The following is a 59,498-nucleotide window of genomic DNA, read 5'->3' as shown; positions in this document are numbered from 1 at the left end:
GTAAACCGTGAGCACTCACGGCCAACGCGTTTAGAGAAAAGACTTCAGACAACGCGAAGTTTACGATGCGAAACTCGGGAGTCATGTCGTTTGCTAAGGGGCGATTCAGAATTACTTCCAGGGGGAGGGTGGAGGATTTTCTATTTTCTCGGTGATTTTTTTCCATGGCCCCCCCTAGTAAATTATAGAAAAAATCTATGGCCCCCCCTCATCTTTCCTGTTTTTTTTCCATGGCCCCCCCCCCCCCTAATATATACATGCATGCATATACGGTACATTATAGACATATCTAGTCTAACAAGTTGCAGGAACTGTAGGGCCTAGTGGACATTAATCGATGATATAACAAATCATTTCAGGGTTATGTGACTATAAAAAGAATGATTTGCAGGGACTGCAAGTGGCACACATTTGGAAAGGGTAGCAATAAACATATCTGGTTGTAATTTCTGAAGAAAAGTTAATTACTAAATATGAATACTTTTTTCGTTATGTCTCACTGATACATATGATGCACACAAAGACAAGCAAAGATGTCAGTTAGAAATGGTGAACAGAAAATCAGAGGAGCAGATAATTGGCAAAGTGATATATATCTTGAAGTTTAATGGTACATCTCATTTGCAGATATCCAGATATTTCTGGAAATTGAGATGTACATGTACATGCACACGTTCAGCATACATTTTCATTTGATGATGCTGAATATTTGCAGACTCACGGTGAAAGTTTTAAACATTAGGAATTAAAATTGGTGAAAGCCAACTTGTTTTTAATTTTCTCTTTTTTCTAATTTGGTTGTCATAAGACCAAGTAGCTGCCACTGAAAGCAACAATGCTGAGGAATATTTAAAACATTTCTTGAACAAAACACCTTATCCAAAACATGAATTCACATGTTATTCTGCTCATTCCATTCACAATCCAATGTTCATATTGAAATGCAGATAAACCTGTGGAAGTCAAAATTCACATTTTGTCAGCAGTATTTTTCAAAATTGACAGAGCATTCATATTTCAAATTTTTTTAACAAACTTTAATTTTAGAATAGTCATGATGCGCATGTTTTCAGATGACACGAAACAATACATGTTAATTTGTTTTTTTGCCTTTTCTGCCAGCCGCCACTGTGAAATCTTTGATTATACATATCAGAATGAATGGGACACAAAAGTATTAGCATCAATACACATGTGTAAGCCTATCCACATTTCTCCTAGCCTCATACACACTGAGATCACTTCTTGGACTCTCATGTATAAGGCAGTCCCTAGACTCCCATGTATAAGGCGTCCATAGACTCCCATGTATAAGGCAGTCCATAGACTCCCATGTTTAAGGCAGCTCTGCATAGAACCCAATGTATAAGGCCAAGTAAAATAAAAATTTAGTTTCTCATCGTATTCATATAGCAAAAAGGATGCGGTGACACAGTTTTTAGCCCCACGGATGAAGTCCAGGGGGCTTATAGATTGGGTCATGTCCCTCCATTCACGATGATATCTCAGATATTTTGACAAAATGACACGTGACCTCGTGTGACCTTGACCTCAAATATACATATTTGTCCATAACTCAGTAACCAACAAGTGCTACACCCTTCATGTATGGTATGATGGGACACCTTATGACACTACATATTGTACCTCATTAATTATACGCATATCTAATTTTGAGCAAGCCAATAGAGCTAGAGGTCTGATTTTTGGTATATAGGGATAACTTAGCAATACAATTTTTTTGACAAGATGTCACGTGACCTCAATGACCTTTGACGTGAAATAACACATATTAGTCCATAACTCAGTAACCACAAGTGGTACACCCTTCATATTTGGTATGATGGAAGACCTTATGATTCCACATACTGTACCTCATTAATTATGCACATATCTAATTCTGAGCAAGCCAATAGAGCTGGATGTCTGATTTTTCGTATATAGGGATAACTATAAAATAAAAATTTTTTGATCAAATGTCATGTGACCTCTATGACCTTTTACCTAAATTATACGTTTTGTCAATAAATAAGTAACCACAAGTGCTATGTCCTTTATATTTAGTAGGATGGGCGACCTTATGACAACACACACTTTACCTCATTGATTATGCACATATCTAATTCTGGGCAAGCGAATCGAGCTAGATGTCTGATTTTTGGCATATAGGGATTAATTAGCAATATATTTTTTTTTCAAAATGTCACGTGACCTCGATGACTTTTTACCTTGATTATACATATATGCATAACTCAGTAACCACAAGTTCTATACCCTCCAATTTTGATAGGATATTAGACCTTAAGATGTCACATCTTGGACATCATTTATTATCCACATATGTATTTCTTGGCTGGCCAATACAGCTAGAGGTCTGATCTATTTTCCCGATTTAGAACCATAACTTAGACATGCCTCATGTGTTTCAAATTGGGAAAAACAACATAGACCTATGTGCCCATAGATCTTAACATATACACTCCAGTGATACTTCTTAAAGACCACATTTCCCTGCCCCATCAAGACTAATACTCCTATTTCAAGTGGGGACTATGTCATTGTCAATGACTTGTTACTCGTAAACGCCTTGTCACAAATTCCAGAACGAATGACAGCACTGTAGTAAAGTAATCTCCAATAAAAAGTGAACATGTCATATTCTGTAGACATCTGGTATGTTTTTCCCTAATATTCAAATTTGGTAACAAAGCGGAAACCAGCTGCAACACAAAATCCTTGTGGTACAAACATAAACTAATGTGCCCTAGGGCATTTATAGGATGTTCCATTACATTGGAAGGGTATTTCACAAATAAAAGTTTTAATCATATCCTAAACATGTTATAATACATAGACAAAGGGGACGGTTGACGTAAACACATTGAAAACGAAAATATATCAGTTAGGGGCGATAGTTTTTAAGTCGGATAAAACCCTCGTACTCGGGCTCTTTTGGTATATAAAGTCCAACCCTACGATAATGTCTCGGCCTGCGGCCTCGACATTTTATCGTTGGGTTGGGCTTTATATACCAGAAGAGCCCTCGTACTCGGGATTTATCCTAGAGCATAAAACAGTGACAGTGAAAGTGAGACTTTGAAAATTTATTTTATGGATTGAAAAGTTATATCATGTGGTAGGGCTTTTGATGTCTCAATAGAACCCTGTGACTTCTTTCCCCTACAATCTGACACATTGGTCTCCCATGGTTTCTGCTGAACACAATATCAGACACATCCCAGAAATACAACTACAATATACTATGCAAAGTTGTCCCCATGTGTAAGAATAGAAAGTGGTGAGATCCCTTACACAGTACTTCTTCATGAACACAACCTGAAATTGAGCGTTCTGTCACCGTTTTGCTACTCTTTCCTTTTTTACATTTTAAACGTTATCTCATATGCTTGTTAGATTGCATGACTTTGAAATCAATAGTGAGTCCAGTAATGTATTCCTTGCTGGTTTTTCAGTGGTTGCAGTGAAAGTTGACACGTCAGAGGCTGAAGCCATCAACAATCCCATAGAACCATTAGTACAGCATACAACATCTCCACCGATGGCCTGCCTTTTACATCAAGAGTGACACGGAAAAGGGTACAAAGTTTGGAAACACTGTCCATAGTAGGCATGAATATGATACATTAATTGCACCAGTTCATGTCAGGTGAGATTTGTTTTTCAAGGGTTATGGAAATTTTAACATGGGCAGGACAAATCAAACCTGTAGTGTTTAAAGGGAAAGGTGTCAGTCGTATTTTGATTACCATGTGTGCACAAATTGTGTGTATGCATGGTACTAAATATCAGTGGAGATTTTGTTTTGAAATGTTTATCATTCAAGAACTTGTCATGAGTTCTGAATTTCAACAAACCATTTTTGCCAGCTATAATGTTTTTGGAAGTTTGGATCATGATTGTCTCTCTCTGATAAATGTTCTGTTCATAGAAGTGTTTAATTTAATGTAGCGACTCAGGTTCATTGTCTCTTATTTTCAATCCTCATTGCCACAAAAGAAGAAGTGGTCACACACCGACATGTGGTACTTTTTTTATCTGCTCGGTCACCGAAGAGTTCAGAAAATTTGTTAGTTTTTCAAAACAGTGGCCATAGGGTACAGCTGTTTTACTCAAAAACCACGTTTTTTTAGTTTTTTTTACTCAAAAAGTGTAAGTACAAATCTCCAATCGGCCTTGGTGATCTGTTTAAGGCAATCGACGGTGGGTATAGCCCACAGGGACGCGTTATTTTCCCAGCTGTGTCATGCGCACGCTGCAACCTCTTGCGAATTTGGGTACTATGAATAGTTGTACACACACTCTTACTGATAAGAAATCCAAGGGTGGACACCGAACTAGACCGTTTGGGAAAATCTACATTGTAACGGGTTATATGCCAACAAAACCAATAGTTATGGCCATTTCTTACGTCAAATAAATAATTTTTCCGGTAACATTACCAAATAGTGCGTTTGTCATTTGAAACGGAGTGTAATTTCGCTGCTTGAACGAAGGGAAAACTGCTCTGTATGCAAATTACAGGTCGCGATGTCACAATGGATTTCTCGAGTGCTGATTGGCTATGAAGTGCCGGCTTTCCTATGACGTAAGTATGTGCAAATACAAACATTGCAAACGACGTTGCAGTGTTTCAACCCGGAAGTATGGATCTCGCACAGTTTTCGACTGTTTCATGGCATTAAAGTAAGACATATGCGTACAACTAATTAAACCTAGTGCCTGTCTAACAATATGTGAAGTGTGGAATATCTTTTGGGTCATTTTTTCATATTTCAGTGATTTTTACTAAGGTTCGAGCGCGAGTCGTACATGGTAACGTACAGACCGTACGCGTTCCGATGAACCACGCGCCACCTGTCCAATGACAGTTTCCATTTGAAATGATTGACGTACAGAGCAGTTTTCTTTCAGGTGTCCGGTTTGTGTCCACCCTTGGTGTTTTATATAAAGAACAGTGGCAAAGCACTTAATCTTGAAAATACTATTTTTATAATCAGACGGAAATATAAATATTCATTAATAATTGATATGTTATTGTGAACAAACAAACACGGAAAACAAATGTTGTAAAAGATCGAGTCATAATGTTCGAAATGGGTACTCATAGTACCAACAATCGTCATTCGAAGATAACGCGTACTGTGGGGTTTGACTGGCCAAAAAAACCGTTGTCCCGGATTTTTGAAATTCGCTTTTGTTTGGCACAATGCGCCTTCAAAGTATCAACTTGACTTTTTTGCATAAATTATCGGCCTTTGTTCACGTTTGTCAGGATATCTTCACTTCCAGGCCCTTTATCGGAAATCTGAGACACGGTCTTTCAGATATATTCATTCACTGTCCACAGGTGAAAAATCAGGCTAGTCTGTCCAGGCGCCGCCGACTTATACTTATTTGAATAATGTACGCACTGCCAAAAACGGAACTGAGAAAATCGACGATTTGTGTAAACGACCTATGCGTCACACATTGTGACCAAGAAGTCCGACTCGCGCACTATTTTCTGCGAATTTTCTTACACCAGGACTAAGTTGAAATATTTAGAGTCAGTTTTGGGAATTTTGAATATGTTTAGGATTGCAGATCGTGTGAAAATAGAAAGAAATTATACACTGAACTGGCAAATGCTTAGTGCCAGCAGTGGGTGGTATTTACACAACAAACACAGAGGGGTAATTAGCGATTTAATCCATTTTGGAACGTTTAACTAGCATATTAACTGTATACTGTTGTCTCACGGTTACATCTGGTTACCAGAGTTCACAGTAAGACGAAGACGTCGAAACTTGTGTAAAAAAGTCTATCTGATCGAGACCTGTGTGCTGTCGTCGCGCGATCGCGTCGGGCATTCACTTGTTCTTGACTCAAGTTGTCTACTTCCTGTCTCGCGATCGGCAATTTATGCCTGTTTTTGTGAAAAATGATTGTCAAGTTCATGTTAGCGCCGACACTGTGCGAACGGGACGTCACTTGCTAGTTTTCCTACCTCAAGATGAGACGAACACATGTAACTCTTGACAACATAAAATGTCTGTTGTATTTTCTTAGCTTTTGCACCGCACTGCAAACTTGTCGCCCTTTGTTACGACGGGAGAGATTGACTCGTGTTATTTTTTCAAACTTTATTTATATGTGTTCTTGTACCGATTTTATCAAACTAATAATAATCACGCCGTAGCGTAGAACAGTGCAGGCTGTCATCGACAGCGTGTTCCGAGAGACAGAGTATCGACTAGTCTACAGTGGAGTCACTCGACTTGCGCAATACCAGCGCACACATAATTATTTCGGAGATTTTTACTTTTAGTCAAACTTTTGATGACTGACCTCATATAGCAAAAATTGCTAGTTTCAGCACTTCTAGAAGTTGAGCCGGGTTTGTTTTACGTTCAGTGTTGAGGTCCAGCTAGCAGCTGTGGAGTCTGCGGGTAGCCTAATTGATAAGTTTAGAAAACACGCACACAAGAATCTTTGTGAACCCTCCAAATTCACGCGTGAAGTAATTGAACTTTTGGGCATATTTAAAGAAAGGAAAGGCATGAAATAAAAAAAAAATATTTGCATTTCGTTTCGAAAAATTAGCAGATCGGCGAACTTGCTCTTGTGAATCTGCATTATGTGTGTATGAACGCCTGCACTCGCTTGGGAAACTCCTTGATATAAATGTCGCGTGATGTCGGTACGGTGTTGCTCAAGGTTTCTCAGCAGACATGAAAAGGCTGCGCGATAGAAAGATGAAACTCGAGTTTAAAAATATAAAAGAACACGATACTAACACCAAGCATGTACAGCAAGAGTGATAAAATTATCGCAACTAACAGAAGTTTCATCTCGCTCAGGCTAATTTTTGGACTCGGGTATGTAATCAGCATAGCCTAATATGTTCGAAAAGCAGCGTGTCAAATACTTTCATAGTTGTTGAACTGAGCACGTCTCCGTTATCGTCTGCGTCCTCGGCCAAATCTGACTCTTCACTGCATTCTTGATCGTTACTGCAGGGAGTATGAGCCAAAGTCGGACTGTTTTACATTTAAATCGACCTTGCGCACGTTGCCGTCTTTTTCAGGTCCGCTTTTGTGGACCTCGCTTGCTTTTTCGACGGTACGTGCTTGCCCGCTTACCGATACATGCAGTGTTCAAAACGCGAGCATAACGTTGAAGCTAGCGCATGCGCACTATACCGCCAAGCGTATACTAATCTCTGCGTGTTAGATATCTTGGTCGGTAATCCGTGACCGTTAAGACAAAAGGGAAATAATGGCACGCGGTGTAGCTGATAGTTTGCCATTTTAGTAATATTTCAGGAATTTCCCGGTACGATGTGACCCAACACCTTTCCCCAAAAGAAAAGACCACGTGTCAGTGGTTCGAAATTTGAAGTAAAAAAAAAATTGCTAAAATTGACCATTGAACCTGAGTCGCATCGTTAATGATTTGCATATGCAATGTTGAGTTGTAATTATCCAATGTAAACATGGCCATGCTTCATGTGTAATCTACAACAGTTTACACCAGGATAGACTGCAATCCCTTCAAACTAGGAAACCCTCTGTCTAGCTAAATTTAATAAATTTGTGTACCATGTATATTCATGCAAGCACTCGGTCCAGAGCATGTAATTTTCTTTTTAAACCAGGGGGGATGTGCTTATCTGGATCCAACCTCGACTTATTAAAAGATGGACCGTTTCACTGTCATTCTGTCATTGAAAAGAAGGTTGAAAAAGAGTGAAGGATGATACATTGTTCAAAATATGTTAGTTAATTTATTTGATGTCAAATATGTAACAAATGACCTTTTTAGGGACCACCATGAACATTACAGGATAGCTAGCTACCTATGCAACCAAAAATGTGTAATGAATGAGATTTACACAAAATGATGTTGATTATTACCAATGACCCAAACACTTAACAATCACTTAGGGAGCTTGCCCAAACATAAATACTATGAATTGAAACCATCATCAAAAGTTAGAGATGGATGCTCCTGGGTGTAGGCACTTATGCAGATAAATAAGGTAATATAGTTGTCAATAAAAACATTGGACATCTGACACATACATGCTGCACTGTAAAGTGGAATGTTAGGTATTTGGACATGATTTCTGTAGTAAAGCAAGTAAAGAACTGTGTTTGACAAACAGAAAAAAATAACATCATCTTTATCAAAAGCTACAGCAGCAAACATACTCTTGAAGTTATCCCAAGCATTGAATGTAACATTCATCTAAAGATCCACTGATAAACTTAATACAATGATTGTATTGTTTCACAAATCAGAATGAGGCAATGCAAACTTCCAGTCATGATGCTTGTTTGTCTCAATTCATTTCCTGGAGGGTTATCTAACCTGATCTCAGTTGTTTCCTTTACAACATCTTGACTAGCTACCATTAAAACAACATTTAGTAGTAATGGCATGCAAATTATGTGATTGATAAATGTCATCACATGTTATAAATGACGTTTAAGGAATGCAAGGTTTTTACATTATGCAACTCCTCAGTGCTTTGCTGTACATGTCAAACTCATAATTAGGCTCCTTAGCCCTGGCTTGCAATTGAACTTGAAGAATGTATAGCTATCTTTTTTTCCCATAAGAAAGCAGTAAACTTGATTTCACACAGCAGTGGTACTGTTGTGAGAAGCAGAGCTGGAAGTGGCAGGTTTTGTACCGGTATGTCACAAAACCACCAAAACTATGCCAGTTGCATCATCACTTCTGATTGGTCCATGCCAATTTGATGCTGTTGGCAAACTGCCGCATCCAAAAATGAAGGGTGTTTACACACTAGTTGGTTACTGAGAGTACGGTATACCACACCTAACATAACCAAGCCACCCTGTGGACCAGATAATGTCCTTAAAGCTAGATACATGACAGTAATAGAGCAAAATACCGGTATTTCCACTATCATAGCATTTCTGATGATCACAGTGGTGTAATTTGCTTATAATAATTAAATAGTACTTTAACAAAATTGCCTTGGTTTGGATGTATTAACTGTTTTCTCATAAATTCCATTGCAGTTCCATATTATTGTTTGATGAAAGTTATGCTGTAAAAGTCATAGATCATTGTATGCCATCTGAGAAAGTTTTCAGAGTACTCAGTTCACTGAGAATAAGTTTCTTAAAGTTCATCTTGAAAACTGTATCACAGCATAATAAACCCACTGTACATTATCTGCAACTACCAGTGATAGAAGCATGGCTGATGTACCTACAGTTATAACAATTCCTTCAAATTCATTTTTTGTGTCTCTACAGGTCAGAGTTCACATTTGATATCAAAACAGAAGCAACAAAAATGGCGTGATGTTTTACATAGCAGATGAAAGGCAGACAGATTTCATCTCCCAGTATATTCACAATGGTTAATCGTCTATGCATTCAATTGAAGTAGTGGTGCTCTGACACTGGCAGTGAAAACACATACAATATGATGGATACTGGCACTTGGTAAGTACAAGCAAACACATGAAATTTTAACTACCGACTACTTGTCCAAGTACCAGTATAAAAACCCCTGTTATACCTCCCCAAAAGGCTAACCCCATGCTTTCCGCCATGGACACTTAATTTATGCTAATTTATCCATGATTTTTTCAACACCACTTGATATTTCTGCAAAATTGACTTAAAGACCCAAAGAAATTGATTACGTACACAATCTCTGGATAGAGAAGTGACTTTTGGTGAAATTTCAGTGTTGAAAAAACCCCAAACTTGAAACAAAGACGTCATGTACGCTGCTGATCAACAGTCATGTGACGCATGCTTGCCTACACGGAAAGGCAACTCAATATTCCAGTATCAAGCTGGCTACATCTTGTGAAAACAACCACATAGCAGTGAAAATTGTAATAGTCACCAGGCAAAAGCTTCACAAATGAAAGGATAATTGCTTCAAACAAAAGAAACTGCATGTTTAGAGGATGAAAACATCATGGTCGTGAATGAAAATAAAGAATGGGGACATGACTATTCTATTTAGGGGACGGGATGAGCAGGGTTGAAGAATCATGAAAGTACTGGAAAACGTGTAATTTTCCTTACGATGCTGTCAAGGAAACTCCAGTTTCCCATTGTTTTAACATCTTTTAATAGTTTCTTTATTATCTAAAAGTAATTTTACCAAGTTTAATGACCAAATATACTCTCCTAACCTTTCTGTATTTGAGTTACACTCGGGTTTGGGCTTATACACGGATGTAAAGCATTTTCAAAAATCCTCTGAAATCAATGGGGGCCTATACACGAGCAGCGGCTTATACTCAGACAAGTACGGTACCACAGTTAATTTAGAATTAAAATCAAACTTGACCAAATTTTCCTAATAAAGGCAAACAGATTTCATTGAGCACCTCTGATACTTGATATAAAATGGACCCCAAGGATTATGTTGATGTGAAAATTACCTTATGTTGGCTCAGTTGGATGAACAAGTCCAGTGGTAAGAGGAATATCACCAATCTACATTGTATTTTAAGTGAACCAGTAACTTTACTAGTCTCATTTGTGATTGAATAGACTAGTTGGTTCTGGTGGAATTGTATGACACAGGGTACTGCTGTCAGTCCATTTTCACTACATAGATACTGATCTTGGTATACTACCAAATAGAAAATTAATTTACATTTGGTAGTCAATCTGGTTAAATCAACCATAAATTGTGTTGCTTATGCAGTCTGCAGAGTGACATTTGGAAAGCATCTTTCATTCTGTTGACATTGTCTTGTTTTTGTTAAATTAAACAGCTTGTCAGTCGAGCTGACACCAGTACCCCTTACAAATTAGTAATGCTATGCAATTGGGTAAGTGACTGTATTTCTCAGTCAGTAGTCCCTTTGCCAGTATCCTTTGATTCTTGAATCTGACATGATAGTTGTATTTGCATTCTTAAGTGCTTTAGTATTTTCCAGTCTGTGCCACTTTGCATGGCAAAACTTTGCAAGTCCCAAAGGTTATAAAGATCTCTTGATTTTCCCACTTTTGTCAAAGTGACAACTGCTGTTGTAGAATGATTTAAAGGACAAAGACAGCCATTTTTCATGAATTCTGTTTGATGCAAGATACGATACTTATATTGTTTGAAATGTTGAAAGATACTGAATAGATGGGTGACCATACCGGTACATATATTCCACTCTGGTTTTAGACAAAATTAAATGCAACAATCATGAAAATGAATTAATGGTCATAAACCATTGTGAAAATGAATTAATGGTCATGACCATTAATTCATTTTCACAACGGTTTCATGTATCATGTCTAAGAACAGGTTTGAATATATGCATGGTCACCATTCATTGAGTATCTTTCAACATGTCAATTAATATAAGTAGTATCAAACAAAATTCATGAAAAAATGGCCAACTTTGTCTCTTTAAAGCCTGCCCACATTAAATATTCCCCAGGCTTGCTTTCAAGTTCAAAATGATATGATTGTGCTTATGTCATTTAAATGACTGTGTACCCACCAGTGATCTTTCAAATTTCAGTGAAGATAAAAGCACAATCTACAATAAAGCAGCAGTATATAGCTTCCTTCAGACATTTGCTGTCATAATTGTCTTGGGGAAAGGCACAATAGTTTAGCTTGTGATTTTAAGATAGACATAGCATAGGCAAAGACTTCATCAAAGCCTAAATTGTATTGTGTGCAGTGAGAAACAAGTCAAAACTGTGTACTCATAGCAGGTACAATGTTTTTGCAATTCCAGTTTTTTTGTAGTTTTCACATTATGTGGTATTCTGGAACAATTAAGAGCTACCAGATCAGACACAAAAACAACCCAGTATATAACCCTAGTCTTGACTGGTGGGTGGGTGGGAAATGATTGCTATGTAAAATGTACAGGAGTAACCATCTTGATACTTACTGTACATTTCCTATTGATTGTTCAAACCTATTTGTCGATTTTGTAAAAAATCATCATATTACCATGAAAACTATCCAAGACATTGTTTTCTCTGTTTGTGTAAAATTTTGTTGATGAGATTTTTTTCTGAATCAATTCCTTTGATGAACTCTACATCAATGAAGACCTCATCACATCGCGAACTGCCCCATCCCGTTCAATTAATGTTATGCCTCCTACAATATCAGTGGAATTATGAAACCAGAAGATGCTAAATATTTTGCAGTTGGTACATTTTTCTGAGAAGTTTCTGTTGTGCCTTACTCCCTGATTGTCCAATATCTCTGAGCAACACAGCTGTTGTCTTCTGACATCAATTTATATACCAATAAATGTTAAATGGTTTTGGCATTTCAAAAATCAATAATGTCCATATCACTATGCATAAATTAGACTCTGAGATCAGTAAGATATGTTTATTTACAGATCAAGATGTGTAAACTTTGGTATTGATTGATTGTTTCCTCTGTGCATCATCACAATCAGGAAAAAGCACAAAGAAGTTTTGAGGGCTGTACCTGGAATTTCACTGCTGGACGCGTTGATCTTGGTGACCTAGCCATGCAACCATATCCAACAAATAACAGTCCCTCCACAAAAGGGTCGAGCAACGCTATTGTCAAAACATGTGGATCACCTGTACTGTTGCAACAGAGCGTGTTTCTCTGGACGCTGAGACCAGCTGAGATGCTGTGACGTTATACCAGTACACATGTAAGCATCATCTTTCATAAAATCTTTAATACTTGGAAATGTCTCACAAGTTTATCTCATGTCTGTTAACATTTTCAATATAATAAAAAAGCAGTACAAATATACAATATAATTCCACTCTACAGCATTATTCTTTTTTTACAGGTATAAAGTGAAACAGTGGCTAATGCTATCCAGAGATTTGGCCAACCAGAAACCAGTGAGACTGCCAAATTTGTCTGTATCATGGACAAATTTTTTGACTGTTTGAATGTCCGTAACAAAGAAGAACATGTGCGGTAAAGGAAACCAAACCTTACTCCATACACACGCGAGGATGATGAGAGACTTCAGCTGTGTACACAGCAAAAAAAATTTTATTTTTGCCCCTGTGACAGACCCTGCACAGGCCCTGATAGAATCTGTGGCACAGGTCTGTGTCAGCAAAGATGCCACGTCATTGTATCAGGGGCTACAGTACATGTCTGTATGCAGTAATGTGAATTCATGGCTGTATATACATTGCTGTTGGCACTATGCTGTGACAGGGTCTGGCATATCTGCCTGTTACAGCAGCTGTATTACAGAACTGTACACAGTACTGTGAACACAGACCTGTGACATGGTCTGAAATTTTTCAATGTTCACACATTAGTGCTTCTATTAATCTATCATCAAAATTGAAGTGTTTTACAAAAAATCTTGAGAATTATCAGACCATGTATCAGGTCCTGTAAATTCAACGCTGACACACCAATGTATTTACACCGGTGTTTCTGTGCTGTGGTCACAGTTCTGGATACAGTCAGAAAATACACCACAGTGAAAGGCTTGATGCAGGCCTGAGATCTGACCAATTTTACCGGCCCTGTAACAGGGATTGTGTCTCAGGGTCTGTTACAGGTACTGATAAGCCCCTGTTGCAAACATGTACTGTAATCTGCCTGTGGATTTCTAGCTATGTGTAAAACTGTCAATATTCATCTATTTTGCAAGCATGCACACATTGCACATTTCCATCTAAAATATCTACAAGTATTATCACCAGACAGCAAAATACTTGTTTTTTTCATTGCAGTGGTTACAGAATGACGTTTTGGGGTATTTCGATGAGTGAGAAGAAAGGGTGAGGACAAGGCCAGGTGGATTTACCAGAGCATAACAGGCTAAAATGATGCTTAGCTGGCAGACTCTCAAAGGATTGACAGGTATGACATTAATGATTTCACACACTGTCAAATAGGACACCCGAGTCAGGAAAACATTTAACCGTTTCTCAGTGCTTTTTTCTGGTACCAACTGTACTTTTCAAAATCATGAAAGGGAGAGTATTTATAACATGCAGTGTTTTATCTAAAAAGTGCAATGGTGGGATTCACCCTCTCTTGGCATTTTAGCACACTTTAATGATTTGTAAAAGGGTGACCAGCACCTCTGAAAGAATGTCAGTCACTCACTAGAGATTATTGCAGCCCCCTCTTGCCAGCGTAGAATTATCTCTAAATATTCTGGCAAAGGGGGAACTCCCTTTTGATGCCATGTCTGATAAAACACTGGATTTAAAACATGATAAAATGCCCAGTTCATAGCTTTAATAATATAGTACAAAATTAAATTGATGTACAGGGGTGAATTAATTTTTTTGTCCAAAATGACTGATATTGACCGTGTATGGAGTGACCGTGTATAGACTGCTATACAAATGTATCAGTTGTGTATGGGCAAATTTGTATGGGTATTGGTCATGACAACTTGTATTCTGTCATACTACAATGTTTGTTTTTATTCGTGCATTTTTTGGCAGTGAACTTCTTCGAAGTGACGAAATACCTTCTGCAGAATGGAGTGGAATACTTTCTAAGTGAAAAACTGTCTAAGGACCCACTGGAGGCACACTTCAGTCAGCATCGTCACAGGGGAAGTGCCAACAATGATCCTATAGTCCGGGCCTTTGGATACCAAGAAAATGCTATCAGACTCCAGAAGTCCCACCATCTGCATTCAGCAACAGGGAACACAGGGCGATTCAAGAGAACTGTGGAAGAAGTAATCAACAACACACCACTACCAAGGAGGAAAGGAACAACCTATTCATGTTAACATCCAAATCGGACATTGAACTTACTATATAAGGACATGTTTCTGGCAGAAAACTATTTAGTTTTGGAAAGTAAGAGCGACTTGGATTTGTGAAAAGGGGAATCTTGAATGTTGAAATTTCAAAATTAATTGAAACATGCCCAAGCTGACATTACTTTTGAGTCAAAGGATCACTTTTGGGTCAAGGCTAATGAAATGCAATAAAAAACAAACAGAAATACTGGTACTTGTTACATTTACATGTAATTTACTTTCAAATAAAACAATCTTTACAAATATTAAAAACACTATAAATAACATGCTCAGTACTGTCAAATATTTTCAAATAGAAAACCATACAGTAAATATCATAGGCAGTACTAGGTATTCAAAATAAAGAGAAGAAATGAGTTGTTACTTTTAATTACCACTGTAGATAACATTTCTGGCTTTGGTCTGGCAATCAAATCTTACCAGTCTTTGCCAGCTTTTTGCCGTTTGATCAGCTACTTCAAAGATTTCCTCAGACCTTTGGAACCCTTAACATGTACATTTGCTTTTGTTTTCAACAATTCAACAATGCTCCTGCTAAATGGAAAAGATCGTATTTGTACATACAACTTTGCAATCATCGTCATCAGTGAGGATTATACTTTGTCACTTTCGGCATTTCTGGCTACACTATACCACAGAGCATTGATCTTCTTGCTTGCCACAATCTCTTCAATAATTGGCTGATTTATACCTTGGCTGTTTGGCAACTTTGATATGTGGGAAACATTGAGGTGGCGCTTGTATACAGATTCAATCTCCATAAAACATTGAAATGCTATATCTGCTACTCTGAAAATTCCTCCCCTGTCCTGTGCATTTGTAACCATCCTTTGGTTTCTGACATGTCACCACCACTGACTGTATTGCTTTTTCATGTCATTCAAAATTGATATGTACAAACTGCTATCCTTCTTGTTTTGTAACTGTTTCCTAAATTTATATGGAGTGTATCCAGCAAAGTAACGTAATGCCTGCTTTTCTTCACTGGTTATAGGGAGAACTTCTGTTGCTGTTAGAGAGTCTCTTCAACCTTTGCAAAGTGAGCCCTGGCTAAGCATTCTATTTCCAATAAAAATAACCTTGTAAAACGGAACAAGCTCCTCTCTTCACATTTGTAAGAACATGTTGTAAGGGCACTCATAAAACATGTCATCACATTCTGTGTTACACTGTCATCAACCCACATGTTAAAGAATGTGTGCCACACCTCCTCTGACTGACTGGAAAATAAAGTCAAGTGTTCACTGGCAGACAGAGTTTCCCACAAGTTATCACACAACAAATCCATAGCTTGGGTTTCCATTTTCCCTGATTTCAGCTCAACAGCAAGACACTTTCGCAAATCAGAGATGCTGTTTCCAAACACACTGCCATCAAAGGCCAAGTTTTCATCACTGGCAATGGTAACACATGTCTTCAGAATTAAGTCGAGCATCTGTTGTTCAAGATCACTTTTCTTATACCATACTGTGTCCAAGGGAACCTTGACAAAAATTTAAAAATACAATCAGATACAGGTATTTTCCACTTGTTAAATAATACTGTCATGTGACTGACTGGTTATAGGCAGATTTCTACTTGTCTTAAAACTTGACAAGCCACTTCACTTAAGACTTGCAACACAAAATGATCCATGCATGATATTTCTTCAAACAAAACTGAAAATTGCTTTGTTGTGATTGACTTGTGCAGTCAAATTCAGTAATATCACCATGTTGTTATACTTTTTATTGCACTATTTTTTCATGCAATAAATCTGAGGTCAGCAATGCATTGGCTGAAGACAGATGTAATCACAGTACTCTTATGCTAAGGTTCTGCTCAGTTGTCAACATACACACTGAAATAAAAATGTGTAAATAAAATTCATGATGACCCGATTGTCTTTTGTTCTAAAAATTTGTTTCCTGTTCTACCTCGGGTAACTCACCATTGAGAGTTTCTGAAAAAAAAATAATACCATATAGCCAGATTCACAAATAAACAATGAAAAATTAAAATTATATATGATGCTGAGACTAAATTTAAAAAAGGTGTGTGTGTGTCCTGTAACGTGCTTCATAGTAAATGTGTTATGACAAGCACTCTTGCAATGAGATAGGGTCAGTAATCAAATTCGAATTGCATAAAATACTGTAAATTATGCTTCATTTCAAATTTAACTAATCTTACGCATCGTCGTACACCACGCCCTCTTCGGCGAGTCTTATCACCCAACGTATTTTTTTTTGCGAGAGCAGGAAAAAATGCTCTGGCTTGCGAGAATGCAAAAAGGCCCGAGAGCAGGAAAAAATGCTCTGGCTTGCGAGAATGATCTTATGGAATTTTCTTTCACATGACAAAAACGTTTAGGGTCGAGGTTTAAACTTTGGTTACCTAAAAACAATTTTTTTGGCCTTTCTTGCAGTGGAATGTCATGCTACAGTCACTTCAGACTTGTGGGGTGATTGTGGTCAGACCAAAATCTCAAAACCTATTGCTAAGAATGCACTCTGGTGTTGAAACCCCCCAAAAATACAATTCAAATTCTATGATTTTTTCAAGATTATTCCTTTCTTCCAAGATTGGTCACCTCATATTGAGTCTTAGTCATGGCATAAAAAATGTAAATTCAATTTTTTCTCACCTTTTGGAAGTTGCTCAGACTGGTGGCCTTCTACTGTACATTTATGTAGAGACACTGAAAAAGAAAAATGCATGATAACAATTAAGGAATGAAGCCATGTAGAGCAACACATTTTATTGTAGTCATTCAAAATCAGCTGTGAACTACTTCACAAGTTGAAAAACAATGGAAACTAAAAGCATAAGACATAAACAGGAGGAACACACAAGGTGTTTGCATTAGACGCCTAATAAAAAATCAACAGCTTGATAATGGGAACAAGGGCAGGAAGCAGATCAGCTGATCGCCACGTTTCTGCATCAGGGTCTATGGTTTCTGTCTGTAATACTACCACGGTAGTTGTGGAAACGCAGCTATCTGCTGGCGGGGTAGAGTGCGTCTCTATGCGGGTCAACAAAAGATCGGGGTTGACCTTTTGTAGTACAGCTTGTAGTTTGTACAGCCACGGTAACTCCACAAGTGAGCGTGCGGCTGCACAGTAACAGTGTACGGAGACACCGGCCCCTGTCCAACGCCAAACCCCAATGATCCGTATTTACGCAGTAGTCGAGAAGCAAAATGTGACGTAAACAAAGAAATCTGGCTTTCAGTTAAAATCTTTCCATCCAAGTTAATTTGACACAATAATTAGCTATGCTATGCTAACACTAGAGGGCGCAATTCCCTGACCTTCGGATCATAACAACAATCTGCCAGCAGTGTATCGGGTATCAGTTACGCAGTCGTTCTTCAAGAGAAGGCATCGTTCCACTCTACTTTTTGGGACTGTGGAGTTTGGGTTTTAAAATTTCTGAACTGGGCCAATGTATCAGTGAACTGACTAATTTTGGGTAGTTTTTCTTTTTTGAAATCTTTGGATATAGCCAGCTCCTCAAGTGATGGGAGTTCAGAACGGAAAATACCTGATATATGCGTATCATAGACTTTTCCCGCGGACAATGTGTGCTGATTTCGGCCGCCATGGTCATCAGGCCAAAAATAGCAGTTTGCCGAGGTATTTCAACGGACCTCCATGATAGTTAGAACAAAAGAACATCGATTGCACTGGCCTCTAACAATGATTTAATCCATATATGGCGAAAGTCAAGGTTGGAGGTGAAATATTTGCATAAACATTTCATATATTTGCATGTGGAAAAATAATCGCAATCATACCAATCCATAATCCAATGACAGTAGGTCGGAATTCGGAAGACAATAGTTGTAAACATAGACACAAAATAGCACAGAACAGACAGTAAATAGACGGTACACAAACAAAGTCACATTCATGAAAGAAAGATATATGGACCTCTGGCCAGAAGACCAAGAAGTGATGTCAGGTGTTTCGAAAATAGTAGTTAGTTAATAGAAGTTAGCCACAAATAGGCATGGACTGTAGATGGTGAATTCAATGCAATTCCATGACTTTCACACTGGATTTGTTTTTTGTAAACCATAAAACATTTCAGAAGACAACAAGAAGAACATTCAATGGTAGTTCAAAGTGTTTATTTTTTCATTTTTGCCCGGTATGGCTGTGTTGTCACTTTTCAGGTATTTTGGGAAAATGTGAATGTTGCATACCCTCTACAAATGTGACCCATGTACATCCATGACGACACTTGGGAAAGAAGTCTTTATTTCTGTGTTAGTCAGCCTACAAAATGCATATGTACCGGTAATGAGCTCACATGGTCAAAACAGATCTTCATAATAATAGCCTGCCACAGCTACAAAAATATTTAAAGTTACCTTTGATATTGGAAGTCTGGTGGACGCGTTCTTCATATGACCTCTGAAACCGCTCGCACTTTTGCACTGCTCACTGCACTGTGTGGACATCTGAACTGAAGACACAGAGGAAGTCGTGCGCGCCGCTGCTAAATTTCTGTTTGAAGTTACTTTGATACTGGCATCATAACTTCAGGGACATCGTCCTCTTCTTCCAAAACCGACGTCCAATCAACACGCAAGTCGTCAAAATCAACGAAATCGTCCCCAATTGTTGTAACTCGTGTTGCTGAACTAACGATGTAAACACTGCACCGAGCTAATGAACTTTAACCCCTTCGACGCATGCGCAGATAGGGAACGCACAGCATTCTGGGGGAACAACCGGCATTACGCATGTTAATTTTATGCCATGTTGACTCAAATAACTGTTGACACCTCTCTTGCTCAACTTTTATTATAAGCAAGGCAATAGAAACACGGGATATAACAAAAGAACTGGCAGTGTTGCTCGACCGTTTTGTGGAGGGACCGTGAACAAATACAGAAGACTGAATGCCCATTGGTCCCAGTGGAGGATTTCTGGAGAAGGAGTGAACATGTAAGTATCTTCATGATATTCTCATTTTCAGGACACCTTCAGGAATGGGAAATTCGAAAAGGTGCCCTGCCCTTAATATAGAGGTGTCCTTAACCCTTTGAGCGCCAAAGTCAATTTTTCTGGCATTTACAAAATATACCTCATTCATTTTTTAACATTTTGCCAAATGTTTGATAAAAAACGAGCCAATAATAAAATGTGATGTTCATTTGATCCAAATTATAAAAAAAACCCTGACAATTTCATAAAAATTGACAAAATGTTGCACTAAAGTTTTGATGGGAAAAATTGCAGCACTCAAAGGGTTAATAGACGGGTGAAATTCTACTTAAAGTGTAACTTTGTGTTTGATAAATCTGTCCTTAATAAAGATGTGTCCTGATTAGAGAGGTGTCTGTACGGACAGGTTTCACTATAAATCTACTCTCAGTAAATTGTACCTTATGTAATTTTCGACATTATAGTCACAAAACTAGTAAAGATGCACTGTTGTTTTTTTCCGTTAGATGGTCAATTTAAAGAAGCATTAAATGTGGAATTTTCAATTAAGATAAAACCCAGGGTGCTGTTTGAAGTCATTTCATCAGTACAGAATCCTGGAGGGGGATTTCCTGCCACTGGGAATGGTTGATGAAAATTTAAGCATTTTTTCTTGTGACTCTTCTGAGCATGGCTTTCATACCCAGGTACAATTTATAAACTGGTATGTAAAGATCATCATGTTAGGTACTTTGTCTTCATGTAATATGACATGACTGTATTGAAGATCAATAGCATTGTATGTGGATGAAAAGTGTTTTCCAGGTGGCCACATGTACTCTCTGACTCTTTAGGACTACCTAAGTTACTATTAATGAGATATATTGTCTGTAAGACAGCTCATCACTCTTGCCAGAGTCACAGCTGTCAAAATGATAAAAGAAATAATAATTTTGGGAATAATTTTAATGATGTCGTTCTGAAAACGAGGTAAATACAGAAAAAAGTAACAACTAACTGTTAGCACATTATCATATGAATAAAGCAGTGACCTCCCTAGATGTAGAGTCTAGCTGAGCCTTAACAAGATCTTATCTCTTTATTTTTTTCGTTTTACTCGTTTTGCATTTGGAACAGTGTACCCCATATCAGTTGGAAGTTCACACACAAAGTCTTTCTCTGTGCTTTCATGAACATGCCAATGACTTATTCAGTGGCACATGCACATCCAGTTGTTGTTCATCATGTCTTTAAATATATTGTATAAACATATGCAGTTCAGTAAAATGTGTGTTTCAACTTTGTACCGTTACATGCTGTTCATTACTGCAATTGGTACTGCAGCTCCCAGAAGTATTTTATTGCAATTCCATTGTCCTCTACAAAACCTAGGGAACCTGTCATCATTATTCACTTTTGAACTTTATACAGGCATATTCAAGTCAACGCCAGCTAGTTCACTTGGAACATAAAGCCAGCTACGCTTGCAAGAATTCTACTTGACTACAATCCGGCATTACTTGTTACTTGCCCCAGTTTCTATCCGTTGACTATTTCACTATCATTATTGTCATCCTCTACCATATATGGCCTTGCCAAACAATTATGTTGCCAACATGACATAAGCAGTCATGAAAGATTGTATGTGATAGCACCCTCTCTATACAGCCATTTGTGTATTTTCCATGTTCTGATCCCATTTATTTAAATGAACACATAGGCGTTTTCAGGATATGTCACCACTTCTATTCAAAGAGAAAAGGGAAAATTTGCCATTTTGGAACTTTTGGACTTGGAAACTGCATTTTATTCATTTGTACACTTTTATTAGCACATTGACAGTTTTAGATGAATGTAGATGGGGTGCTACATCATAGACAATGACTTGTTTTTACAGTGAAAGACAGCTGAGAATGAACAATGAAATTGATCTAAATGTCAAAACACATGTAATTACTTTGAGAACTTGTTTCTGAATTTGTCACATAGCAGTGACACTGATCAAAGGACTGCATATTGACTATAATGAAACACACTGGGGAGTATGTCTTGTACACTTTAGATACAGGCTATCATAGGGTATAACATTGCTGTAACATTGGTTCATGTTTAATTACGGAGAATCATTCAAAAAAAATAGCACTTTAGGGTTGCTGTTGGATTACTGATTTTGTTTAAAAGTTTACATAACAGATATTACCTGTTGTTTGTTTTAGTTTGTGAGATGAAATACCGCTGATTTACTTTGTGAGATGAAATACTGCTGATTTACTTTGTGAGATGAAATACCGCTGATTTCACATGATTCTGAACAATATTGAACTTATGACATTTGAGAGTGTTTATGAAAGCACCGTTTTGAGGCAACTTTAATCAATATCAATCATTGTTGAGAAACAGCTAACATATTAGAAAATTGTTTATTTTTATCAAAGTGGAAATATTTTAGAGTTATGCAAGCAACTCTAGAATTAGATGTCAACTTTATTTTGTTTGACCCCATGATAGTATGTCAAAGGATGTATCAACTTAAAGCCCACTGATTTTACTTTTTGTAAATTATCAAAATGACACATGAAAATGTTGTTTTTTGTTTGTTACATTCATACTTAATGCATTTATTTCACACTAACACATTTACTTCATCCATGTTTGCAAAAATAAAATGTAGACAAAGGTGAAAGAAAGTGTGATAGACAATGATAAGTGATGAGTCCAAATCTAGAAGTCTGTGGACAAAAGTGTATGAAAGATATACAAGTGCAGATGACCAATAGACTAACTTCTGCCATTCGGATGGTAGTTTGGTAGAGAGAGCTTCCTTGATCTAATGTACCAGTAGATATGTAAGTTCTGTCAGGATGGGACTTCAAAGTTAATACACTTTTAATTATCTTCCAATACATTTTTGCTGATTTTCCAAGGATTTTTTCCATGCTTGAATGAGTAACATTTTTACATATTTTCACTCTGTATACAGTTGACAGTTTGGTGCGGATAATGGAGCTGATGTTTCAATACTCAATGTGACGCTGCAGATGGTAAATATCATTTGTGTGACGGTCAGTGGCATGAAATCGCAGGTATGTGTGTAGCATTGCTACAGAGTCAATTCATGTAACACTTTTATTATACATGCCTCAGGTATCAAACATCATACGCCCCATATGATTCAATGGTAACTTGTTGATGACATAGTGGGCTACATATACAGGGCTCGCGTTCACGTCTATTTCTTGCGTTTTCACGCAAAAATATGCTCTGTGCACGCAAATATTTGGTCACGGTGCGTGACCGGCACGCAAAAATCTGATAACCGGTATACCAACGCATAGCGCTACCAGTGACGTCGACGCCGCGCCTGCCATGCATTGTCACGATAATGTAGGTGCAGTAACCTAGCGACGGAAAATTTCGAGCTGCCTGAGCTAAATAAGCATCCTCCAGGCGCATACGTATGTACCTGATAACCAAAACAATAGACGCCACTCAATGCAACCATCCCCGTTTTCCAGACATTCTCATGCAAATTATCAAAATAAAATGTTTCAATTTAGAAAAATATGGCGACTTTATCGAACACGTTTTGAATCCTAGAGTAAACAACGACTATAAATCATGGCAGGCAGACAGCTATCGCTCTTTGAATTACACGTCGCTAAACGTCAAAAGACGGCAAAAAAGACCACTGAGGATAGTGCTGTGAGTGAGAGCCAGTCTAGTAACATCAAGCACGATGAAGTTACCGAAGGAACCAGTGATGTTCCACACAAGATACGCACGAAACGCTATCAGCGAGATTGGGAACGACAATTTAACTGGCTCACGCTTAGCGATGCATTGTCAGCTACCCCAAAATGCTCTGCAGGATTTGTGTCCGTGGCAAGAAGAAAAATAGATTCACCATAGGTTGCGACAACTATCAGCGATCAGCTCTTATCAACCATAGCGAAAGTAAAGACCATGCTGATGCAGTGAAAGAACTTGCCATGAAACGGAATTTCGTGACCGCGGTAAGCAATGCCAATAAAGCCAGCGAGGAGACTTTGATTGTTCAGTTACGAAGCGCATATTGGCTGATGAAAGAGGAAATGCCATCTCGATTATTTCCAAGTTTATTGACTTTGCAAAAGTTGAATGAGTGTCCGTCTGTAGTTGATGCAAACATCTATACGCATCATGATTGTGTGTCAGACATGCAGGATGCTATCGACAGCGTAATACGCGAGGATTTGCTGCAGATATCACACGCAGTCGAGTTATCGGTTTGCAACTCGACGAAAGCATTGACATCGCCGTGTACAAGAAGCTGGATCTGTATCTAAAGCTGGTCATTGATGGACGGGCACGGACTCGGTTTGCCGGGAATATTAATGTCCCTGACGGCAAAGCAGAGACCATATACAACGCGGTCATTCAGTACTTTCAGGACAACGACATTCCTATCAACAAACTAGTCGGACTTGGCAGCGATGGGGCAGCCGTAATGACAGGGCAGCGGAGTGGCGTTGGAGTTAGGCTGAAAGTTGATATTCCACACCTGATACACATTCACTGCGTGGCCCATCGACTCGCCCTTGTCAGTTCTCAAGCCGCGGCTTCAGTAACACTAATCGAACGATATCAGGAAACTGTAAACCAAGTTTTTCACTACTTTGACGCCTCAGCTCAACGATACGAACGTCTCCGAGCGCTTCAGGATGTGGTTGAAAGTACCACGTAACACTTAAAAAGCCAACTCCCGTGAGATGGCTATCGCTTGAGTCAGCAGTGAAAGCGATTGATAAATGTTGGCCAGCTATATGCCTAACTCTCGAGAATGACGCAACTACCAATGCCAAAGCCCATGGAATACTCACGAAAGTGAAGGAATATTCGTTCGTTGCAATTACCAAACTATTATTGGATGTGCTTCCAACCATTACGCGAGTTAGCAAGACATTTCAAACTCAAAACCTAGATCTTTCCGTTCCACGAGTGATGGTCTTATCAGCCATCGATAGTTTGACGGCGATACGTGATAATAACGATCTACTTGTTCGCGTAACCGACTTCAAGGCAAACATCCAACATTTCGACGGAGAACGTGCACGCTTTCGCGACGTCGAAGTCCTTCAGTCACACGATCAACGTCAAGTTCAATTTGATCGTGCTGTCACCGACTTCCTGAACAAACTCATCGACAACTTAAATACCCGATTTCCCATCAATGCCCTTGATGTCTTGTCCGCATTCGACATCATATTCAATCCCCAGCGTCTTCCAGCTGCACAGAGAGAGATCGCAAATTTCGGTACGGCGGCCCTGGAGACGATTGTGAACCACTTCGGACACCAGAACGGGCTTTTCGATGTGGCACTACTGAGAGCTGACTTTCTGCAGTTTAAATATCTCGCGAACGGATATCGTCAACTGCTATTGCCCGATTTCTGTGAGGAACTTATTATGAATCACAGAGCAACATTTCCCGACTTCGCATCCCTCGCGGAAATTGCGGTGTGCATTCCGATAACGAGCGTCGAATGTGAACGTGGCTTCTCGTGCCAGAACAGAATAAAATCAAAATTCAGAAGCTGCATAGGGGAAGGAAGGCTTCAGACTCTGATGCGTGTATCGATAGAGGGGCCAGATATGGCAGTGTTCGACTTCCGCCGTGCGCGAGAAATTTTTTTGGCTCAAAAACGAAGGCAGAAGCCTTGAGGTCGAGTTCAAAGGCGGTCACGGGACGATGATGATACTCTAGGGTCTCTCCTTGGTTTCGGTGTACGCCTAGCTGCTTCTGTAGGTTTTCAGAGGCAGCTCAGCGTACACCAAAATCAAGGAGAGATCCTAAACTATGATGATGAACATTCTCATAGGTCTGAACTTTTCCCCAGTGACTTGTGTTTATATTTCTTGTTGATGAAACAAATACGTATTAAATTCTTGATTTGAAGTTTGCAACCCGCACTTTCATCTTCTCCAAGCAAACAACAATGTAGTAGCGTGAGCACGTGTCAACTTCATAATGTATGTAAATGTTATTCACGTAGTTGTCTTTATACATAACAAAAGGATCTAGGCCGGGTTACATTCGCGATCGTTTTTTTTCAGTGGGCGATATGCGAAAATGTAGTCGGGTACTGCAGTGTATACCATTGTGTTTGAAAAAAAAAAATTCAACACAACCCCTTCCAAGGTACAAAGTATTTTATTCACCACATTGTTTAAAGCATTAGCGTCACTAGACAGTTCAATGTACGCATTAAAGTGGTTACTTACCTGCCAAGCCAGTTTGTCTATTGTTACTTTGTTGCACGTAATTGAAATTGGTATTCACGCAAATTTTTTTAGGGCTTTGCGTGCACTGCACGTGAAAAATAAAATTCGAACGCGAGCCCTGATATAGTGAGGGACTTATAGGTCTGTCCATCTGTCATTATCCTGAACAATCACTCAGACTTCATATATTACCACTTAACAGCAACTATGTAGTAATTGTTCATTATACCCAACTACTCACACAAGAAGACGACGAAGCCATGGGCATAGACATGGTAATACCAGCAGTCCTCCTAAGTTCAGTGATCTATTGTCTATTCTTAACCCTTTGCACCCTGACCCCCTGGTACTCTATGACGTCATCGGACATTTCTGTCCGAGCCGGGTTCAAAGGGTCAATCAGCCGTTAGGAGTTCACAAAATAAGAACTACTTTGTTTGCTTGCTCCTTGCAGAAATTGAGATTGTTACTTTCAAGAGTTCAAACGATGAATATCAACCAAAACAGCCCTGATTATCGTTTAGTCCAAATTATTATCGATATTAGCAATTACCGGCACTGTTTAAGCCAGTAAGGACAGAACTCTTGAACAGTGACAAGCGGTTATTTTTTCATGTACCATTTGCAAACAAGGGGATTGACCAAATAAACATCAGCAATATTTTGCATGATAAGAAAGTTGTGGAACAAATACCTCCATATTTTAAATTTCAAGAACCACCTATAGTTTCCTACTCATACACAAAAACCATTGGTAGGAAACTTTTTAACTATAACAATGGCTTGAAAAATTTCAACTTTCCATTAAACAACAGCAGAACTTGCAATTGCTTGTCATCCCCCTTTTGCTATAAACCACTTGGTCACATGCACGTCGATTTGTTTCACAATGCGATCAAATTTGGCCGTGTTAGAGGACTTTTTAGACTCCATAGACTCCCATGTATAAGGTAGTTCTCCATAGACTTCCATGTATAAGGCAGTTCTACATAGACTCCCATGTATTATAAGGCAGTTCTCCATAGACTCCCATTTATAAGGCCAAGAAAAAGAAAAATTTAGTTTCTCATCGTATTCATATTGCAAAAAGGATGCAGTGACTCAGTTTTTAGTCCCCACGGATGAAGTCCAGGGGGCTTATAGATTGGGTTGTGTCCGTCCGTCCGTCCGTCCATCCCTGAGTCCATCCGTTCACGCAGATATCGCAGACTTTTTGACAAAATGTCACGTGACCTTGGTGACCTTTGACCATAAATATACATATTTGTCCATAACTCAGTAACCACAAGTGCTATAACCTTCATATATGGTATGATGGGACACCTTATGACGCCACATATTGTACCTCATTAACCTTTTGAACCCGGTTCAGACATAAATGTCTGATGACATCATAGAGTACCAGGGGATCAGGGTACAAAGGGTTAATTATGCGGATATCTAATTTTGAGCCAGCCAATAGAGCTAGAGGTCTGATTTTTGGTATATAGGGATAACTTAGCAATACAACTTTTTTGAAAAAATGTCATGTGACCTCAATGACCTTTGACCTCAAATATACATATTTGTCCATAACTCAGTAACCACAAGTTCTACACCCTTCATATTAGTATGATGGGAGTCCTTATGACGCTACATATTGTACCTCATTAATTATACGCATATCTGTTTTGAGTGAGCCAATTGAGCTAGACGTCTGATTTTTGGTATATAGGGATAACTTAGCAATACAATTTTTTTGACAAAATGTCACGTGACCTCAATGACCTTTGACCTCAAATATACATATTTGTCCATAACTCAGTAACCACAAGTGCTACACCCTTCATATATGGTATGATGGGACACCTTATGACGCCACATATTGTACCTCATTAATTATGTGCATATCTAATTTTGAGCGAGCCAATACTGTGTTAGCGCTGGGTTTGGAAAGCTGTTAGCCACTGTGGCGAATAGTTTCAAATTTTATTAGCCACAGACAAATTTTATTAGCCACACATTTTTACGAAAACAAAGCTTTCTATAATGCTATAATCTCCAATGTCGGTTGCATGCACAAGAATAAACTATCAACACAACAACCTGGTATCCAATTGTCTTCATTTTAACACTGGAAATTGCTTGATTCTGGACCGCGATGCAAATCGACAGCAGCACGCAACGTTGAGACCACGATTAAAGTGAACTGCAACACGGAAGGTTGGGACCGCGATGCAAATCAACAGCATGACAGCAACACTGAACGTTCGGACTGCGATTAAAATAGAAGTTTGGTTACACGTAATTACGTTCCATCAGTACACGTAGCGTCTTTGTCACGTCATACAAGACGTCGCATACATGTGGCACAGACGTTCGGAACGTCATCAAACGACACTTCTACACGTAGTCTTAATTACGAGTAGTAATTTTTAGATTTTCTTGGTGATTTGCGGGAATTTAGACAGGAAATCTCGTTAAGTATGAGTATCATTGTAAATTAGCAAACATCTTTGACATCAGAAAATTCCGTAGAGTTCACCTGCACAAGACGTACGTGCTATGATTTCCTGACATAAATGAAATGTTGTCGTCTAATTCAACTTTTTACCTGAAGCTGTCACAAAGATTTCCGTAAACCACATAAATAGCTGTATTACAGAAAATCGATGATGCGAGGATACAACGAGCTTGAATAGTCCTTGCGTAGAAAAATTAATTGTTTCTTAAAACTTAGACGATTTCGATTTCGATTATTTCGTATGTTTCTGAAAAAACAATACTGCAAAATCATCCAAAAAAATCACAATTGAGCATGGATACACGTACGCCACTGTGTGCCTTCAGACGTACACGTAATTAGATTATAACCTCTCTAATGAACAACAACATGGAACGTCGAGACCGTGATGCAAAGCGACAACAACAGGGAATGCGTCGTTGGGATGGCGATTTTAATGAACATCAATACGGGACCATGAGGACCGATGCAAATTGACAACCATTAAAATAAGACCTCGATTAAAATGCGCAACACGGAATGTCTAGACCAAAATGCGATGCAAATAAATTTCAACACCGAACGTTGTGACCACAATTAAAATGCGTATGTCTGCTGTAGCAAAAGTTTCAATTCTCGCGAGTGTTCGCTTTGCTTGCTGTACACTAGACAAAATGATGTCAAATTTATCGCGAGACTAGGGCTCGATTGCGTCTTCTGCCTGCATTTTCAATTCTCGCGATAGTCATTTATGTACATGCTGTGCACTATACAAATTGACGTCAAATCTCTCGCGAGACTTGGCTCGATTGCAATTGCGTACGTCTGAGAGAACAATACGGAAGTAGATATAGTTTTTTCGTGAATCGCCGAAAGAGAAGCGCAGATCAACAAAAGACTAAAAAACCCACGTTTTTGCTTATTTTGCGGAATTTTTTCAACAAAAATCACTTTCGCCACTGTGGCGAATTAGGATCGATTTTTCTTCGCCACTGCTGATTTCAATTCGCATTTGCGAACGTGGCGAATGGGCAGCGCGAACACAGCAATAGAGCTAGGTCTGATTTTTGGTATATAGGGATGACTTAGCAATACAATTTTTTTGACAAAATGTCACGTGACCTCAATGACCTTTGACCTGAAATATACATATTGTCCATAACTCAGTAAACACAAGTGCTACACCTTCATATTTGTATGATGGGAGACCTTATGATGCCACATACTGTACCTCATTGATTATGTGCATATGTAATTATGAACAAGCCAATAGAGCTGTTTATGTGATTTTTGCTGTAAAGGGATAACTATAGGATAGAAACTTTTTGACAAAATGTCATGTGACCTCAATGACCTTTTACCTAAAATATATGTTATGTCAATAAATAAGTAACCACAAGTGGTATGTCCTTTATATTTAGTAGGATGGGAGACCTTGTGACAACACACGCTTTACCTCATTAATTATGTACATTACATATCTAATTATGGGCAAGCGAATAGAGCTAGAGGTCTGATTTTTGCATATAGGATTAATTAGCAACACAATTTTTTTTCCAAAATATCATGTGACCTCAATGACCTTTGACCTTGATTTTAAATATATATGCATAACTCAGTAACCACAAGTTCTATACCCTTCAATTTTGATAGGATATTAGACCTTAAGATGTCACATCTTGTACCTCAATTATTGTGCGCATATGTATTTCTTGGCTGGCCTATGCAACAAAGGTCTGATCTTTTTTCCTGATTTAGAACCATAACTTAGACATGCCTCATGTGTTTCAAATTGGGAACAACGATATAGACCTATGTGCCCATAGATCTCAACATATACACTCCAGCGATACTTCTTAATGACCACATTTCCCTGCTCAATCAAGACTAATACTCCTATTACAAGTGGGGACTATGTCATGGTCAATGACTTGTATTTCGAAGATGTCAATTTTTTCACATTAAAAACATAAAAAGAGATATGGAGTACTATTTTTGCAGCTGTTTTTGCCATTTTGGTCAGGCCATCCTGAAATGAGCGATTAAATATTTCAACCTTCATCAACATGTGTTCACAAATAGTTATTCTCAACGTAACTCAGTGGAGCTATGTCAATTGGCCGTAAGTTTGCTTGTTTGGTCAAACACTTTGGGAAATCACTGCCATGTCTTTCTTTCCCTCATGAAAGAAACTATACACACGCAGGAAATTAGAAATACATTTCCACAAATGATAGCCTTACTCTAAGTCTAAGTCTAAAATGTAAAAAATGCATTTTGCTATATGGTTTGCACAGAATTACAGCATGTCAAACTTGAAACTCCCAGAGCTGCAGTGGCTTCATATGCCTTTTATCAACGTGACCATGTATAGTTATCAGCACAATTTCATGACATTTACTGCCAAAGGCTTGGAACACTTACGTTTATGCTTCATTTGTGTAAAATGAACAAAAGGATTTGTAATACAAATTGAAAACTCCATCCGAACTCACACATCAACCGTTATAGTCAGTTGTGATATTTTGTTGAAAGCTGCCTTGCATTGATTAGCTATGATCAAATGTTTGTGTAGACATATTTTTCCATTTCCCAAACAGGCTAACGATGTGATAGAAGAGCCATATGGTGAAGGGCCAGAAGAAAGTGCACTTTCATCAGCAGCATCTCAAGGACTTCAATATCCTCTCACAAATTTAAACCAGAGCATAGATCAAGTAAGTGGATAAGTTGTTGATTTGTTTTTTCTTTAACTCAAATTTGTTGTTTTTTCACAATACTGATTTAAACTTAATATGTATTAATACAGGGGACCTTTCTGCCTATGTGAAGCTGTTATCTTCTGCCTGAATGGGTTGCCACTTGACCTTTTCATTTGGTATTTTGCGACGTCACTTTTTGGTCAAACTGTGTTCGAAATGACTGATATGTCCTACAGTGCCCTCATCAAAAGGGTACACATTAATGAAATTAGAAATAAATTTCATGAATATTACTTGTTTTGTCTCTTAAGGATGTCAAAGAGATTATGTGGTATTTATTTGATATCACAGAGTTGCACAAAGTTACAGCATGTCAAACCTGAAACTCGAACAGTCATGGTGGCTTCAGCATATTGGCCAGATTCATTGATTAGCTATGATCAAATGTTTGTGTTGACATATTTTTCCATTTCCCAAACAGGCTTACGATGTGATAGAAGAGCCATCTGGTGTAGGGCCAGAAGAATGTGCACTTTCATCAGCAGCACCTCAAGGACTTCAATATCCTCTCACAAACCAGAGCATAGATCAAGTAAGTGCATAACTAGTTGATTTGTTTTTTCTTTAACTCAAATTTGTTGTTTTTTCACAATACTGATTTAAACTTAATGTGTTATAATACAGGGAGCCTTTCTGCCTATGTGAAGCTGTTATCTTCTGCCTTAATGGGTTGCCACTTGACCTTTTCATTTGGTATTTAGCGACGTCACTTTTTGGTCAAACTGTGTTGGAAATGACTGATATGTCCTACAGTGCCCTCATCAAAAGGGTACACATTAATGAAAGTAGAAATACATTTTCATGAATATTATTTGTTTTGTCTCTTAAAGGATGTCAAAGAGATATTGTGGTATTTATTGGATGTCACAGAGTTTCACAAAGTTACAGCTTGTCAAACTTGAAACTCCAACAGTTATGGTGGCTTCAGCATAGTGGCCAGATTTATTGATTAGCTATGATCAAATGTTTGTGTAGACATATTTTTCCATTTCCCAAACAGGCTAACGATGTGATAGAAGAGCCATCTGGTGTAGGGCCAGAAGAATGTGCACTTTCATCAGCAGCACCTCAAGGACTTCAATATCCTCTCACAAACCAGAGCATAGATCAAGTAAGTGCATAACTAGTTGAATTTTTTTTTCTTTAAAGTGTCAAGGACATGCCCAAAACAACTTTTAAAACCAATCTCTATGCCTTGGAGATAAGTTATCGCTATATCTGACATTGTAGTTGCACGCTGTAGATAGTTATTAGAAAGTAAAAGTTGCTTGTAGGTGTGTCCCCAAAGCCAAGTCGGTACCCTTTTTTCGTCTTTCAAAGGTTCACATGAGGGTTTATCTAAGTATTTCACTCCTCTAAAGCTCTCCTTAAAAATAAGTGTGAATTGCGAGGGATTGTGTTTACGCAGTGACCAATACTGCTGAACTACCTCGCTTGGTCATCCTTGGAAAAAAATCTCTACATAGAACATTTGTTCATTGTGGTACGATGAGCTATTAGTATTTTTAGACTATGCATAACTGCTTGTACATATAAATACACCTAATTAAAACTGGGAGACTACAGTATCATATATGTATTTATTTGCAAATATATGTCATATCATATATACAGGTTGATAACATTCTAAGAAGTCTCTCCTCAAAATCCTTTGAGGAAATAAGACATTTTGCTAAGGAATGGTTGCCAATATTACAGTATCAGTTGCTTGAATAGACATTAATAAACGCAACCAACAATTCATACCAGCAGTTAAAAGGTATGTCCTGATTGTTATCACATTTTATCATAATTTATGTCCATGTGCCAATATGTTTAATATGAGGGCTTTGAAATACAATTTTAACGAAGAGTGGTGTGTTCACCAAAGGATAAAATCACAAACAATGTAGCAATACATTGGATATCAAAATAGTCTGTTAAGGCATGTTGGCAAGATTTTTTAGACTAAAAATAACTAGTGATGCAAAATTTTTGTGAATTGAAAAACAGTCAATATGTGTACATCTTGCTCTTTGATAGTCTACATGGTGGTTTTACAACTTCTTACATTGTTAAAGCCAGTTTTTAAGTATAAAAGAAACTGTTCCATTTCTGTTACAGATAATGCAAACCTGCTTATTTTAATCAAAATCATTCACAAAAAACAATGTGTGTTATATTGCTTCAGATATGAGAGCTGTATGAAAACTCACTATGTGGGGATGGCAACTGGAGACGGAAACTGTCTGTACAACAGCATCAGCAGCCATCTGTCTGGGACAGAAACATTGACTCCACTGTTGAGGTTATTAAGCGGGCTGTACCCCCGGTATGGTGCAGTTCATATATGCCTTATTTTGTAGATAAGGTAAGCTAAATTGTTAAAAGGAACAAAGTCAGCCATTTTTCATAAATTTTGTTTGATGCAAGATACTACTTATTGTTTGACATGTTCATGACATGCTGAAAGATATTGAATGAATGGTTGACCATGCATATACCGGTATTTGAACCCGGTTTCAGACAAATTAAATGAAATCATCTCGCAAATGAATTAATGGTCATGACCATTAATTCATTTTCGCGACGGTTTCATGTATAGTGTCTAAAACGGGGGTTCATTCATTTAGTATCTTTCAACATGTCATGAACATGTCAAACAATATAATATAGTATCTTGCATCAAACAAAATTTATGAAAAATGGTTGATTTTGTCCTTTAAGAGAACATGCAGTTTGTCATGCTGTTTTTAGCACGGGTGACGTAGTCAGCAGGGCTATAGATGTGGTGTCGAATTCTGTCGAGTAGGCTGTCTGTCTGTCTGTCTGTCTGTCTGTGTGGATGGATGGATGTAGACATTTGGTGTCTGTAAACCGTTTAAACTGACAAATTTTTAACCGCTTAACATTTGGCATCGAAAGTTTGTGACAGTCTAACTTGGTACACGAAGATGGGGATTTGTTCAAATGAAGTTGATTGGAGGATTCCATCAAGAGTTATTGATTTTAGAATGATTATTTTCCGTATTTTTCTAGGGTTTTCAGATCACGTGACTTAGGGTTTGATTTGGGGGGGGTGACTGTGAACAGTCTCCATGCATAGCTTCATAAAGTACACGGCTGAGAATTGAATATATTTAATTCAGTGTAAATAAACATGAATTTACCAAATCGTACTGATCTTGTTAATTTTCATTAAATGTAATATTGGTTATGAGGTTGTCAGACAAGAGCGAAAAGCATGTCTAGCCGCAATTGACAGGGCGGACGTATACATGATGATGCACATTATTGTTTCTGATGAAGGCCAAGGCGGGTTTGGCACCTGACCAGTGTTCCCGCTAAGGCTTATTTGCGCGCTAGTTGCGCAGTGTCTCCGATTGCTCTCGCAGTGAGATTTCATGTTATGCGCAACTTTAGCTGGTTTAGTGTCAGTCATTTTGATCGGTATTACTTTTGGCAATGATAACTCAGGGCGAAATGTGCGATCTCAGTGCGAATTTAAACAATTTTACTTCAGCGTTTCGAGTTTAGCGCCTGTTGGCTATGCAGTTGCCACCTACGTTCATTGTACGTTGTGACTACGTAACTCTATAAATTAGCGTATGGCCATGGCTAGGGGCTGCCCCTGTGAGGCAATCAGGCATATCTCATGAGGTCTTCAAATGACCAAGATGAAGTTCAAAGTGTTGCGACAGATAATAACGTGATCCCGAATCCACTGCTAAACGAAGAGCTGGCATGGTAGGGGACGTTTTGTGACTTCATGGCAGAGGACAGTTGGAACATTTCACTTACGACAGTCAGTCAGTCAGCAACACAGTAACTTGCGAGTGAGTATCGACATATTCACGGAATTTTCAAAACATTTGTGAGATATGTCATTCATTATTCTCGCCAACCTTACACGTTTGAGATCGTTTAGTAGTAATTGATTTGCACATTTCGTAGCACATAGTGGCACATCATTTTCTAGAATTCAGTCAAGAATTTTGAAGTAGGATCGGACATACCTACGGACTGAAACGTAGTGACGTTACTTATAGTCGGTAACTTATGAGTGAGTATCGATACATTCACTGAATTTTCAAAACATTTGTGAGATATGTCATTCATTATTCTCACCAAATTTACACGTTTGAGATCGTTTAGTAGCAATTGATTTGCACGTTTCATAGCATATAGTGGCACATCATCTGCTAGAATTCAGTCAAGAAGTTTGTAGTAGGATTGGACATACCTACGCACGACAACGCAGTGACGTTACTGATAGTTAGGCATAGCCCACCAGCTGAAGGCCACTAGCTTGTGATGAACAAATAGTTGTCAAACTAAATAATTTCTTTCGCATGCAGAATATCAATTTTCATACCCAAAGATTTTGTTTTGTTGTTGCATAGAGTAACTAGGGTTTGAGGGGAGTGGCTGTATTAGCACTGTTAATGTTAATATTTTTAATCACTTCATTTTTTGTGCCAATGTTATTTGTGATTGATCTGTTTAATTGTAGAACCGGTAGAAGATCTAGTACCAGATGATTTTGCTGTGGGAAAAAATATCCAGAAAAAGGATGGAAATACACATGTTGTTGCTACTGTTACTGTGCACTGTGTGCCTGCATCCATAGCATTTTGAAATTGAAAATAAAATGATATAAAGGGACAGTAGCTGTAACTTCTGATAATACTTTAATCGTTTTTCATGTGTGTATCAACCATAGTTTCTTCTCAAGCATGTTCAAACACTAAATAGTCAGTTTGATATATATATATATATATATATATATATATATATATATATATATATCGAAGTATACAGATGTGGGAAATTACAGTGCTCAATGCAAAAGCAGAGCGTTATAAATAAACAGATTACTTCAAGTACAAAGTAATAAAATCTATATAAGTTTCATGCATCTTGCAATCCTCAGATAGAGTGAAAGGATTACTAGCTCGACACTCTTACATATATGATTGGGACGAACCATTCTATTTGTAGGTGGTGTTAAAATTCAATAAATGATATTTTTTTGGTGGCGACATTTTGAAACCAACTCAGAGCGTTTGTTTAACAGTGTAGATTTGTCAGCATTGATAATGTGCAGCTTTTCTGATATACAAAGATTACATTGCTTGTTCATGTTAGAGTAGCTCAATGCTTTATCAATGATTGACCATGAAATGTCAAAGTCTTGTCCCTTATTTCTTAAGTTCCATACATATTTTGATAGCTCGGTGTCGTTTTTGTATTTCTCGTTACGGAACGATTTCATGTGATTAGTGTAGCGCGTCTTGAAGGTGTTATCAGTGAGGCCGATATAAACCCTCTTTCCGTTGTCCTCAGTTGATACTTTGGCCTTGTACACCACGCCTTTGACTTGACAGTTACCATTCAAGGGGCATGCCGACTTAACCCTGCAATTGCAATCAGCTGGTTGGTCCTTACGCTGTTCTCCGGAGATTACCCTCTTATTGTGCGATTTGATTATACTTGCCATATTCCTCATACAGCTATAACTCACTTTAATTGTGTTTCTGTTGAAGATCTTGTGAAGTTTAGACCCCTTTGGAAAATATTTATCGACAAGTTGGAGAAATTTCCTGCCAATGTTTAAAGTTTCCACGTTCTTGCTGAAAGGGGGGTTGAACCCCGTGATATGACGCTTCCTGTTATTGCTTCTCCTCGCTGATTGGTTGGTCTTGGTGAATTCAATTTGTTCGGTGCAGCCGCTTGCCTTTGGCACTGTATTGTATCGCCCTTTATATTTATCGAAGATGCCCTTATCACTAGATATTGTTGAGATGCGTTACATGCATGTGTGTATACATTTGTCTGTGTATTCGTTGGTGATATTAATTCAAAGTTCTATGATATTTTATGTTTGTTTGTTTGTTTATCTAATTGTTTGTTTGTCTGTGTTTATTATTTATTTGTGTATTTGTATGCTTGTTTGTATGTTTGTTATATTTTGATTATTTATTTGCTTATTGTTTGTTTGTTTGTTTACCTTCCTGCCCCCCTGTGGTCTACAGACAAGAAATTTCAGTATATTAATGCGAATTTCCCCTTATTTGTGGAGGTTTTGATTTGAATGCTCATTCAGCATATTTACTGTTCAGCTTTAGAAAACATGGATCATGGATGTGTAAAATGCTTGAAATTTGACAAAACATTTAAAAAGCTTACGTTTTAGACTGCCCTTTTACGTGTTGCTAGGCAGATCAGTTTTGTCATTTTAGCATTTATTATACAAACCTTTGTCTTTATATAATACAATAAAACTTGTATTCAGCCACAGACTTTCCTCGTCTTTCTAATTTCACAAATCAACAATCTCCCCTCAAATAAAAATACAAACTGCACATATCTGCTACCAAATATTTTTGCAAGGAAACTAGAGACCACTATGAGTGAATATGAAAAGGCATAGGACATCATGGCGCATTGCAATGCATTTTGGGTAATCAAGGTTAAAATTGTATATAATGCCACCGACGACAGCACATTGCAATGCATTATGGGTAATCTACACGGCGCCACCAAGAAGGCCTGCGCCTGACCCCCAAGCTTAAAATTGAGCATAGCGCCCCCTACGATGGTAGTCCATGAAAACAAGGACCAAAATGAGTTTCACACCTGGTCTCTATGGCATATTCATAGACTTTCAAAATAGCAACAATTGTTAAGATTTTTCTGCAGGTCGTGTGCATATTTATGAAGTCACATATAAAAAGGTATTTATAAATGATTTTCAATTCGCCATGCTGTGTGAATTCACTTTTAATTTTAAGCAAATAATAGTTCCAATATCTAACGTAAGAGACCCCATTTCTCTGGCAGTTTGTCTAGTATAAAAATATACACAGAATGGCTATATTGATTTCAGTCAAATTTGATACAGAAGTTAGTTAGTTACCAAATGAACAAAACTCGTCACCTTTTCATTCATGCGGGCTACATATTAATAATTTTATCAAAATTCTAATTTATCTGTTACATATTACTCAGGGGAGCATCAAAATGACCAAAGTTTGTCACGTACAAAGGTTTACTGCACCAAAAGTAAAGTTTCTGGTAAAATATTTGTAATGTTCTGCTTCGAATGAGTTGCACCATAACAACTAGTGATTAAGCATGCTTCAGTTAGCACAACAACATCAATAATATTCCAAATGAAATTAAAATCACCAAAATAATGTCAAAAATGAGCGACTTTGTCCCTTTAAATTAATACTCCTGAATACCGTCACCCGTGCTACAGCGACTTTGGCGCTATGTTTATGTTTCTCATGGATACAACTATTGGTTGATGTGAATATAATGCAGCACACTTTTTCAGTAAATACACGCTTAAACAATTTTTCTGTTGTAATTATTTGGTTTAGCCTTTCCATGCATTATTTAAGCAGTGAATTTCACTTTTTCAGCAATTTTAGATTTACTCTTTCTAAGGCCTTTAAAGGGTGAGTCCAGTATTAATTCAAAGTTAATTTTGCTTAAAATGAGCCATGCTACATGATTTTGCCATTCCTACTTGATCAAATAAACCCATCATCCCAAGGAAACAATGCAGTTTAATATTATAAAAATGCAATATTTCATTTAGTTTTGAAGTTAGCTGCAATTCAGCTTGTTCAGAATTTGCGGGCCTACCCATGGAAATTGACTCAAATAATAAAATATACGAGTGAGCGTGTCCACCATGGCCATGGCAAACGCTTATCCTATAGATTTACCTTGGTCAGAAGTTGCACTTTTGGTGGCTGAAGTAGTGCTAGTCATTTTAGCATTTGTCAAAATGATGAAAGAGGGTTGGAAAAGTGGATTCAGGCAAGGGTTATGTTTGGTGACCATTTTTTAGTGTCTTGCCTGCTGCCTGAACCTAGTGGCTTATTGCATCAAATACACACGATGGAAAGCCATATGAATGGTAAAGCTGGATTTAATTCCTGGAGCTATTCCGTGATTCTATGATCAAAATACTGTACCAATGACACAAAGAAACATTTGCCTGTGCCACTATCAACTGTCAACAAGTTTTTAAAAGTTTTAGAAAGGCACACTTTTTGATAGTATCAGCATGATTTTAAGTCCCCACGGACACCGTCCAGGGGGGGGGGAACTTATAGGGTTGGTCATGTCTGTGTGTCCGTCCGTGCGTCCGTCTGTTTACGCAGATGTCTCAGAGACGCGAGAAGCGATTTTGTTCAAACTTGGTACAAGGATTATTACCTATGCCATACATATGCACGTCTATTTGTTTTACTATCTGATTCAATATGGCCGTCTGGCTGCCATTTTGTTTCCTGTATTTGATGTCGTGCTTATGTTTGCGCAAATTTCTCAGTGATGCTTGAAGCGATTCCATTTAAACTTGGTACATAGATTACTCTACATGTTATACATATACACATTGATTTTTGTTTTGATCCAGTCTAAAATAGCTGCATGGCGGCCATTTTGTTACTTATATTAAACGACTGTGGTTTCATTCACGTAAATTTCTCAGCGATGCTGGGCGCAATTGCATTGAAAGTTTGTGCATATAATCCCTATCACATATATATGCATGCCAATTTTTGTAATGATTTGATCAAAAAAGGCTGTGTGACGGCCGTTTTCTTTCCTGTATTTGATATCCATCCACAGGGTCCCCAGGTATGATCCACAGGGGTTCAAGGATGAAATTAATATTAACCCTTAAAGTGCCGTGTCGGTTTATACACCAACGTGCACTTCCACATTCAGCACCACGTCAGTTTATACACCGACTGGAGTGTCTCTTTGAAAGATTTCAAAAGGTCGTGAGCGTAACTGACCTGTATGCCTTATACGGAAAATAAAATGGCGTATTTGAAACGTATATGGTATGACCTTATTACTCATTAATTTATTCTGGCGGAAATGACGTTTTATAGAATGTTCTATTGAATTCTTTGCGCCAGCTAGAACCTAATCGAGCGGTACTTTGCATTGCTAATATGGCGGATGCAAATCAGACTACAGGCTGTTACCTTCGACAGTACGCTAATACTCGTGCACTTTTGAACCCGGAAGACAGAGAATTCTTTGCGCATCATTTTCTTTATAGTGATAGTGATGATGATGGTGATTTTTTGGATTTTGAAGATGTAAATTTTATACCCATCGAGTGAGTCGCCAATCCCAATGACGATGCTGATTTCCCCGAAGACGTCGCCAACAACTGGTCTCGAAATCCCATTGACGATGTTGTACAGTTGACTATGCCGTACGATTACTCTATGGTTGGCATGAAAGTATTGGTACCAGCTATATGCCTCTCCTCTTGATTTCATTCGTCTCTTCTTAACTGACGAAGTTTTGGAAATCATAGTCAGGGAGACAAACTTGTATGCTTAACAGGTTATCGCAGAGAAAAGGAGAAGGGGCTTGCTATCGCTGTTTTCCCGTATGCAGCGTTGGTACAACGTAATCAAGGATGAGTTGAGCGTTTTTCTTGGGCTGACGATCACAATGGACCTTGTCGACAAGGGAAATCTGGGCGATTACTGGTCAACCAGTGAAGTTCTTCGCACACCGTTCTTTCCAAATTGTATGTCAAGAAATAGGTATGAGTATATCATCATACAGTTTCTTCACTTCAATGACAACGAAGCCATGAGTCGACCGTAGTAGCGAGGATTTTGATCCACTCTACAAAATTCGCCCCGTCTATGACATAATAACACGTCGATTCCAGGAAGTTTACCATCCCAATAAATGCCTGAGTCAGGATGCAGCAATGGTGCCTTGGCGGGGCAACTTAGCCATGAGAGTTTATGTCCCCAGCAAGCCTGACCGATTCGGCATGAAGGCCTTCACTGTCAGGCAAAGACAGGCTACACCATCGCCTACAACCTTTACACAAGGAGAAATTTCAATCCATACCCAGATGCAGAGGAGAGTGAGTTGGATGAAGGTATGACCTATAAAATTGTTATGGGTTTACTGACATCATCCAAGTTCCTTGATATGGGACATAGTGTATACATGGATAATTACTATATGAGTCCTAAGTAGCCGTGACACTGTTGCTGTTGGTACTGCCAGGCTGAATCGGAAAGAAATGCCAAAAGCTCTTCAGATGACAAAACTAAAGAGAGGAGGCACCATCTGGAGATGGCGTGGGGAGCTCTTGGCTTGAAATGGCACGACAAACTTGTGATGTCACCATCCTGTCAAATGCACACACGGCAGAGTGGGGTTTTGATGACAAGTCCACTGATGGTGATGGAAACCCTGTCTTGAAGCCAACATCTGTCCTGGAATACAACAAATACATGGGAGGCACTGATTTATCTGATCAGATGTGTAAATACTATCCCCTCCTTCGGCGACACAACAAGTGGTATATCATGCTTTTTTTCAGCCTGCTTGGTCTGCTCATTACAAATGCCTTCATAATTTGAAAGAAGTTCAGCCCAGATGAAGACAAATGGAAAATGAGCCATGCAAAATTCCTACTTGAAGCTGTGGAGCAATTTGTAGAAAGCGCATTTAATTACACCAACTCCTGTGCAAGAGCCAGAATATCTGTGGGAATGAGCATCCACAGACTTTGAGAGTGTCATTTTCCATCCAAAATCAAGCCAAAGGAGGGTGCCATGAAGACCAACCCCTGCAGAGCCTTTGTTGTAAGGATAGGCTGAAGTGACCAGCAGTATCAGCTGACATTTGGCCGTCAACATCATTGCAGAGTCAGATACCCAACCAGCAGATATGAATGCATGCAGTGTGGAGTTGCGCTGTGTAGTGATGGATGCTTTGAAGTGTATCATACCTTCAAGCATTACGCTAACATCGACCCTGTTTCTCTTCAAGCCAACTGAAGATGTCAAGTTAGCCATGAAATAACATAAAAAAGGATACTTACAAGTGACCAACCAATCGTCTGTATATTTTATTTTTTGTAACATATTTTGAATAATAACTTGAGGTTTTGCCAGATTTATTGATAATTCAGCATCAAAATCTGAATGAAAACAAATACATTTCTAGTCCAAAACAACTCTGTCTGTAATCAGCAAATACAACTTGTAACATTCCAACTCAAACCATTTTATTCATTTACATAATCTTTATTCATTTACATACAGTGGACCCTCGCTAAGTCGCGCCTTCAAGCATTGTGTAATTAGTGTAGCACGTCAAACGAAGTGTCAACGTGATTCGGTGAGTCAAAGTGGTCTCATGAACCTGCACGTCAATCATACTAACGCCATTGTAGCCCCCTTCACACATACGCAAGCACAGGCGGTATGCCTTTGACCCCGGCTTTGATCAAACGTATGAGGCCAGTTATCACATTTTCTTGGCGGTACATCTTTGAAAACACGCTATAAAAAGTCGAAGAATTCTACACCGGCCATCATTCTGATCTCACGTTTCCAACTGAGCAGTATGTCTAAGCGAAAGCTATCCAGCATCTCCGTCCGTGATAAACTTGAAGCCATTGACCGTGTGAAGAAAGGTGAAGCAAAAGCGAAGATAGGACGTGATTTGAGTGTGGGTGAATCCACTATCCGAGGGTGGGTGAAGAGCGAAGAAAAGTTGCGGCAGTTTGTTTTCGAAGTCGATGAAGAGGCGGGCCTCAACCGAAAACGTGCAAAGCTGTCGAACAACGAAGATATCGATAAGGCTGTACACGTTTGATTTTTACAAGAACGGTCAAGAGGGACTCCACTTTCTGGGCCTATCATACGTGAGAAGGCTCGCATTTTGGCAAAACAACTCAGGGGAGACCACTTTGAGTTTGAGGCCAGTGCAGGGTGGTTCTGGCGTTGGCAGCGAAGACACGCGATTGGCGAAGTAGCCATCCAAGGTGAAGCCCGATCTGCAGACGCCGAAGCTGCACGAACTTTTCCCGCTAAATTGAAAGACATTATCGATGCCGAGGGCTACAGTGATGAACAGGTTTACAACGTAGATGAGGCTGGTTTGTTTTGGAAGTTGCTGCCCTCGAAGTCCCAAGCTTCATCGAACGACCCTCAGACCGTCGGCTACAAACAGAACAAACAACGCATCACCATAATGCTGACGGCGAACAAATCGGGCAACCACAAGCTGAGACCACTCATCATCGGTACCGGTAGAAGTCTGAAACCACGTTGTTTTCATCATGTCAACATGGACAATTTACCTGTAGTGTACCGGTATATGGCTTCGGGAAATGCATGGATGACGCAGTTTCTTTTCGAGGAGTGGTTTTTCAACAATTTCGTCCCGAGTGTGCGTTGTCATTTGACGTCTCGTGGACTTGAACCCAAAGCTCTGTTGCTCTTAGACCAGTGTCCTGCTCATCCACGCGAAGACCGCTTGAGAACGCGAGATGGGAAAATCAGAGCGCTATATCTGCCAGCAAACACGACCAGTCTACTGCAGCCCATGGATCAAGGTATCATAAAAACTTTCAAAGCAAATTATCGCCTCGAGTTAATGATGCATCTGTTGCTCGACCCGGACTATTCATCGCTGGTAACAAGCCTTCAGAAGTACACCATTAAGGACATGTGTTACATCGCTGGAAAATCATGGAGAAAAGTCAAGACTTCATCTATCGAAGGATGCTGGATGAAAGGACTCGGAGCAGCATTCAACGTACTTGCAAGACGACATTTGTGCCACCCCAGAGACAGTCAGTCAGTCAACGCCCTTATCAACACCGCAGCTGAACATGGACTTGACAGCGAATACAGCGAAGACGTGCTGATGGAATGGATATCCACCGATGACAACGAGCCAACATTTGAACTTTTGTCCGACGAGGGGATCATATCAACCCTCAAAAGTTCTGAAAACCAACCATCCGGCACCGATGATGAACATGACGACACCGCAGTCGACAAAGAGAACGTCCCACCTCCAGCAACTGCGTCAGAAGCTATCGCGGGACTTGAAGCAGCACTGTCATTTTTTGAAGCGGCTAACAGCAAGAGAGACATCGACAACTTGAAGTTGTTGCACATAAAGGAACTTATCGCGTGTTGTAGAAATGTCCAGAAGAAGAAACAGCGTCAGACGAGTATCACCAAGTTTTTCCAATCGCGTTGAACTTTAAACATTGTGACAATTATTTTGAGAGAACGAACATGGATGATGGACACATGGGATGACATAATTTACTGAGATTCTTTATTTTTCAATTGATTTGATGTTGTAATATTTTTTGACACTACTCAATAAAATGTGTGTTAATTGTCACATATATTTGCAATTTAATAAAATAAAATTAAACGGAGCAATGTATGTGTTTTTTATTGTTGTCGTAGACAGTATGGGAGACAGTATGGGAGACAGTTGCCCCTTTTGCGAGGCCCCTCGCTAAGTCGCGGCCCTCGCTAAGTCGCGGTTTTGGCTATGGACCCCGTCACCCGCGACTTAGCGAGGGTCCACTGTATATTTATTCATTTACACTGTTCTAGTGATTCCACAAAGTTGATGTATAAGTACTCTGCAATGAAAGAAATTCAACCATTATAAGGCATTTGTCTTTTGCCTGCTCCATCTTGAAGTTACTATGGCAACAGCAGTGGTTACCAAGAAAGTTTGCAGCTTGCCAAGTATGTGTTTCCCATAGTCAGCTGTCACAATATTCAAATTCTTTCACAACTCAGATCTTTAGTCAGCCATTAAAGTGACATTTTTGATAAAACACACATTTGTGTAATCACATTTCTTATTTTCACCTGTCATTTGTGCACTTTGTTGGACAATAGACCCCATAGTCTTTTTGAGTTGCAATAACCTTACTGTGTTTGGTCTGTGAGAGCGCTTTTCAAAGATTATTTAATTTGTTTATTTATTTGTTTTTCATGTAAAAATGATGTAAATATTGATGAATTAACCTTAGAGCTTCTTGGTAATTTATGGAAATGAGTATTGACCGTAAATAATAACAACATGGCTGAAATGTTTTTTTGAAGATAATAATGTGTATTTTCACCTTTTTGATGAAATTCACCACTCTTTGGTAAAATTTTGTATTTTTTATAGCAGCATAAAAGTGCCAACATTCCATTTTCATAGATGAGTTTTCAGATCCTTCATTTTGGAAAGAAAGTTAACAACGCAAGTTGTTGACATAGATTTAGTTGGAGACATATTTCCAGTGCTGTTGTTGCACTTTATTTACAATATGTAAATCTGTTGTTGTTTACAATGACATCATTCAATGTTTGTCAGTGAAATTTTTTTTCCTGTAAACATTCAACTCATGACACAAGCAATTTTTTACCAAATTTGTGTCATTGTGTGATATTCTATTTCGACATGTTCAGGAAATTCTGAAAATTATATTTTTTTTACCAAAAATGTCTATTTTCAACCCTTTTTTTGCATTTTTATATACTTGTGAATTAAATATATCACTCCAATTTGTGAGTTGATGATCTAAGACTAAAGTAAGGGTGTTTATGTGTGATGTTTGTGACAATTTCTGGAATGACAGCTGTAGTTTTGAGTGCTACCAAATTCCTATGTTACAGGTAAAAATTCCTTTGCCTGGGGGTCCTTTGCCTAGAAATACATGGCACCTTAAGGGTTAATGATGTGTCCATGCATAGGGGCTCATTAATGCAGATATCTGAGATATGCCTGTACCAATTCTTTTTAGTCCCCACGGACACTGTCAGGGGGGACCTATAGGTTTGATCATGTCTGCATGTGCATCCGTCAGTCCATCCGTCCCTCCGTTCACGCAGATATCTCAGCGATGCCTAGAGCAATTTCATTCAAACTTGGTACAAGGGTTACTTCATACATCATACATGTGCACGTTGATTTGTTTTGTGATACTATCCAATATGGCTGCCATGCGGCCGTTTTTGTTACGATTGTGTCATGTACACGGAGCAATAACTCTGACACATCTCAACTGATTTTATTAGCTCACATTTGGTTATACCAATGTGAGTTTATCGTATAAGCTGAAGTCGATGGCGTCTGTATGTGTGTATGTATGTACATTTGTATGTATGTATGTATGTATGTATGTATGTACAGTATGTCCGTCAACATCAAAAACACGCAAACCGCTGCACATTTCAGCTTGGTATTTGTTGTGTATATGCATCCTGGGCTATAGATGGGATTTTGTTCAAATGAAGTCTGCATTGCCAAAATTATGCAAATGAGCTTACAAAATGTGAAAATGGTCAAGAATTAATATCTCGAGAACTGCTGTTTTGATTGCTTTGAAAATTTGTGTGCAATTACCTTAGGTGAACCCTATACAGTTTTATGAATATTGTGAAGATATCCTTAATTTTGTATTTTTGCTATTTTTTTGTGATTTTTCTCATTTTCAGTAAAAATTCTTCTTCTCTGAAACCGCCAGCCCAATCATTCTCAAATTTGTTTGCTGGAACTGTAATTGGGCGAAAGCCGGTTGTTCCCAGCCAGTAAATGAATAAATAGATAAATAAATAAATTTGGGTTAGATCTTTGCGAGGGTGTTACTTCTAAGATTTGTTGAAATTATGACAAAATTGGGAAAATCACTATTTTGGAGCAATTTTGTCATTTTGGTCAAAAAATCTTAAACAGTATTTTCTTTTTAAAACCCCTGGACAGACAGCTTTTATATTTGGTACACAGACGTGCAGAGATAACAATAGTTAGATATGTGGAAATTGTCCTGAAATATACAAATTTGTATTTTTAAGGCAATATTGTCATTTTTGGTCAAGAAAACTTGTGCTCAAAATTACTTGTTTGATAGCTTTGTAATTTGGTATAAAGCCCCCAGGGATGTTATTAGATAAATTTTCTGCTCAAAGTGTTGGGAAACCCCCAAATTTGTATATTTTAGGTAATTTTCTCAGTTTGTGACCTTAAATGACCTACACCAACCCAGGATATGTTGTGAGACAGTTTCGAACGCTGTGAACATAATTTTGTCATATTTGGTATCAATTTTTAGGAAAATTTGATCCAGAAAACAAAGCTGAGGTGAATTTTTTCATTGCCAACCAATTTTTGCAACTTTTCCATGTAAGACATACAAGAACTGATGAGAAATTTGGATCCAGGATAATAATTCCAGATGTTGTAATCACCGCCCACAGTGGAAGGCATTTCACTATCTGTAACTAACTTAAATGCTGTTTACACTAGAATGATAACACTCATGGCATTAATTAAAACTCCCCAAGGTTGTAAATACATTGCCTGTCATCTGGTGTTATGTAATATCGAGGGATGGAACATTTGATATTCAGGAGGGGAAGGGTCTAGAAGATTGATGAGGTAGCATTACTTTTTACCAGATTCCTTGTACATTTTTTACCCACTCCCACCTTTTCTTTTTATCAAACCTGTGTCTGTTTTATGTTGTTGACATTTGCTTATGTATTTAGGATCTGTTTGTCCCATTGCTATAAAAGTTGATACGCATGTTCCTAAAGATGACCTCCAGTACCTAAGTTGGAGACCTTATTTCCTTTTGTCATTCTTGTTTTTCCTGGTTTAAATATTTCTCTAATGGACCAATTCAAACCAAATGTGAGCACACTGTCCTTGACGGTATTTTTTCGAAAGTTTGTACAAGGACTTTGACCTATATCATACATGAGCACATCAGTTTGTTTCATGATTTGATCAAATATGGCCACATGGCGGCCATTTTGTTTCAATTTTTTCATGTACGGAGCCATAACTCAGGCATGTCTCAACTGATTTTATTCAAAGTTGGTACAAGGACATTGATCTATGTCATGCATATCCACATTGATTTGTTTCTGATACAATCCAAGATGGCCACCATGCGGCCATTTTATTACAATTTTTTCATGTACGGAGCAATAACTCTGACACATCTCAACTGATTTTATTCAAAGTTGGTACAAGGACATTGACCTATGTCATGCATATCCACATTGATTTGTTTTATGATACCATTCAATGTGGCCGCTGGCGGCCATTTTGTTACAATTTTTCCATGTATTGAGCCATAACTCAGGCATGTCTCAACCGATTTTATTCAAAGTTGGTACAAGGACATTGATCTATGTCATGCATATCCACATTGATTTTTTTACCGACACAATCCAAGATGGCCACCATGCGGCCATTTTATTACAATTTTTTCATGTACGGAGCAATAACTCTGACACATCTCAACTGATTTTATTCAAAGTTGGTACAAGGACATTGACCTATGTCATGCATATCCACATTGATTTGTTTTATGATACCATTCAATGTGGCCGCTGGCGGCCATTTTGTTACAATTTTTCCATGTATTGAGCCATAACTCAGGCATGTCTCAACCGATTTTATTCAAAGTTGGTACAGGGACATTGACCTTTGTCATGCATATCCACATTGATTTGTTTTCTGATACGAACCAATATTGCTGCCATGCAGCCATTTTGTTATGGTTTTTTATGTACAGAGCCATAACTCTGGCACATCTCAACCGTTTTTATTCAAACAGTATCATGTCAATTATTGAATTTTTGTAATTAGTCTGATATGTCAAGAAATACTGCATCAAATTTCATAAAACTTGGTACAGATGTTAAGCTCACATTGCTTTAACAGTGAAAAAGACATTTATCTGTGTCAAGTTAACACTTTCACCGCGGGAGGGCGCATTCTGCGCCAACGGCCAGACTGCGGGAGGCGCGTAAACGCACCAAGAACGTACGCGTTTATTTACGTTCGATATACGTTGGCTTTGTTTGATCTACATCATGTTTGTTGACTATTTCCTCAAGCCTAGCGTAGTATCGAGGTAGAGGTCAAACCTAAATGAGCATGCGCGCCAAATTTGTAAACAAATGCCGCCATATTCGGTCATTTCTCGGTCGTGATTTGTAAGGATCGTGTGATCGGTTGTTGTTTTTCTCTCAGAGGGTATTTAAAAATGGCTATGCGGGCACAGTTTAACACCGACAAAGCCCGAGCATGTTTTTCTAGACACTAATAGTGGAATTGTCACTGATCTTGAAACTGAACTCGACGAGATGGCGGAAGTCAAATTTCAAATTACAACTCTAATACAGAACTTGAATATGTTCCCAAACCAGTTGAGCAAACACAGAGATCGCAAGCAAGACACTGACAGGAAGGTAGGCAATCTGAGCATGCGACAAAGTGCGACAAAGGACCGATGACTGACATCACAAACGTTGATGGGGTATCCTGTGGATGTTGTACGACATCAATCTATCAATGACAATTACACATCGGACTGGCTACCAGCATATAAGCTTAAATAGAACATAGCTCTCTTTTGAATGTCAGATGATACCTGTTGTTCGAAGATAAACCTGTAATAAATATGCATATTAATCTCATTTACATGGAATATGTTTTAGCGTATGTGTTCCTCCTACTGAATTTGTGTTGATAAAATGTAAGTGGTAATTTTTAAAGTGTTACGCTGAGAAAAATACATTTATATATTGAAATTAAAAAAAATGCAACATTTTTTGATTTTTTTTTGTAAATCCAATATGGCCGCCATGATCACGTGATCTTCAAGGCGTGTCACATGACCTTTTGTGCATTTTTATGATGAGCTGTCATATTGCAATACTCACTGAAAAAAATTGTCCCGAATACTCAAATAATTACAAAGATATAGCGCATGCATGTAAATCAATATTTATAAGGCCATATACCCATAGAAAACTACGCACAGGAATGCACGTATAAAAATTAATTACACAGTGAAAGTGTTAATATGGCTAGTTTTCAATTGGGTTAATTAATGTGTAATTGCATATGTAATGAACTCTCCTAATTGGAGTGATATATCCACAAATACTGTGTTAAATTTAATGAAACTTGGTACAGATTTTGATCTCATAGTGTTGTAAATACAATCAATGACGCTTAGTGGTATCATTTATATATATAAATTAATTGCTAGTTTGCATTTAGATAATGGATTTTTGTTTTGAGGGTGAATGTCTAAAATACTGCATCAAACCTTATGAAATATGGTACCGGTGATAATCTGTCAGTGTTAGGGTAGGATGCAAAGATGTTGGGCAGCATCCTATCGATTAAGTACTAATTGATTCATTTTAATGACCTTCTGTAATTAGTATGGTGGCTCACGTTGGTTTTATGTTTTCACCACATGGAACTCATTTTTGGCCATTAAGCCCCATCTGTATCACAGTATTTTTAATCATAGACCTAATTAATTAAGAGGACTCTTTCTTCTCAGAGGACTCGTAATTAAAGTACAAGTGGGGACTGTGTCATTGTCAATGACTTGTCCTTTGTTTATTGCAGTTGATCACAAGTGTTAAATGTTTTCCTTTTTTTATTGCAGTTGATCACAAGTGTTAATGTTTTCATATGTGTATTGCAGATAGCCACTAGCTGAAAAGTCTAAGACGGTTTTATTATCTTGAAGATGCTTATAACTGAAAGTTCTGTCAACTCATCTATGGAAGCCATATCAAAATCTCCAGTCATGATGAGAAGACAGTGGACCAAAGGTACTGTTCAGTTTGATTTGTTGTAAACACTTTGCATATAACAAGCAAATCACCTATTTCATAAACCTGTAGTACAGGTTTGTAACAAAGAAACTGGTACGTGATTACACCAATACTATAATACAAGTCTGTGTGCACAGTAGTGCTGTATACAGTTACTGTTGAAAAAGAACTCTGACAGCTGGTCTGGAATTTCTGAATGTCACATCTCTGTATACTGCATGCCTGTACACAGTGCTGTAGATACAAACACGTTTGTGACAGCTCAAGTGTGAAATGTCATGTTACACTAGTGCTGTATATACTAAACATGACAAGGTTGAAATTTCTGCATGTCGCAGTCTTTGCATCTTCATGCCTGTACACACTGCTGTAGATACAAAATGTGCAGGGTCTGAAATTTCTGAATGTCACCATGCTTGTATACAACATGCCTGTACACACTGCTGTAGATACAAACATGTGACAGGGTATGAAATCTCTATATGTTACATTCTTTGTATCTTCATGCCTGTACACAATGTTGCACATACAAACGTGACAGATTCTGAAATTTCAGCATGTCCATATATATTCCCTGTATCTACGCATGCATGGCTGTATGACTCAATAGCTGTGACTCTTTATGACTGCATGTGTGGGACGAGATTCTCATTTAAGGTAATATGCACCTCGAAAGTAAAAGACTTAACTTTTGCTCAAATTTTCCTGAAGGAATCTTTCAACTATTGTCTTTCAAAATCAAGAATAAAAATTGGGGGTTACTGTGCAAATTTTGATACTGTAGAAACAATGAACCAAAATATTTAAATTCAAAATGGCCTCCATCCCTGTACAATTTTCAAATTTCGAAAAAACTAAGCAGATGAAAAGTTGTCTTACGCCAAGAGTTTAAAATGAATCCCCAAAAGTGGTATATCAGAAAAGAATTGTAAAAGTTTGAGAGTCTGAATACCTGTCCCTGAGGCATGATCTACCTTAAGAATAATTTGATGTCCACAGCAACAATGAATTAACACAGTTTAATTGAAATGTACACCAAGCTTTGAATTTGAAATCAAAATTTGGCAGTTGGTATCTTTGAAAACCCAAAAGGTTTCCTTAAAACCCTAAAGAATATTTTTGAAGAAAGCTTTATTTCAGTGCAATATACATGAATTACTATTGCCAGACTGTCAAGTAATCAATCAATCAATCAGAAACATTTGTATAGCGCCAGTATCTGTAACGGTGTCACACTCAAAGGCATTTGCGCTCAATGGCCCACACTATATGCTCTTTCAAAAAGATGAGTCTTGAGTCTTTTCTTAAACCTTAAAGTGCCATAGACTTTCTATGCAATCCAACTCCCAGGCAAAGGACTTTCTAAACTCAACTTCTCAACATGTTACACTTTTTTCAGACTGGTGATAAGAAATCCTAACAACCCATTATTATTTCCAAAGCTCAGGATACGAAGAAGCTCTCTATGACAATGAAAAGTTTCAATTTACACATTGAAGATGTAAAATTGGGCTAAAATGCTTGTTTTTTGTTCAAAATCCAATGAAAATGATAATTAGTTTCTAAAAATGTATAAAATTCATGAACAGCCTTCAAACTTGCATGAAATTTTCGTGTTATTATCAAAAGACATGAATTCAGGTACATGATTTCAGCATCATGTAACATCATATGTAAATAATAAACAAAAACAAACAAACAATTAGTGTCTTTCAAAATAATACAAATGCTTCCTATGCGAATGCATCTCTACAAAAATACAAATATTTTACATGCAGTACACTAAATGAAAGACTTGTTGTTCAAACTTTCTTCAGTGAAATTTTCATCCATTCTCTCAATAATGCAATGATAGAAATCATTGGTCACCATGCAAATTTTGATTCCAGAGCTTTTATGATTTGGTTCTCTGGAAGGAAAGTTATGATTGTGCTTGATAGTGATATACTTTCATTATCTCACAGGCCCCTGTTGAACCTCTGGGCAGGTAGGCCAGGAAACTTGCAAATTCTAAAGGAATGATGGAACAAGCATGTGTGCCTGTGAAGTCCATGACTGTATTGTTATCAGAGTATTCCAGCCCCTAAATTTAGGTGGCCAGTAATGCTAATTTAGCATTTTTTTCGCTATTTTTGTTTTTAACGTCAACCATAATTTCTTGTTCTACTGCCCAAAGCATGTTTAAGCACTCAGTATTCAGCTGGTCAACTCAGCGTGTACATGTGTAAACTTCGTTGTTATTGTTGATAAGTGAATTCTCGTCCCAAGTAGAATTCAATTGTGAATAGTAATGTTGGTTTTATGCATACAGATGGTATGTTAAAAAGCTAAATAGTGAATGTTTCAACAATCTTTTGAGAGAAGAATAAGAGATCCAATTGATATTCAAAATATCATTTTTTAAAAATCATCAAAAATTAGCATTACAGGCCCTTTAAATATAATTTGGAGCTTGATAATTCAAAACTAGATATATGATGTCTTTAACTCTTACAATTCTGCTGGTTTCTCAAAGTCTTTTGCCACAATAGATTGGTACAGGTCTGCTTTTTTTCCTACTGTAAAATTGGATCCCTACAGTGGGATATGGTGATGGAAGGCTTGAAGACATGCAGATTGCTCTCATGGAGTATGCAAATTCTCTGATACTTGTCTGTACACTCTAAGTGACTAAAAACGCCATGACTTTCAAAGAGATTTTCCTGTGGTTTTGCAGGGACACTTTCTGCCAAAATGCCCTTTTTGTAGTATGATTACATTGTGTCAGAATAGAAGTGAATTCAATTCAATAAGAACTTCTTGAAAGTTAAAATTCCAAAATATTGCACCCTAGTATAACAAGCAATGAGCTTTGGCTAGAGCAGAGGATGCACGATCACAAGATGGTGAGCACTGGCATGGCTATGGTGTTGTGTCTTTGAGCAAAACACTTTATTCCTCATGCTTCTCCCCACCCAGGAGTGATGAGTACGTACCTGGTAGGACAATGGTTGTAATGTGCACATTTAGCTCTGCTGCACATGTGAGCTGTTGTTTGTTCCCCAGGGAGTTGAGTAGTATCATAGTAGGTCCAGTGACTAGGGTAATAATAATTGTCAAGTGGATATGTGCGCTATTTAAGAATCCATTATTATTATTATTGTTATTATTATTATTATTATTACAAGTTTAGGGGCTATAAGTATTATATAGAAATCTAGTAACAGTTCATTGAAGCTGTGGGAATTCAGAAAAAGAGGTGTTCGAATGCAGACCATCGTGGCAGTTTTTGGCGCGCACAAAACAAGGCACAGCGACCTTGGAGAGTCTATGCCTGTGTATTTGCTGCAAATATACCTTCACGCATGCACACTCGTTTGCCAGTGTAGTCTGCCAATATGAGCATGCGCAATTGAGTTTACCTGCGCGTGAATGTGTAGTCTGTACACTACGTCTCGTGCTATAATCTTGTCGTTGAGCTTTGCATGTTGACAGAAACTGGAATTACTGCAGAGAATACTTTTCAGGACATCACAAGTGAGTCCCTAAGGTAACAAGTTGGACGTTTAGGAAATCCTTTCAGAAAGTTCACGCCGCCTGTGGCCATTTTGTGGAGTATAAGCTTATACGTACCTGGAGCGACGGTATGCAGTATTTCTACTGTACATATGCTAGATAATTTTCTACTCTTGGTTGGTAACTCTGCTGGTGGACAGAATTGTCCCCGAGGTTATCTTTCGCCCAGTTAAAGCGATGAATTTGTTTCTTCGCTTCGATAAAGTTTGTATGTGCGATGTGTGATAGTGAGCATGTGTGCGTGAGTGCTTCACGAACTTTACAACGTGTGGAGCGGTCTCAGTCAGAGGAAAAAAAATGTAACAACTTAGCCGGCTATTGAACCACTCTGAGTGGAGATTTAGCCGAGCGGTTCTCTCTGTGCCCTCTCCGCTAGGCGACTGATGCCGTATGTTGTGAGTTCGAACCCAATTGAAAACTAGCTGTATTTGAAAACATCAGGGTGACAGACTTTGGAATGCTAACTCTTGTATAACAATGACATAATTTAATGAGAAAACATTTGTATACGAGCTCGGCAACATTTTATGATTTGAAAATTCTCATCATGGCGGATTCACTGAAACAGTGAGTATTCAACAACTTTTTCCTATGTCCATGTAGCACTTGTGCAAAAATAAGCGAGTCCACAGGCCTTTGGCGAATCAATAAATGCGTTTTTCACCAAGCTGAAAGGTTGAAAGATGCGTCCGTCACTTTGGGACGAGCTAGATAAATGCAGTCAAACCCAGCTGGGCATAGAAATTTGCCATAGTATGACTTTGTTCTGGAGATGACCGGTCGTGCGGTGGAACTTTGCATCAAAGTTTCCATATCTGAACTGACGTACTTGAATGACAGGCACAGGAAACGATGGCCAATAAAAACGCATTCTCGTTGCATTTTGATAATAATGTATCAATCACAATGACACGGAAATTATGCCTCAAGGGCCATGGTCTATTTTTAGCCCTGCTACAGTATGTCTCAGTGCTGAAAAGGCCATATTGTTGTCATGTTGTCATGGCGACTTTTAAAATTTGCATACAACTGTGAGAGTGAAACGGGTTGTTTATAGGTCACAAAACGTTTGAGTCCCACTGTCGTCCATTACACCTGTTTCCTTGGGCATTAAAGGTGTGCAAGTATACACATCAAAAGACTAGAAAATTCATTTCATGGGCAGAACCTTGTAAAATAGCCTTTCTTGTCTGGTTAATGAAAAAAAGATACCCCTGATCTAAAATATGCATGGGCTACCGGCCAGTGTCACCGGGCTACCAACTTCAGAATATGGTTGCCCAAGTGGACTACCAGGGAAAAAAGTTAATTTCGAGCCCTGGGCAATATTAAACATGAAACATTTAACTTGTAATAATTCCCCTTGTCTTGGCTTGCTTGGTTTAAAAAAATGTTTAAAGGTATACAGGGACCATGTTCAAATTTAGCCATTGCTACCATGGAAAGGGGAGATCAAGCTAATCATCAGAATCATAGAGTTTATGGGGTCACGCCAGGTCACACAAAAAATAATGCACCACTACATGGCCATAATTTTACTTTAGTTAAACAATCAGAAATAATTTGTGTTCATTATTCTTCCTGGAATGAGGCAAAGAAATCAAAATAAATTATTATAAAATGAACATTATTATACTTCGTTAATTATAAATCCATAAAATAAATAAGTACCAGTGAATTATGTTTTAAATAAAACAAAAAAATGTGTGCTACTGTTACTGCTTGTGATAAATATACTGGTACATTGGGTGATAAGGAGGATTGGGTTCGGATACTAGTAGAATTAATTTAAGCACAAAATTAATTTGAAGGCATAAACTGAATTCGATAAATGCATATGTTAGTAATATACTATAGAACACTTATTTGGGATGACTGCATGAAACACAATTAAAAATGCTTGAATTATTATTTCTGGTCTATGTAAAATTAATTCTAACACACTAAAATTAACGGAAAACATAATTTTGACCAAAATGGCCCCAATATACATTATCTTTATTATTCTTTCTACAATGAAGGCAAAGAAATTACAATTATTATTACTATAGAACAAATGTTAAAAGTTGTTACTTTGAAATCCATAAAAAATAAAAACTAGTGAATTATGTTTTAACATAGACCCTCTCGAGGGTCTATGGTTTTAAATAAAACAACTGTGGTTACCGAAATGGTTACTATGGCAACATAAAACAAAAATGAACATGGAGTTCATGCTGTTATAAATACACTTAGGAGAGCATTTGCATAGTAACTGGGATTACTTTTAATGGACTTAGGAAAAACATTGAAATTTAAAACGCAAATAGGTTACTATGGAAACACAGGGCAGTAAAAATGGATATCATATTTTGTCTTTCTAACCCGAAATAACCTTTGGTATAATATTTCTGTTGATTACTGGATTTTTACACTGGATATTTGGTCTTTCTAACCCAAAATATCCCTTTGATATAACAAATTCTGTTGATTCCTGGATTTTAGGTGGAATCTTTGAAAAACTGGTAATTTTTACTCCTGAATGGTTGCCATGGAAACATCTCACATTAAAATGAGTTTGATTTTTTTTGGTGTGCTAACCAGAAAAACCATTATTATCAATTTTTACATCAATCAATAGTTCTTTAATAGGAATTAGGGAAAAAGTAACATTTTCAATCCCAGAATAGTTACCATGGCAACTCAAAACATTAAAATAAGTCTGGTTTTTGTGTTCTCTGACCCGAACTCCCCCCGCTAGATAATTTTCATATCAATCAAAGTAACTTTTCATTGGATATTAGAAAAACTGAAATTTTCAACCCCTAAAATGGTTACCATGGAAACGTGGGGCAGTGAAATCGATATCATATTTGGTCTTTTCGACCAAAAATACCCTTATGGTGAAATTTTCACGGAAATTGAACCTATTATTATTCGCGTTATTATTTCTATATAATACTTATTATTATTATTATTATTATTATTATAGGATGGTTTATTCTCCTGTCAGTCCACAAATCCAGGCTCAACAGTAAATTTAGGATCAGAGGCACCTATGTCAGCTGACGCTTGTGTGGCCAATTCAAGCAAATAAACAAGGTAATTTTTGACTTGTCAGATTTTTTTGATTGAATAATTTGTCTTTATAATTACTTACATTGAAAATGGCAGGTTAGTATGTTAAAACTGAGACTAAGTTTGTGATCCCTTTGGCTACCAGCTTAGGGGTTGATGGATCTCAAAAAGAATGTGGTTGCCAATATATTTAACCAAAGACCAGATGTTATCATAGTGGTGATTCAGTAGAATTCAGTAGGCAAGAAAATCAGATCAGCATTGGAAATCTGTAGTGAGGCACAAAATAATGAAAATGTGGTGCAGTCCTTTCAGTCTACACACTCAAAATATGGTCTTTTTATCATATTGTTTGTTATGCAGGGGAAGTGAATGCAAGAAAATAGCAGCCTACAGAAAACATTTATTTTATTCATAAGAAGACGTACATCTGTGAATGACCAATACAGCAGTGATGTAGATGACAAGAATTACAGTCACAGAAAACATGATGTTTTGTATCCTCTACAGATGTTAGATTTGATGATGAAAGTTTTAGTACTTTTGATACCACCACTAATGTGGCATTATTGACCTTTTTAGCTCCGCTGTCAGCGACGCGGAGCTTATCAAATAGGTTGATTATCCGTCGGCGTCCGGCGTCCGGCGTCGTCCGTCGTCGTCCGTCAACAATTGCCTTCTCCTCTGAAACCACAAGTCCAATTGCTTTGAAATTTTATATGCAGTTCACTTGGGGTGACCTCACTTCAGTTTGTTCAAATCATGGTGAAATTTGCATATTTGTATTTTGGGGCATTTTTGGTGTTTTTGGTAAAAAAATCTTCTTCTCTGAAACCGCTCGTTCGATTGCTTTGAAATTTGATATGCAGTTTGCTTAGGGTGACTTAAATCAGATTTGTTCAAATGGTGGTGAAATTGCATATTTGTATTTTTAAGGCAATTTTTGTCATTTTTGGTAAAAAAATCTTTAAAAATCTTCTTCTTCAAAACTACTGGTCAGATAGCTTTTATATTTGGTACATATGTCCCTAGGGATGATCTATTTCAGATTTGTTCAAATTGTGCAGAAATATGCAAATTTGCATTTTTAAGGCAATTTTTGCCATTTTTGGTCAAAAAATGTATTTCTCAAAAAGTACTGGTCTGATAGTTTTGAAATTTGGTATACAGGTTTCTATAGATGAACTAAGTAATATATATTGAATTTCTGATGAAATCTGTAATTTTGTATTTTTGGGGCAATTTTTGCCATTTTGGTCAAAAAATGTGTATTTCCAAAACTACTCATCTGATAGCTTTGAAATTTGGTATAGAGGTTTCTACAGATGAACTAAATGATATTTATGGAAATAATGATGAAATCTGCAATTTTGTAATTTTGGGGCAATTTTTGCCATTTTGGTCAAAAAATGTGTTCTCAAAAAGTACTGGTCTGATAGTTTGAAATTTGGTATACAGGTTTCTACAGATAAGCTTAGTAATATATATTGAATTTCTGATGAAATCTGTAATTTTGTATTTTTGGGCAATTTTTGCCATTTTTGGTCAAAAAATGTGTATTTCCAAAACTACTTATCTGATAGCTTTGAAATTTGGTATACAGGTTTCCATAGATGAACTAAATGATATTTATTGAAATAATGATGACATCTGCAATTTTGAATTTTTGGGGCAATTTTCCCATTTTTGGTCAAAAAATGCGTTTCTCAAAAAGTACTGGTCTAACAGCTTTGAAATTTGGTATAACTAAGTGTGATATTTTGAAATTATGATGAAATCTGCAATTTTTATTTTTTGGGGCAATTGTTGCCATTTTGGTCAGAATATTTTATTCTCAAAAAACTACTCATCAGATAGCTTTGGTTGACATGTTCTCAGGGATGATTGGATGTGATATATTCAAAGTATGATGAAATCTTCAATTTTGTATTTTTGCAGCTTATTTTAGCCACATTTTTCTGGCCACTGCATTGAGTTATCAAAGATTTCCACCTTCTTCATCAACATGTGTCAAAAATAGTTATTCTGTACATAAACACAGCGGAGCTATATCGGCCGCTAGGTCGCTTGACTTTTTCAATGTATCTGTGGAGAGTGAAAGTGTAACTGTTGAGAAAGTTGACATTGAATGTATTTCTGCAGATGACTTCATTGTGATTTTAGAGAAACCAAATGTTTAAAATCCTGTCATTGATGTTGATGAGTGTATCAGTATTTTCAGAAAAC

General features: G+C 37.8%; 4 long non-coding RNA genes across 4 annotated transcripts; 3 read left to right on the top strand and 1 right to left on the bottom strand.

Moving 5' to 3' along the window:
• The first annotated feature begins 3,374 nt into the window (after positions 1–3,374).
• Positions 3,375–12,988, top strand: LOC139132781 (uncharacterized). Its single transcript, XR_011552439.1, has 4 exons — positions 3,375–3,667; positions 9,294–9,485; positions 12,434–12,661; positions 12,806–12,988. It is a non-coding gene; the product is annotated as an uncharacterized lncRNA (long non-coding RNA).
• Positions 12,989–16,265: 3,277 nt separating this feature from the next.
• LOC139132780 (uncharacterized) lies at positions 16,266–19,430 on the bottom strand. Its single transcript, XR_011552438.1, has 3 exons — positions 19,134–19,430; positions 17,400–17,453; positions 16,266–16,715 (listed from the first exon to the last, which is right to left on the bottom strand). It is a non-coding gene; the product is annotated as an uncharacterized lncRNA (long non-coding RNA).
• A 166-nt stretch (positions 19,431–19,596) lies between these two features.
• LOC139132779 (uncharacterized) lies at positions 19,597–31,130 on the top strand. Its single transcript, XR_011552437.1, has 3 exons — positions 19,597–19,713; positions 22,673–22,775; positions 31,036–31,130. It is a non-coding gene; the product is annotated as an uncharacterized lncRNA (long non-coding RNA).
• Positions 31,131–31,540: 410 nt separating this feature from the next.
• Positions 31,541–57,845, top strand: LOC139132778 (uncharacterized). The gene is made up of 7 exons (XR_011552436.1): positions 31,541–31,729; positions 32,198–32,308; positions 32,812–32,956; positions 33,368–33,547; positions 50,528–50,657; positions 57,187–57,296; positions 57,636–57,845. It is a non-coding gene; the product is annotated as an uncharacterized lncRNA (long non-coding RNA).
• The last annotated feature ends 1,653 nt before the right edge of the window (positions 57,846–59,498 follow it).

The sequence above is a fragment of the Ptychodera flava genome, chromosome 5, assembly GCF_041260155.1.
Source record: "Ptychodera flava strain L36383 chromosome 5, AS_Pfla_20210202, whole genome shotgun sequence".
In the NCBI taxonomy this organism is placed as follows: domain Eukaryota; kingdom Metazoa; phylum Hemichordata; class Enteropneusta; family Ptychoderidae; genus Ptychodera; species Ptychodera flava.
The sequence above is the reverse complement of the archived record's forward strand: the minus strand, read 5'-3'. Positions and strand labels throughout refer to the sequence as shown.